A 72,089-nucleotide genomic window follows, 5' to 3' on the forward strand; every position below is an offset into this window, starting at 1 on the left:
ATACATACATATATATATATATATATATATATATATATATATATATATATATATATATATATATATATATATATAGCATGCATGAGAGCCAAATAAAAGCTATGAGTACATCGGAGTGATGTAAGGTCGGTAACCTCCGATTATATTATGGAATAATCATCGTCGCTTTGTCTCACCTTGAAGGAAAAATTATTATAAGTGAGACCAACAACAATGAATAAAATTAAGAAAGGTCAAAAGATAGCTCAATATTCTCATATCGTCATTGAAATCATAAACTTGGAACCTTTGAACATAAAATCATTCTCATCATAGTCATCATAATAATGTAAAGCTCATGTACATGGAAATCTCTATGAATAAAATCATCTCATAAAAGCATTGATCTCATAACTTGAGACTTTTAGCCATAAAATCATCATCATCATAATCATCATAGAAAATATCCTCATTTTTGACATCATCATTATCATCATAAAAACATGCTCATCGCGGTTATCATAAGAGCTCACAGAATCATAAATCTCTGATTTGGAAAATACGGCATTTTGGGAAAAACAACTATGAATTATTAGGAAAGGAATTATGCCTTGGAGTCGTAAAGATTTAACTTTTGAAAACGAGGAAGATATGGAAACCTTTATGAAGCCGTAGTATCAGAATCCTGCTTTTAGAAGCTCAATAAAATTATAAGGATCACGAAATTCGTGGACTTCTAGCATTTGCGGGACCAATGATATTATGAGTACGATACAAAGATTTATAACGAAAGGATCATGCATTTAGAAGGAAGGGGACTAGCCTTAACATACCTGGAATATAATTTCTCGACTTCCAACTTACTTCCTGTCTTGCAATTCACTGAAGATTATTCGTAGCCTCGTAATCTATATATACAACCATTCATACTATTATTAGAATCATCATCATACGCTCGTCTCGAAACTTTAATTAAAATCCGTTTAGATTCTGTCGAAATTCGGGCAGCATCTCCCCTGTTTATATGCCTAGCCCGAAATTCCAATTCAACAACCAACAACACCAACAACAATACCAATAGTAGTAACATCATTTCCAACACCAACATATGCCATAAAACAATCCACACACTGTTTTCCAATTTTCTCAACCAACCCACTTGCGATACGACTATTTAATAACTTTATTTCCGTAAAGAAGCCGAAATTAATACTAACAACATCAATAACAACATTCCCAACATCCTACAAGATAAATATATGTATTTTCATCCAAATTTCTCTTCAACCCTCAATCCATAAATCAAAAACATCAACACAACAACTACAACTTTTATTTCTTGCAAATATTCCTTAATCAAGGTTGATAAAGAGAAGGATTTAATGATTCATACCTTGTTTTTATGAAGGTTGCAAAATCTTCATTATTTTCTTGTTCCCAAGCTACTCTAACACAAAATGAAATCATCATCGCGTCTACGTGTTGTTCGGACTTCGATTAGTACTTAGTGACTTGAAATTCACTCAAAATTTTCACTTTTATGTGAGATTTAAGAGCCCTTTAGTTGGCTGAAAATTCTGTAAATTTTTGGAAGATTTTATGATGAAAAATGGGGTTTTAACCCCTTTTATATTAAGTTGGGTCGGTTTCACTGTAGCTACAGTACTATGATGCAAACCGAGTTGCCTCAAAGACACTTAAAGGACCGTCTCGTGGAGCCAAAGTTTGGATGATAGCATGGAGAGGACGGATGTGAGATGGAAGAGCATTAAAGTGGCCAACGAGCAAGGAAGGCTATGTTTACAAGAGGCCACATTCGCAAATTCAAGATTTCCATCTCCACAAGACTAGACAAACAAGGCCCTTGCCTCATTAATGACATTTATGTAATAATAGGGTCTTCTATTATTTAGTTAGTATAAATAGCTAGTCTTTTATTTCATTAGGGACTTTTGATGAATTGATAAATTTATGAGTGATTTTGAGAGTTGTCTCTAGAGAGAGAAACTTGTAGAGAGGCCATGGATGGCTCTTGTTGGATCTTTGATTGTTGAGAGGTTGGTTGCTTGGGAATTTAATTCCCTTGAGGTCAACTTAAGAGTTAGGTGCTAATTAGTTGTGTAATTAGGAGGTCAAGACTTTAATATAGTTTTGGTTGCTTAATTCTCTCTAATCTTGTGTCTATCTTTCTATCCCTTTTCTTTTCCTTTTGTTTATTTTCTTAATTTCTCGTTTCCGCGTATCCGTTATTGTATCAATTGGTATCAGAGCTTAGTTTAGGTTTGTTCCACCAAATCTAATCTTGGGTTTTGATTCAACAAAAAAAATCGAAATTAAAAAAAAAATCTCGAATTTTCTTATTGATTTTGTTGAATCTAGTGTTAGATTAGAGTTTCTTAGTGTTTCTAGAGTCCAAATCTTCCATTTTGAGCTATTTTTAGTTGGGGTTTGTATTCCACCATTGTTGAGCTTTAAAGCTTCAAGAACAAGGTTGGTGGGTTTGAAAAAGGAGAAGAATTGAAGGTTCAAGTTGATTGGGGTTTGTTCTCTAGTGGATAAGGACTCTAAATCCGAAATTTGGAGGTATTTGACGAAGGATTTAAGGGTCTACCATTTTTGGTATTTGAAGCTTTAAAGAACTCAAGAACTTGAAAAGTGGGTCTTGTGATTCGGTTGAAATTGAAGGTTGAAACCTATTGGGTTTTGTTCTCTACATCAAAGAGAACTTAAATCCGAAATTTGAACTAATTTGGAGTTGGTTTGAGGGTAGTTGAATTTTTGAATTGTTCTTGTGTTCTTGAAGAACTTCAAATCTTCATGAGGAAGAAGACTCTCCAAAGGGTCATTTGATCCAAAAGTGTCAAATAAAGTTGTGAAAAAGTGTTTTTGGGCCCAACAAAAAAAAATCAGAAATACTTAGTCTAAATTTCTGATTTTTCAAAAAAAAAAAAAAAAAGTGCCACGTCATCTGCCATGTCAGCCGCCACGTCAGCGATGACATCAGCGATCTGACGCGCCTCTGACGCGCGCGTGGGCTCCAAATTCAGAGAGTAGGAGTTTCTAACACTTAGAAAAAATTTCTTAGTGTTGACAGATTTTGGTCCAACTTTGAGAGGGCATATATTTGTGTGTATAAGGAGTTACGGAACCCATAATATATGTAAATTTAAGTTCAGAGAGTCTACTTTCTGAATCAACAAGCCGTTCATCAATCAGAGGTCTGAAGAAAAAGTTATGGGCGTTACTTCTTCTTCTCACTTCTTTGATTCTCCTAGCTAATTAACAACTAGTAATTGATCCTTACTTGGTTGTTAGTTAGTTCTTGAGTCCTTTCTTTCAAGCCAATTCTTTTCATTCTTTTCTCGTTTTACAACTTCATCATTAATTTCTTGATTCAAGTGCATTTGTTTTAAATTGAGTCGTCCTTTATTTCTTCGAATCGATAAGAATCCACTCTTGACCTCGAGTAGTGAACGGGACCTTGTGACCCAACCGGATTAACAAGCATATAACCATTAGTCGAAGCAATTTGTGAGGCATTCAAAAGGTGCGCATACTTGAGCGTTTGGTGAGTTATTTTTAACTAACGTAACGTGTTTGCTTGCTTTGTTGAGTTTCTTAAATAGGTACTAATGGCTAATCAAGGTGGAGAAATGCAAGTTCCCATCGGGGAACCTACAATTGTTGATTTGATGAGGTTGTTGCATGATATGAACAACAAGGTAGGGAGATTGAATAGTCAAATGGATCACCTGAATAGTCAATTGGATCACCTAGAGAGTAGGATAGAAATCGCAGAATGTAAGGAGAAACGACGAAGAGCGCGTGATTGGTTCGAAACTCATGGAACTACTTATGAAAGAGAGGGGCACAAGTATGTAGTGGGCAATTGTGGGAGTCTTCTCTTTCCACAAGAGACAATGAATGCAAGGTTGCAAAAATCTTCTCCCATGGAAACCTTGTCAACTAAAGAAGATTCTTCGTGTGAACTTCAAGGTACAATAGCTAAACTCAACACTTCCAACTCTTTGAATGCACAAGTTTGTGATGTGAGTGTGAGTAGTAGCTTGTTGTTGTGTGACTTTAATGATTCTTTACCATGTGATGATAATGTCATTGTTGAAAGTGTCCCTACACTAGTTGATCCTTTAGATGACCGAATTGATTCTTCTTGCAAGATTGATTTGTGTCCACCTAGTGTTGACACTTGTGCTTTGAATGAAAATACATTATCATGTGATCAACTTGAGTGTAATGTTAGTCCACTAGTCGAAGAATTTTGTGATGTGATTAATGAATCTCCGATTAGTGATGATGTGGTTCTAGTTGATCATTTGAATAAGTGTGACACCCCACCCTTGTTTGATGAATGTGGAAATGAGTCTCTTGGCTTTATCTTTGTGTCGAGTGATGAGACTCCCGTTTGTGATGGTGATGTGTGTCATGTGGATAGTCATGTAAATGAAGGTACTTTGAAAAATGACATTTGTCTTTTTGAGAATGAAATTACATGCTTTGGCTTACCATTGTTCATTGATTATTCTCTCTTTAAAGATAATGTCTTATTTGATGATAACATGACTAATGAAAGTGAAATGCCTAGTGGAATGTATTGTAATGTTGAAAATGTATCCACTAGATGGATGTTTGTCCCCTTTGATCCGGGTGACACCTTGTGTGATTTGAGAGCACTATCTTGGGGGAGTCCTTATTTGAAAAATGAGAGTGTTCTTGTTTGGACATTTTGCTACATGTCAAATAGAACCAATGTCGAGTTGCATACTTCGTATTTTGAATCCATTGGTTTTATTACTCTATCCTTATGTCATGAACCTTGGAGGAATCAACTTCTTGATACCTCACGTGTGCAAATGTTAGTCATGATTGTCATAGATGTGTGGTTGTACCACAAGTTTGTTCATCCTTGGCATGAATATGTGATTATTGCATTGTGTGCTAACACTCAATCCTTGAGAAGTATGTTTTTGTTTGTCTCCCTTATGGTTTTGCAAGGTTTAGATTCGAGGACGAATCCTTTTCAAGAAGGGGAGAATGATGCAAGCCGAGTTGCCTCAAGGACGCTTAAAGGACCGTCTCGTGGAGCCAAAGTTTGGATGATAGCATGGAGAGGACGGATGGGAGATGGAAGAGCATTAAAGTGGCCAATGAGCAAGGAAGGCTATGTTTGCAAGAGGCCACATTCGCAAATTCAAGATTTCCATCTCCACAAGACTAGCCAAACAAGGCTCTTGCCTCATTAATGACATTTATGTAATAATAGGGTCTTCTATTATTTAGTTAGTATAAATAGCTAGTCTTTTATTTCATTAGGTATACTTTTATGATATGAAATATTGAAATTATGAAATTGTAAGACTTCATTGGGAGCATGAGAGATGAGAGCTTGTTGAAGCTTTTGGTTGAATTCTTTGTTGAGAATGTTGGTTTATTGGGACTTTGTTTCCCTTGAGGTCACCTTAAGAATTTGGTGTTTCTTTTGATGATAATTTAGAGGTCTTAGTTTTTATATAACTTTGGTTGCTAAATTGAATCTTAAGTTGTGTCAAATTATCTATCTTTTCTTTCCCTTTTGTTTATCTTCTTAATTTCCCGTTTCCGCGTATCTGTTCTTGTATCAGTAGCAGTACTGTAGCAGTGCCATTTCTGCGTCGCCAGTTCAGTTTGTAACGTCTATAATTCTCCACTCCGATGTCCTATCAACGAACGGTTTATTGTATTACAGACTAGACTTGACGAACTTCATTTTAGGCTTTTGAAACACCTTAAAACTCCATATATACTATGAGATATGCACCTCCAAAGTTGACTAAAAATTCGCCCAGCATTTCTCAAATTTTCGTCGAACTTATTTTCTTCAATTTGCTCGATCTCGAAATACTCCGAAACTCTCCATACATGATATTTTTCACTTATTATACTAATAATGGCCATGTTCTCGTGTTTCAAAATACTCTTTCCCGATTACGACTTACGAGATCGTAATTCACCCTTTTTCTTCGTTGTTACGTACTTTCCATGGCTTGTGCCTTTCAAAACTTCATGGGACGCCTCCGACGCTCCATTACTACGGTGAGGTACATGTCGTACTCATGCTCTGAAAACGCGGGATATAACAATTCTTTGTAGGATCGATCCCGACTCATATTTGGGTAAATTATATTGCGACGACCGTGTACACTTTCTCTTTGGAGAGTGAATTTGGACGTTATCATACCCCAAGAAAGTGATTTAACTTTTTTTCCCTCATGTTTTTGCCCTTTTCTTCTCATTTTTCCAATCTATATATAATATAAAGCTAGGCATAGTCAATCCTATGTGGCATCCCTCTAAGGCCTCCAAATGCATTTATCTTTTATCTCCTTTTTTGACATTTTTCCCATCATTTTTATCATTAATTATATTTAAAAGCTCATATAATAAAGACAATAAAGAATAAATAATTATAGTAAATAAATGAAAAAAGTGAACAGGCATAGCATGAGCAGTTACCAATGATGAATTGTAAGAGCAATAAACACATGTAGTAAATGATAATTAAGCGTGAATTCATTTAATTCTTTTCCATAAGCCCCTCTTTCCTTCTACTCTGCCATTTTCTTCCATGTATATTATAATAAAGTTAGTCATTCATAATATATTTATTAAATAAATAAAGATTTAAATGGTCATGTTTGTCCTAATTAAGTCACTTACACCCTTTTGCTTTCCCTAATAATGCCTAATAGCCGTTTCACTTTCCTTAATTAATACTAAATAAAAAGGATTCATCTATGTTATATAAGTTAGAGAAAAGAAATCTGCAGCAATCATCCACTTTCAATTTCTTCATTCAATTTCTTTTTTTGCATATAATAAGAGCAGTGAAAATTTCTTTTGTTCTTCTAGCAATTTGAGTGAGTGATATTATTTATTTTCTATTGGGATTGTTTTATGTATAATATTGGTTTGGTTTATTTTATTATTAGACATTCTGGTCACTTTTTCACTATTGCAAGTTTTAGATAGTAGGTTCTTTTATTAGTAGGTTCTTTTATTCTTTCGTTGCTCTGGCAAACATTTAGAACCTGAAAAGATTTGGTGGTTTTGAGATGACGGTTAAAAATATTGAGAATTATGTTCAATTATATATGCTTCGGTCTTCTATCTATTATCAAAATTAATTGTGTCTCAATCTTTTTTCTTCGTTTTGTCCGTCTCTTTGCAGCTGTTATGATGTTGATATACTTGAATTTTCAGAGTTATAACTTGAGGATTTGTATTACATGTGCGGTTTGTTCTTTTGGGGTATTGAAAAATTATAAGCTACCAACAATCTGTTTCTTTTTTATTCATCTTTACTTGAGGTTTTGATAGATCATGAATCCAAGCATGAGAATTTCGCTGAAACATTTTTTTTTTCTTCCTTTTTCTTCTTCTACCTTCTCATTTGTCGTAACACAATATTTGTTTCGAGAGTGTGATTTTTTGTTGAGAAAAAAGAGTTAAAAAGAAATATTATAATTACGGGAAAGGTGCTCTAAAAAAATGATTTAAAAAAATGAATAAAAGAAAAAATAAATGAGGAGAAGGAGAAAAATAGCAACTTGATTTCTAATATACAAAATTAGTGAACGAAATGTGTGCATGCTTTTCTTCTGGTCTTATTTCCATTTGAATTTTCTTCTTCTTTATGTATAGAACAAAGAGGCGAAGTAGAAAAATTAAATAAGAAAAAAAAAGTGAGAAAATAGCAACTTGATTCTAACATGAAATTTTTGTGTCCATATGATTTTATCTTCTTTCCATGTTAAGAAAATCAAAGAAATTATAAAAAATGTAGTTTTAAAAGTTAATAGAAAATTTTATTTAAGTTTAAAATTTCTAAGTGAGGAGAAACAAAATAATAAATCTAAATCAATTCTCTCTAAACTCGAGGACTACAAATCTCTTTTTAAAAATATTTAAATCGAATTTTGACATTTCGAATGACATACGGAAGTTTTAGAATGGTCTTCATATCCTCAATTATATATAAAGCAGATCATCAGTAAAACATTAAAAAAAAAAACACAGAAATTCACATGATTAAAAAGATGAGTAGGATTTCCTCTTCTTTTTTTTTTTTTTTTTTTTTTTGCCATTTAGTATTGGAGATGTCAAAAAGAAATTTTCGTAGTAAAAAAGTATTTTTTTTTAATTGAAATTATTGATGGTGCTTCAATTAAAAAGTATAATTACATAAGGTGAACATAAATTTATATCTGTATATATGAAATTTTTATATCTTTTATCTTGATTACATGTATAAAATATTTTTTAAATTTACTAACTAATTCTTATAACCGCGCGAAGCGCGGCCAAATTTACTAGTTAAATTATATGTCTAATGGTTCTTCTCCTTTCAAAAGGAAGGGTGTAGCAGTTTCAACAACCATAATGATGAATTACAATGTAATAAATTAAAAAATCTCTTTAAACTGTAATAAGCGTCCGTTAATTAGGAACTGACTATTCATGTCAGTTTTGTCTATTTTTTTTTTTTTAGATTTGAGATGAAAATTCTCTTCACCCATATTATGTGCAGGAAAAGTAATGTAACTACACCAATTCATCTTCCATACATGACTATATATAAAATTGTAATTTTTTCTTCACATAACTACTTATTTTGAGCTCTCAAGTTCTTCCATAAAGGCCTAGCCCTATTTCTGTTATATATTATGATACTTTAATTTATGTTCTCATTTTATTGCCTTTTAAAGCAATTGTTGAGAAGAAGACTTTAATATGTCACCCATGATGAATGTGTAGGAACCGTGCAATAGAAAAAGAACAAATTTGCATAAGTTCATAAGGCATAAAAATGGGTCATGAGGTTTTTAAGAAATTTTAACAAGTTTCTAAATAATGCTCTTACTTCTTAGTCATTACCGATGGTAAAATTAATTTATATAGTCTTTCTTTCTTTTTTCCCTTTTGTTTTGTTAATGTTAGGTTATGAGGTCCATTTTGTATTTTGGAACAGAGAGAGGTACGAAGCTAACAACACGTGTTACGTTATATTCTTATTCTTCTTTGTTTTCCTTTTTTCCATATATTTTTTTATTTTTAGAAAATCTATCATTTTATGCTTATTAGCATGTTAGTTTTACTTTTTTGAGCATTTATATTGTAAGATTTTATTTCCTTGATAGAAACAAATATTTTAAACTACATATAGGCATTAATGTATATACCTTCATTTTATTTATCTGCATAATTTTTATTTTGGTATTAAAATTTTATGTTTGTAGGAAGGAATATTCATAATCGCGCAAAACGTGGACATATTCATTAGTTCTGAAGAAGAGTGGACGTAGAGACTATTATCATTAAAAGCAAATACATGAATTATGCCTTCTCATTTACATGGAAATCTGTTATGGTATACATTTATTATTTATTGAGGAGTAAATTTACTTTTTAGTCCAAGGTTATTTTAGGAGTAAAATTTAAGAGAAGGATAAAATAATCATTCAATATTTGATGGACATTTTAATAATTCAACTTTTGCTTTAGGAGCTTCCCATTTTTAGAATAGTATGATACTTGAGAGTTAAAAAATTCATGATGCTTTGTGTAAGAAATGATTTAGTGCTCCTTGTTCTTGAAAGTCCTAATAAGTTACATAGTCCGAAGTATTAGTCACTTAAGTTTCACTTAAACATCAGATTCAAAGAGCAATCCAGAAGCCTAATCTCCTTTTATATTAAAAAAAATCACAAAGTATGATTTGATATCAACTTTATTTGTGTAAACTATCATATCCAAGAGCTTAAGCAATCAGAGATGGGGCATATTTATTCATTTACTGCTCACTTGGGCGATCAAAGATGGAAAATCCTTGCCCTTTTTCTCTTTTTGTCATGACTAATGTTTCTTAGCAGGCAGGGATAGAACAAATTAAATGCTTCTTCACTTTGTCTAATCTTGTTCTACTTAAGATATAAGAGTGTGCAAAATACCTGACTTGACAATGAAGAAAAATCACATGGCCCAAAGTTAAAGTAAATATTAAAGTTGGCCCAAAGTTAAAGTAAATATTAAAATGTTCAGTTTAAACGAATATAAACGCACTCAAAAACTTTCAGTTAATATCAAGATTGTGGTCCAATTTGAGGAGGTTTCACAAAATATGGACAGTCAATCTTCTAAAGGAAGAATGGCTACTAGAGAAGAAGTTAGGAGCATCGGCAATGAAATTGCTAATGAATGCAGCATTACAATCCATCAAGATTCAGACTCAAATTCTCATGAAATCAGTGAAAATGAGAGACAATGGCTATGTTCCTTGGAGAAGAGAAGAGAAGAGGGTATGTTGGCTCATCACAGAAGCCAAAAAATTCAAATGGTCCCAAAAATGCATTGCGAGATTGAATCAAACTTAAGGTGCTATGAGCCCCTTGTGGTTTCTATCGGTCCATTTCACCGTGGAAAACCAAAGCCTCTACTTATGGAGAAGTACAAGGAGCTACTGGCAGTTCAGTTTGCTGATCAAGATAGTACCAAACCAAGACTTAAAGGGGTCTTACCATGGCGTTCGACAAATGCAGTGCCCATTGATGAGCTTTACAGAAAGGTCAAGAACATTATGCCTAATCTCAGGGAGTGTTATGCTGATGAATTGATCAAAGATTACAGCTACGAGGAGTTTGCACAGATGATGTTCCTGGATGGATGCTTCATCCTCCAATACTTTCACTGCATCGTCACTGGCAATTATAAAGAGCTGAAAATGAAGAGCCATGATATAGCATTCATTCGTCGTGATCTTTTCTTACTTGAAAATCAGTTGCCATTTGAAGTCTTGCAGGTGTTAATGAGCTGTAAGTTCAAGAATAATGTAGGAATGGAGATGATTAACACGTTCATCTCGAGTGCACATACCAAGCCTTCTCAAGGTCACGGATACATTCAAAGTATCAAGGATTTCGTTCTAGATTTCTTTCGTACTCGGAAAGTTATGAACTTTCTTGGCAAGATTTGTGAAGGAGAAGGGCGTTCCCTTACCAAAAAAGAAAGCATGAAAACTCCTCTTCCTGCTCATCTCCTCGAACTACTAAGAACACATCGCATAGACCCAAATGCTTTCTTAGACGGTGGATGCTATCTAAGGGGTGACTGGTGCTCGCATCGTTCAGCCAAGGAGCTTAAGAAAGCAGGAATCCATTTCAGACAGGGAAAGAGTCGTCGTCTTTCAGACATTGAGTTCAATTCATTTCATTGGTCATCTTGTTTAACACTTCCTCCAATAACAATAGATGATTCAACCAAGTCGGAGTTTTTAAACTTGGTTGCATATGAGGCATGTCCTGATACACCAGATGACTTTGGTGTTACATCTTATGTTTGCTTCATGGATTCACTTATTGATCATCCAGAAGATGTGAAGGAGCTGAGATCGAAACGTATACTACTTAACTTTCTTGGAAGTGATCAAGAAGTAGCAGATCTCTTCAACGAGATATCAAAAGATTTGGTGCCTAATCCACATGCCTATGTTGATGTGAAAAACAAAATTGAGGATCATTACGATAGCAAAGGAAAAATATGGATTGCTGAGTGTATGAGTACTCATTTTACTAATCCCTGGACTATTCTTGCATTTATTGCAGCAATTTTTGTCATTGGTTTGCAAGTCACTGATACATCTCTAGCAGGCGTCCAAACCTATTATGCAATCCATAAAAAATAGAGCTAGTAATGGTAGGTGTCAAAACCAACCAGTTTTTTTTTTTTTTTTTTTTTTGTGTGTGTGTGTGTCTTTTCTGTAGGAACTCATGAGTGTCATGTTTGTTAAATTCATCATTTCTTTTACCTTTAGTGCTATTACGACGATTGATCTTTGTACTTTTGTTTATGTATACGAACTAGTAGTTTGTTTTGTTTGTAATGATTTACTTGTGTAAATTTATTATTTTGAAGCACATGCATGATATTGGATCACATGAATAGTGTATGTTTTTTTATGTTTTACTGAGACCTTTATATGTGATCATTAGACCAATTGACAATATTCTTTCTAACTAATCGAAATATCAATCTCATTTTTTTGGAGTAGTAGTCTAGGGGAACTTCAAGGGATTGATACTCCCGAATAAGGAACACAAAGCAACGCGAGTTCTTCATTTCTTACACTAAAGCATAGTGAATTTTTTTAAGTACAGAACAAGAAAAGAATTGCAGATATCAGAATATACAAGACTTGATAGCAGAGAAATCTTTATATTAGAAAGTAAAAAGCAAAAGATGTAGCATACCTACCATTGCTTCCGTTGAAATAACGCTGCCAGTTGCCACAATTGAAGAAATGAAACAGTTACAATTGTTAAATTAATAATGATAATTAAAGTTACACAAAAGCAATACCACGTCTTTTCTCTTCCCATTCTAACTTTCATCCATTTTAACCGGTGCTCTAAATCAACAACCATAATTTATACCACCAACATGAGATAACATTAACAGCCAATCTAACAGGCACAAGAGACATTCTTTAGGGGAGTGTTTAAACAACTTTTGACTGGGAGAGAATTAGGCATTTGGTAAAGTTTGATTTTGGATTGTGCTTGAAGTAAAGAACATAAGAGAACACAAAATTTCTGTACTGGTAAAGCAAAAAAGAAATGAATTTTGTGAAGATGAATATAAAGAGTGTAAATTGCGTGCAAATTTGGAGTAGCTATGAAAACGAGTTGTGCTTACCAACTCAAAGAGTATACATACATCCAGCATAAAGAGGTTATATGGTTTATCTCTTCTTCCTTCTCTTTCACTTTGAAAAAATATGAATTTATACGATTTGTTCTATGTAAGTCTCATGAAAAAGTAGCATGCTCTTTCTAATGAATTTGTCTGGACTATTTGTAAAAAAAGGTTATGCATTTATGTGCTATTGTCTCTCTTTTTACTTTCCTCTTTTAGTTTTCTTTTTCTTTCTTAAAGGGATTTGTCTCATTGTATGGACATACATGATTTTTGCTTTTTATTATATCATTTCTTGAGCAGCATATGACAACGTTTATTTTGATTTTTTATGCATCTAACTTAGGATCCGACATTTAGTGCCAATGAAAAAAGAGTGAATTCATTGTATTCAAACAGTTTTAACCTACAATCTACTCAGTTTTATTATGAGTGGAACTCATATTTTACATAGATAGTGAAAATATGAGAGCATATTCTAACTAGTTTTGCATGTCAAAAGATTCTGAATTGCATTAATGAGGTTAATTTTGATTTTACCCAAGTTTACAAGAGCTTGAAACTCAAAACCATGTTTAGAAAGATTGCCTAGATTTTTTTTTTAGAGACGGACATTCTTAGATGAATTCTATGTGGTACTTAATTATGTTCTTTTCCTGCTTTCTTATTATATTAAGTGATAGTATAATTTATGTAATCAGTTTAGTGAATTAATGACGAACGATAACAAGTATTGAAATTGACTGCGGATGCAATTCGTGATAACGATAAAAACATAATCCTTGCCAAGCATCTACTTTTAGTTGTGATGACAGTAAAAAGCTGGAATTAAAGAAAATAATTTCTAATTTGTTGCCTATTAACACTTTTTATTACTAATCAGAAAATGTATATTTTATTTTTATGGATTGTTATCTTCTCAATATACAACTATGAAGAGTTCTAATGTTTTAGTATGTATATGGTGGTTAGAAGTCATAAGATGTTTTGCAAAATTTTAATTTTTAATACTCGTGGAATCTTTCTTAATTAGATAGAACTTAAATAACTAATATATTAAAATAACTCAAGTGTATGAAGTAGCTTATGAATTAATCTAAATATATTTTCATAGAAAAGTGTAAATTCGTTGATGACATGCTTATTAATTATTTTTTGTAGATGTCATAATAATATATTTTACGACCGCGCGAAGCACGGATGATTTTACTAATAAATAATAAATTAATAATACACCTCCCAAATTGCACAAGGGAGGACAATTGTATGGGCGGCGGAGATGCTAGTTCTACGGTGAGAAACAAATTTATTGCTTACGTTTTTGTTTAGAATTTCGACATTAGTCTTACGTGGTCTTTGTAACCTATTGTAATTAATTACTATTTCTTATGTCCCAATTTAAGTATTTATTAATAATTCCTTTTTGAACAATTTGAAAAAAAAATGTCTCTTTTTATATTCGGAAAAGGCTTAATATGTCATTAAATTATCAGAAAAGATTCATTAATGTCACTGATTAATAGTTGGGCTAAAAAATATCACCGCCGTTACCATTTTGGGTCATATATGTCATTACTCACTAACAGAACTCTTCTACAACAGATTTTACCACGTAACATTATCTAAACCCTTCATTTTACGAGTGACATATATGAGTCATTTGGTAGTTCAGTGACATATTTGAGCCTTTTTCCAATCATATATAAACCTCAATATTTTCTAATTTTAATGTAACAAGCTTATAAGGACAACTTTGTCCCTTACATTAATAACATTATTATTTTACATGGAAAAACTATGTTCTCTTATTTAATTAGATTATGAATCTAATCTAATTCTATATCCTTCACAATTTTTACGTATTTTATGGCTCTTTAAAAAAAAAAAAAAACACATAAAATTTATTTAAGAAAAAAAGAGACAGATTTAGAAGAGAGTACACTAATGAGGTGTAGATGGGTATGAAAAATTACATATGTAAGATTTGGGATGTTAATAGTGGTCGGCAGAAGGCTCAAATATGTCACACTCATATATGCTTTTCTTACTCATCTACACCTCATTAGTATACTCTCTTTTATGCCCGTCTCTTTTTTTCCTTAGACAATTTTTATGTGATTTTTTTTAAGACTCATAAAGTACGTAAAAATTGCAAAGGATGTAGAATAAGATTAGATTCATAATCCAATTAAATAAGAGAGCATGATTTTTCCATGAAAAGTAATAATGCTATTAATATAAGGAAGTAATTTGTCCTTATAAGCTTGTTATGTAAAATTAGAAAAGATTGAGGTTTATATAGGAATTGGAAAAGGCTCAAATATGCTACTGAACTACGAAATAACTCATACATGCCACTCGTAAAATGAAGGGTTTAGATAATACCACGTGACAAAATCTGGTAGTAGTAGAGTTCTGATAGTGAGTAATGCCCTATATGACCCAAAATGTTAACGGCGGTGGCATTTTTGAGCCCAACTATTAACGAGTGGCATGAATGAGCCTTTTCTGATAGTTCGGTGGCATATTTGAGCCTTTTCCATTTTATATTTAATAAGTTAACAATTTAAATATTCTATATGGCAAGTTTAAATCAAAAAATTCAAAGAACATTTTAGTACATTACACATTTTTTTAATTTAGAACAACAAAATTAAAAAAAAAATCCTATATTTATAAATTTCGTGGCTAATAGCCTAAGACACTTTTAGGGCTCGTTTAGTTGGGAACAAGTTATCCCATATTAATCATCTAGAATTCTTATCCTATCCTCAATATGGAATAAAAATACCATTATAATTCCAGAATAACTATTCAAGGTTTTATCCCAATCTAAATTGAGATAAACTCATCCAAAATTTATTCTCGAGATTAATAATTCCTTACCCCTAGTACCAAACGAGCCCTTAACTGAGGGAGTAATAAAATAGGGAAAATGGTCAAAGATGCCTCTCTACTTTGGGAAACGGGCTAAAAATATTCTCCATTACAAATTTGGATAAAAAATATCCCTCCAGTCATTAAAGTTTTCAAATATACCCCTGTCTTAACGGAAATCCCAACATAACGCGATTTCATTTTTAAACCCGCTCCATTTTAAGTTATGTTGGGGATTTCCGTTAAGATAGGGTAAATTTGAAAACTTTAATGACGAGAGGGGTATTTTTTTTTTTATCTAAATTTATAATTGAGAATATTTTTGACCCTTTTTCCAAAGCAGAGGGTACCTTTTTTACCTTTCCCAAATAAAATAACACAAAAAAATAAATTTAAAAGCTATTGCATCTCTCTTCCTTGTCCCTCTTGTATATACCTCGCTTCCCGTAATAATTTGTCAAAAGTTTCCTAGATAAGGCCTTCAAATTTTTCTTTTTTCGCATTTTACTTTCTTCGATTCAATTAAATACCTCCTAAAATTTAAATGCACCAACAACCTTGCTACTGCCTAAATTTAATTGCACAACAATAATTGGTTTGCACAAATTTTAAGAAAGAAATACTTTGAAATTTGTGGTCTAAAATAAATTTTAGATAAATTATTGTTGTAAATCCTCTCGTTAAAATGTTTTTAAATATAGAAAGACGAAATTCTTTTTGAACAGATTAAAAAAAAAATGTACCACATAAATTGACACAGAAAGGGAGCACCCATCAAATTTGAAATTATAGTATCCTACTTCTCATGTAAAAAAATAAAATAAAATTAATCCATGGATTATAATTGAATAATTTAGTGGGCCAACCAAACAACCCCTAAATAAAACAAAACAATAATAATTTAAAAGCTCTCGCATCTCTCTCTTTCTTTGTCCCTCTTGTACATCTCGCTTCCTTTAAATTATCAACAAAAAGAATTTTCACAGATAAGGGCTTCAATTTTTCGCATATTGCTTCTTCGATACCTCCCAAAAATTGAAAAATTTCTAATGAGTACCGGCAACGGAGATGCTAGTTCTACGGCGGCGGCAGACTGCGAAGGTGTTACGATTAATATCCGATGTTCAAGCGGGTCGAAATTTACGGTTCAGGTTAGACTTGATTCAACGGTTGGATCGTTTAAGTCGAAACTTGCAGAACACGCAAACATTGCTGTTGAACAACAGAGATTGATCTATAAAGGTCGGATCTTAAAGGATGATCAAATTTTACAAAGTTACGGTACGTTAATTAGACGCCTTTTTACTTTTTACTGGGAGAAAATATTTACATGTTTTAGCCCCTTTTTTTTGAGTTTGTTACCTGGTTTAGCTCATATTTGTGTATACACTATTATACAAGGTTGATATATTATGTATAATGATTAATTGCTGGTGCGTGATTAGTATATTTGAAATATGGAGTAACAACTAACAACCTTGATACTGCCTAAATTTAATTGTACAACAATAAAAGATGATCAAGCATTACAAAGTTACTGTACGTTAATTGTATACCTTTTTTTTTTTTTTTTTTTAAACTTTTTGAGTTTTTTCAGGGAAAATTACGTTCTATGCCTACTTGGAGAAAATATTTACACGTTTTAGCCCCTTTTTTTGAGTTTGTTACCTAGTTTAGCTCATATTTGTGTGTAAACACCTTTTAATATACTATGAGTATTATATAAGGTTGATATATTATGTATAATGATTAATTGCTGGTGAGTGATTAGTATATTTGGAATTTTTTATTGAAATATGGAGTAACAACTAACAACCTTGATACTGCCTAAATTCAATTGCATGACATTAAAGGACGAGCAAACAGTAGAAAGCTAGGGTATGTTAGTACTGATAATTGCCCTTACTAACAATTAACAGTCAGTTAAGTTTAATGAGTTCTGTTAGTTATTGGATCAAAATAGCCCACAATGGTTAATTGAAGGTTAAAATTGTTCAGTCGGATAACACAGGGACTAAAACCGCAATATAGCGATAACTCAGGGACTAAAAACGCCGTTTTCCCTTCGAAATTTTTATTGAGATGTGGTGTGATAACCTTGCTACTGCCTAAATTTAATTGCACAGCAGTAAGTCAGACATTAGAAAGTTATGGTACGTTAATTATACGCTTTTTAATTCGATTTTCTTTTATGATGGAAATTATAAATTGCTGTTGAGTGATTAATATAGGGAAAATTAAGCTCTATGTCTATTTTTGAAACTATTTACGCCATGTAGCCCATACTTTGAGTTTGTTTTAGCTCATATTTGTGGATAAACATCTTTTATACACTATTATTCAAGGTTCATACATCATGTATAATGCTTTCCCAATAATTATAGACTTTTTCTCTTTGATTTTTTATGATTAGTTGCTGGTGTGTGATTAGTATAGTTGTTAGTTTTTTTTTGATATATGGTGTAACAACCTTGTTACTGACCAAATTTAATTCCACAACAATAAAGGATGACCAAACACTTGAAAGTTAGGTACGTTAATTATAGTCTTTTTACTTTTGATTTTTTTGTTTGTTTTAAATGACGGATGTGATCAATTGCTGGTGCATATTAGGGGTCGTTTGGCAGCTGGTTAGAGTTATGCAGGTTTTAGTTATGAGAGAATCTATGTATTATTTTATGCAGGGTTTAGTATTCATGTATTAGTTATTCCACCTTCTCGGGTTTCTGAATTGCAAACCAACCACCATATTAATTTTATAAGTTACTTACCTCCCTAACCAGCTACCAAACGTGACAATACTTATACAAGATTCAATACCTGCATACTCACCTCCAAACCAGCTAACAAACAACCCCTTAGTATATTTGGAATTTTTATTGAACCGTGGTGTAACAACTTTGCTTCTGTCTAAATTTAATTGCACAGCAATAATTCTGTATTCAAATTGAGATGACATAATTAGCGCCCAACGATTTAATATTCTGTTAGTACTGATCAGTAAACTGGAATTACTGCTCAAATAGAAAGAAGAAGCTATAATGGAAGCCCGGAAAATAGAACTAGGAAGCAAACTCAATCTAAGAACATCACTCAAACATCAGCATTAATTTGATCAACTACCTCATACTTCCCTATAAGAAGAAAACTGATCTATGATGATCAGCTAGGAGCCAGCAGATGCTATGAAACTTGAAGTAGATGATGAAGAACACTTGAATAGAGGAGGCATTGCAGAGAAATGGAGATACAGATGAAAGACATCATTGTCTACGCATATAGGTTATTAGCCAGTCTCGTCAATAATCACTCCTTCTGCTAATTGTCCAAATATAGTCCTGTTGTACTAATTTTGCCAACTTTCTTCGTTGCATTTATTCGCGTGTAATTCATGTACCAATTTTTGGCAAGTTCTCCAATGAAAAATCAATTACAACAGAAATAAACCCTTTACTTTGAGAGTCTGCAGATCCTACAAACATTCTAATTGAAGGATTCCGGCTAGAACTTGGTACAAATTTTGACCACCAACATAAACATCTGTAGGTGGCATGCAAGGAACATGATGCTCATTCTGTGTACCTTCTGCATCATGTACCTTTATGTTCCCAGATTGACATATTGTGCAGCTTCAATGTAGCTCTCATCTCCAATCTGGAATTTGCATTAATGATACCGAACACATACCCAAGGCTTCCTTTCACCTTTAGCTGGAGGTCCCTCTTCCACTGGAAGAAAAAGAGCCTGAAAGTATAGCACCCTGGGGCGATGTGCATAATAGAGAATGTGAATTTTGGTAGCTTCTGATTTAGTAACTTATCAGAAGAACCATTCACTTCTTCCCACATGCTGCGAAGCAGAACATTACAAGTTTAAATGGTTGGGTGTACTTCGCTTTACAATATCTCTTCCGGAATATCATGAGTGTCCTTGTAATCCGAAGTCTTTAGCCTTCCTGTCTTGTCAGTCTCATCATCCCTACACTCAATTCTTCCTAAAACTTTAATCCCAAAGCTCTTGATATTTCCATTTCTAGTTGCTAGTTGAGATATCTTCCTGTGGTCTGTAGTTGTTCCATCACGCTTTTCAGTACTACCACCATAGTCTTTAGGAAGACCTACAACTTCCTCTTTATCTCAACCATGTCAGTTGCACCTTGGCCATGAGAGATAAAGCCATTACTACTTTCAGTTCCTGATGCAATAGCAATGTTGCCAGACATATCTATATGGATTGAAGCAATATAGGTCTCAGCGACATACACATTTACATCAGCCCAAGCAGTTAAACCATGAAAGTTCAGCACCAGTAGACACATTTTGATAAACTAGGCTATCGTTGCACATTCCCCAGCATTTGTAGTGTACTAGGCTTATGAATGGGTTGAGAATGTAGCTGGGAGGTAGAAGTTTTAAAGACCACTTTGCTCCTTTTTAGGTAAGCCTCAATAGTTTTTTCTTGCTACCTTGCCTGCTCAATTGTTTGGTCAAAGTGGTAGGGAGAAATACCTTGACAGACATCTTAATTTCTTCTTTTAGACTTTTAGTCCACCTATGAAACTAAAAAGGCAGGCATCATTGACTGTGTTGTACTGCGGATCAATCATCTATGCCCCAAGGCCTTCAAACTTCTCAAGGTACTCTTCAACAGATCCCTTTTGAACCAGTGTTATCAAAAGCAAAAAGTGCAAAAAAGCTCTAAAGTCAGTTGGGGCTTTAAACCCAAATAAAAGCGGGGGCTTTAATGAAAAAGGCGCAAATAGAGAATATATATATATATATATATATATATATATATATATATATGTGTGTGTGTGTGTGTGTGTGTGTGTGTGTGTGTGTAGCCCAAGACTAATAATAATAAGCAGCAGCAACAACAACAACATACTCAGTGAAATCCCACAATGTGAGGTCTGGGGAGGGTAAAGTGTACGCAGACCATACCCCTATCTCGGAAGACAGGGAGGCTGTTTCCGAAAGACCCTCGGCTCAAGAGAAATCACAACGAGAAAGGTTAGATAAGCAGAAGCAGTTCAAAGCAAAATGCAAATGAAACTAAAGAAAGCGAATAAGTCAAAATAGAGCAGTCTGAAAAAAAGGGAGCAACAGCTACCACAGATAAATAAGATAATCGAAGTACAATAAACCACATATAGTAGCAAGAAACAAAGGACAATAGACTATAGATCAAACAGCGACTACCTACTAGCCTTCTACCCTAATCTGAGTCCTCCAAAACCTCCTATCTAAGGTCATGTCCTCGGTAAGCTGAACCTGCGCCATGTCCTGTCTCAGCACCTCTCCCTAATACTTTTTTGGCCTACCGCGACCTCTTCTGAAACCATCCATAGCTAACCTCTCACACCTCCGCACTGGAGCATCTGTGCCTTTCCTCCTCACATGCCCAAACCATCTCAGCCTCGCTTCCCTCATCTTGTCCTCCACTGATGCTACTCCAATCTTATCCCGGATATCTTCATTCCTAATCCTATCTCGCCTGGTGTGCCCACACATCCATCGCAACATTCTCATTTCCGTAACTTTCATCTTTTGGACGTGAGAGCTCTTGACTGCCCAACACTCTGCCCCGTATAACAAGGTCGGTCTCACAACCACTTTGTAAAACCTGCCTTTAAGTTTTGGTGGCACCTTCTTCTCACACAGCACTCCTGAAGCAAGCCTCCATTTCAACCACCTTGCGTCAATACGATGTGAGACATCATCGTCAATATCCCCATTTTCTTGTATAATAGACCCGAGATATTTGAAACTTCTTTTCTTTGGGATGACCTGGGTACCAAGCCTCACTTCCACGCCAGACTCATGTGTCATGTCACTGAACTTGCACTCCATGTACTCTGTCTTAGTCCTACTCAACTTGAGCCCTTTAGACTCCAGAGTTTATCTCCAAACCTCCAGCTTAGCGTTTACTCCGCTGCGTGTCTCGTCGATCAAGACTATGTCATTCGCAAATAACATACCCCATGGCACCTCACCTTGAATTCGCCGCGTCAGACAATCCATCACTAGAGCAAATAAAAATGGGCTAAGAGCTGATCCTTGGTGCAACCCCATCTCCACTGGGAAGTGCTCCGAGTCTCCTCCCACTATCCTTACCCTGATCTTGGCTCCCTCATACATGTCCTTGATCGCCCTAATGTACGCTACAGGTACACCTCTGGCCTCCAAGCATCTCCATAAAACCTCTCTTGGCACTTTGTCGTAAGCCCTTTCTAGGTCGATGAAAACCATGTGCAGGTCCTTCTTCCTCTCCCTATACTGCTCCACCAGTCTCCTCACAAGATGGATGGCTTCCGTAGTCGAGCGCCCCGACATGAATCCGAACTGGTTCTCTGAAATGGACACGCCTCCTCTCACCCTCATCTCCACCACCCTTTCCCACACCTTCATAGTATGGCTTAGCAGCTTGATCCCTCTATAATTGTTGCAACTTTGAATATCACCTTTGTTCTTATACAAAGGGACCATCATACTCCACCTCCATTTCTCAGGCATCTTCGTCGTCTTAAAAATAACATTAAAAAATCCAGTCAACCACTCCAAACCTGCCCTGCCCGCACTCTTCCAAAACTCCCCAGGGATCTCGTCAGGACCAGTAGCTCTTCCCCTGCGCATCTTGCGAACAACACCCTTAACCTCCTCCACCTTTATACTCCTACAATACCCAAAGTCGCGACGCCTCTCAGAGTCCTCCAAATCTCCCAACACAATGTCTCTATCACCTTCCTCGTTCAAGAGTTTATGGAAGTATGACTGCCATCTTCGTCTAATGAGAGCTTCCTCTACCAATACTTTGCCATCCTCGTCCTTGACGCACTTTACTCTATCCAGGTCCCGTGCCTTTCTCTCCCTCATCTTGGCTAGCCTGAACAACTTCTTTTCCCCGCCTTTCTCCTCTAGTTCTGCATATAGACGTTCGAAAGCTGCCGTTTTTGCCGCCGAAACTGCCAACTTCGCTTCCTTTCTCGCAATCTTATACATTTCCCTATTCGTCCGCTTCTCCTCCTCATCTTTGCTGTCTACCAACCTCGCGTACGCCACTTTCTTTGCTTCCACCTTTCCCTGGACTTCTCCATTCCACCACCAGTCCCCTTGTCGCCTACCACGGCGACCTCTCGAGACTCCCAGGACATCTCTAGCTGTTTCCCTAATGCAGCTCGCCGTCCTATCCCACATACTGCTCGCGTCCCCCCTACTCTCCCAAGCCCACATAGCCATCAACTTCTCCCCCATCTCCTGGGCACTCGACAAAGTCAGACTCCCCCACCTGATCCTTGGCAGGTCATCCGCGACCCTCTTCCTCTTCTTCCTCGTAATCCCCAAATCCATCACCAAAAACTTATGTTGGGTCGTAAGGTTCTCACTCGGAATGACCTTGCAGTCTTTACAAAGACCTTTATCCTCTTTACTAAGGAGCAAAAAGTCTATCTGCGTTGTAGCTGTCGAACTACGAAAGGTTACCAAGTGTTGCTCCCTCTTCGGGAAGCGCGAGTTGGCTACTACCAATCCAAAGGCTTTAGCAAAATCCAGAAGTGAGACTCCTCCTCCATTCCTGACTCCGAAGCCGAAACCTCCATCCTCATCATCATAACCCCCCGAGGTTGAGCCGATGTGTCCATTGAAATCTCCTCCTATGAATAACTTCTCGGTGGGCGGTATACCTCCCACCACTTCATCTAAATCCTCCCAAAAGCGCCTCTTCTCCTTCTCGTCCAAGCCCGCTTGTGGCGCGTAAGCACTAATAATGTTCAAGGTAAACCCTTCCACAACTAACTTAACCGCCATCATCCGGTCATTGACCCTCCTAACCTCTACGGCCTGGTCCCTTAGCTCACTATCTACTAAAATGCCTACCCCATTCCTATACATTGACTTACCCGAGAACCATAACTTATACCCGTCCACATCCTTAGCTTTAGATCTTACCCATTTGGTCTCTTGGACGCAAGCTATATTAATCCTCCTCTCCTTAAGAATCTTAACTAGCTCTATGGACTTCCCCGTCAAAGTCCCAATGTTCCAGGACCCTACTCTCAACCTAGACGCTCCCTGATCCCACTTACCCCCTCTAACCCTAGCCCCCGTCCCCGACCGAGAACATGACCCTAGTCTACCATCACTCACTATAGCCACTAAGGGAAATAAAAGCAAATCAAAGATTTATCTAAAACAAACAAGAATCAATACTAAAGCACAGTTATCAAGAGACTATATGCAAGTCAGGTTACTATGACAAGAAAGATAGCACTATAAGCTAAAGGAATAAAGGCAAGAATTTAAAGTCAAGAGTCAAGAATGTGTAGCAGGCAAAATTTAACAAGGTTAAAAGACACATGAATTAATATGAGCCACCAGAGGTACCAACTCCAGGTGAAAACAATTTTAAAATAGAAAAACCTGTTCGCCGCCGGAGTTACTGTTCACCGCCGGAACCCACTGGCGGAGGTTTCCAGGTGCAGAAACGAGACAAGAGGCAGAAAAAAAAACAAAGAAAAGAAAGGAAAAGAGAAGAGAAGAGAAGAGAGAAGGAGAGAAAAAGGAGGAGGCTGGCCGGAAAAGGACCCTATACCTGCCAGGGGGCTGGTTCGCTGCCAGGGAGGAGGGGGTGGGGTGGGGTGGGGTGGGGAATTGTTACTTACCGTTGAGAGAGGGGGAAGAGAGAGAGAGAAGAGAGGGGCAATAGTAGAAAAGTACTAATAATAATAAGCATGAACAACAAATATATGGACAAAGAAATTGGTAAAAAAATTATGATAAACTGAAATATCAATTGTTTAGTGTTGCCTCTTCAGGAGAGGCTCATTGTCAATGAAAAGTATGTTTTAAAGCCTTGATGACGACACTGAAGCGCACATTAAGTGAGGCGAAGTGCTCAACATATTTTGCGTCTCGCTTTAGGGCGCCGCCGCCTTTGACAGCACCGTTTTGAACCAGCTTGTTCAACTTTTCTTCAAGGTATCGAGGTATCTATTGTGTGTGATGGATGATCCTCTCCCTACTTTGAACTTCATTTCCAAACCTGTCATTTTAGACAGATCTATTCAGAAGAACAGTGTGAAGAATTGGAGAAAATCCAGATTTCTATTACGCCTTTCTCTCTGCTTCAGCTAGATTCTTATATTGACTACCCTTAACTATCCATCATCCAAGTTCATTAAACCAGAGATTACCTGACTGTCCACGCCTCCCTTTGTTGTGTTCCAATATCCGGTTTTCTTAAGTTGGTCTTGCCGTCTCGGAATCGAACTCTTCTGAGGCCATTAGATATGGTTATATAAGTTTCTTCAGGTAGAGGATTAGTAGCTTGCGATTTTGATTTGGTTATTGAACTATTGCGGTAAACTACTGAGAATTGGAACAAAACCAGCAAAGGGAAGAGTGGAGTTGGATATTGAGGATTAAGTTGGCTGTCCCCAAACTAGCTTCCAATAGAGGCATAGTAGTAGTTGTTACTGCTGTTTTGAATTTTTTTTATTATTATGCTTGTAATGGGAATTGCTGTTGCTGTTAAATGTATGAAAATTGTATTTTTGGGGCTTATCCGCTGAAGGTGGCAAAGTTGAAGGCAATAAGTGTTATTGGCTTCAATATATGTGGCCAGTGTACTGTTTGCTAATATGCTTTTGGTATCTAAATTACTCAACGTGGGTGTTTTCTTGATAAAAAGAACACGGGCATTTGGTTTACTTGATAACATGTTACCATGACAGTGAAAGAGAGGTGCTGCTTGTTAGCCTCAAGTGTGGCAGATTGAGGGGATAACTAAAAAGTTCTGAAGTAATAGTTTTGACTTGTGGGAAGCTATTGTTAAATTATACCGTATTAGTACACCATTTATAACTAAAAAGCTTGTTACATGGGATGTCACGTGAATTGACAAGTATATGTAATTTTGAGAGACATAAGGTCTTTTCTGTTACATTACAATGTTCACTGTATCATAATATTCGACTTTGGTACAAGTTTTAATTGAAAAGTCGGATTAGTATATAGATGAAAGAGTGATGCCATTGGATTTTTTGGTTTATCAATATTAGAGTGGTAAAAATGTGAAGCGAGATGGGTGAAAAGTGGGGCTTGTGCGACTTTTGGTGAATGTAATATGTGATTCCACTTTCCTTGGCACACTCAGTTTTATATTGATGGAATATCTTCTTTTTCTTTTTTGAGTGAGAAGGGTGTAAAAAAGGGGCTTGTGCGACTCTTTGTTGGATTTATTGTGTGGTTCCACCCTCCTTGTGATGCACAGTTTTGCATGGACGGAATATCTTCTTTTCCCTGTGATTAAATCTTCTTTTCCCTGTGATTAACTTCTAATTCTGCATTATTTGTTACATGAAGATACTCTGACGCCTGTCAAGTTGTTCATGATCGGTTAATTATCACTTCAAAACTTTCAAGATTGAGTTTAGAAGTGATACACTACTAGCACTCAGTGCCAAGCTTCACTTATATCTGCTTGTGCATCTGCGTGTCACATGTTATCAAGCTGTCAGTGATAATCGTAGTGATCTAGCTTATTATAACTTTGTGCTTGATAGGTCTGGAGGCGGATCACACTGTTCATTTGGTTCGAGGTTCTGCCCCAGCTCCCTCTGCAAACCCTGGAAGTGCAACCAATGCTGGAGGTCCAAATACTGTTCAGAATGCACCACGAGATGCTGCTTCTGATGCAGGTGGACCATTTCCAGGACCAGGCCTTGGAGCTTCAATGTTTCCTGGTCTTGGAAGTGCTGCTGGTGGTGGTGGTTTGTTTGGAGCTGGGCTTCCAGATTTTGAGCAAGTCCAGCAGCAGTTAACTCAAAACCCCGACATGATGAGAGATATGTTGAATATGCCTCTTGTTCAGAATTTAATGAATAACCCTGAAACCATCCGCAACATGATCATGAACAATCCCCAAATGCGAGAGATCATGGATCGTAATCCTGAGCTTGCTCACGTACTCAATGATCCTGCTACTCTTCGACAGACAATGGAGGCTGCACGAAACCCTGAAATTATGCGTGAGATGATGCGCAATACAGACAGGGCCATGAGCAATATTGAATCTTCTCCTGAGGGATTTAACATGCTGAGGCGTATGTATGAAAATGTCCAGGAGCCATTCCTAAACGCATCAACATTGTCTGGAGATGCAAGAAATGATGTGGGGTCTAACCCATTTGCAGCTCTTTTGGGAGCACAAGGTGGTGGACAAGGCAGACAGCAGTCAAACAATCCTCCAACTACTGGTTCTGAGACAACTGATAATGTGCCTGCCCCAAATACTAATCCACTTCCTAATCCTTGGGCATCTGCAGGCAGTAAGTTTTTACCATCTCTTGTTCTTTAATCATTTGGACTAGCTAGAAATAGAAACTGTTTACTTCTTTTTTAAATGGTAATAATTGTATTCATAAAGCAGCACAAAGGTAGTGCTAGGATTTTTGTACAAGTGAGCAAAAAAGCCAAAAGTATAGCCCTCTTTTAAACTTTAGAGGGACCGTATGAATTCTTGTAAAGCAGCCTTCCTACCTTCCGAGGTAGGGGTAAGGTCTGCGTACACTTTACCCTCCCCAGACCCCACATTGTGGGATTTCACTGGGCATGTTGTTGTTGTTGCTCATTTGCATATTCTTTTTTACACCAAAAGTGAAATAACATGATACAATCTACTTAATCATGTGCACTGATTTTTGTTTCTCCTAAAAACATCTCGAAAGAGCTAACTGTTTACTTTTTCTTAAATTTCTTTTATTCTATTTTTTAAATTGAAACTGTTTACTTAATCTCTTGTTTTATTGAACTTGGGATTCTCCTGCAATTAGTAGCCCTCTTCTAAACTTGTGCAATTTTGTTACAATTTGTGTTTTCATATCCCTAGCACTAAACAAAATTTAATGGTCATCAAGCACTATGAATTTCTTATCAAAATTTGTTTACTGCTTTTGTTTACTGTAGAACAATAAAAGATGGTTCTTTTCCCTTTCAATTTTCGTCCACAAAAATATTTCCAAGTTTCTTGTAAGCTTAATAATGTTGATTGAAGTATTTTAACCCTTCATGTTGAAGACATAATTATGTTGACCTCTTAGTGTCCTTGGGTAATCATTATACTATGCCTTATTTGCGAACTATATTTCTCACGAAGTCATGTAATTGGATAAGTATGAATTAAATGATTATGTTTTTACTTATACATTGACTTGTTCCAGCTGGAGCTGCCCAAGCCAATACCACTGCTAGGTCAAATACTGCTGGCGATACCAGGGCTGCACCACCTGGCTTAGGTGGGCTTGCTTCCCCAGGTTTGGAGCAAATGCTAGGTGGCATGCCTGGTACAGGTGGCATGCCTGATACCACTTCTCTAAATCAAATGATGCAGAACCCTGCCGTCTCACAAATGATGCAATCTCTCCTTTCAAATCCTCAGTACATGAACCAGGTATTTATTTATTTGTCTTGACTGAAAATATGCATCCAGTCGTTTAGTTTATGGCTGGATGTCCGTTTCCTTGGGCTCTTCTTTGTCTGTTTGACAGAAAGTTTCTCATCACGCTTCTCATTTAACATTGGTGATTAGGTTTTAGGGCTGAACCCACAACTTAGAAGCATGCTCGATTCCAACCCACAGCTTAGAGAAATGATGCAAAATCCTGAATTTATTCGTCAATTGACATCACCTGAGACAATGCAGGTAAAGAATTCTTGCCACACTGAGAAGGTCTTGCTTGCTTAAATGTGCATTTGGTGCATGAGATGTAGCAACTAAATGGCATGGGTGATCCCATTCATTTTTTCGCGGCAATGGTAAAACTTTTGTGACTTTTATCATTAATAACACTCGAGAGGAGTGCATCCATGTGCCATTGCTGGGTGAGAGAACCTCTATAGGGTTTATTGGTGCAAGGGTGCAAAAAGAGGGCTGTTGATGTCTGTCTGAGATTCTGAGCAGAGAGCTCGATCAGTGTATAATTATTTTATTATAGTGTTCCTTTGTAATCCATTTGTCTTGTTCGTCTTCTAAATCGTTTTTCTTTCTTTTTAGCAACTTGCGACTTTTCAGCAAGGGCTTGCATCTCAACTTGGGCAACAGCAAACAAACCAGTAAGTTAGCTTTTTCCTTGGCTGGAAAAATGCTTCTTGATTTATCTTACACGGGTTGCATATTTGCTTGAATTATCAAATGTGTCGCCTTTTCCGCAAATAAGCTTGCCGAAGAAGTGAAAATTCACCTTTCATATTTTCATTTTTACTTGCCAAAATATGGACAAATCCTATCTAATACGAGACAAACTTGTCGCTGTTCTTTGTTGACAAAGTTTCTTTTTCTACTTGCAGACAGCCGGGGCAAAATGCTGGTGGAGCAGGTAAATCCCATTCTTCAGTTCTTCGAACTTGATATTCTTTATCACTGCGATCAAGTAATTCTGAATTAGTCTGCACGATAGCTGGTCTCTCATGTTAATAATGTTATCTTGGAAAATATAATTTTTCTTCACATTTTTGTTTCCAAAGCTTGCTATTTTGGCACAATAGGGTCCACTAGGAACAATACACACTTTCAACCCCTAAATTCTCATGTACATTATTTCGTTTGTAAATATAGACACTTATTTGTCAAGTCCTTAGCTACGTTGCAGAAACATTACTTATCTTAGTTTGTTTGGCTTATGGCATTTGGGTTCAAACTGGATTCTTGACTGTGAAACCATTATTCAGGTTGTTAAAGAGATAGTTATTACTTTTGATGACTTTGCTGGATTCTTGTCCCTTTGCTTATTTACATGACTTGATCAGAAGAGATAGCTATTGATTGTCAGTGATACAATATATATAGGGAACTGCTAAATCTATTTTGACTTGTCAAATAGCCATATAAAATTCAGGGTTGTTGATGCAATTTCTGTATATGGAATTATGGTTTAGTTAACTCACATCAGTGTGGTGGTTTGGATAATTGCAGCACTTGGAAACCCGGGAATGGAAATGCTTATGAACATGTTTGGTGGACTTGGGACCGGGGGCTTGGGTGTCCCCAACAGACCTAATGGTTAACTTCTATCTCTTGCTTTCCTTCTTTTATATTTCTTTCTCTCTCTCCTACTTAACAATTTGTTAATTTTCCTCTTGATGCTCCGTTGCAGTGCCCCCAGAGGAATTATACGCTACTCAGCTAACGCAGTTACAAGAAATGGGTTTCTTTGACACTCAAGAAAATATCCGCGCACTGACTGCTACTGCAGGCAATGTTCATGCTGCAGTAGAGCGACTTCTCGGAAATCTTGGACAGTAGTGTCAGTATTCTCTTCTATAGGACAACACAGCAGCTGATGGGGTCTTATCTGATGAAATTGATTGATTTCAGACACAAGCAGCGTCAAATCTTGTCGGAAATAAATATTCGAAAGTTTAATTTTTCAGACTCATGTCACGTGCCCCACTCTCGTTTCACTTGGACTAACAAGGAATTTGATGGAAGACCTAGTTCTTGAGTTGCCTGTACATGCAATGTTAAAATTGGTCCCATAAATAGTTCGCGAACCCCCGTTTCTTCTGGCATCTCTTTTATGATACACCAGGCTGAAGAGATCTTCTTGACGCTAAGTTATTTTTTCAGCTGTAGTCATATATCTCAACCCACTTATAACTCAAAAGCTGCATAATGTATTTCATTGTTTGTATGTTACTGGAATATTTAAGTGCAGGTTTTTGTTCTCTTGAGTTCTGAAAGTTATTGCTGGTTCATTATATGATTAGCTTTGACAAATACGAAGGAAGATCTTGATCAAAATCAGACTTCGAATGTTATATAATCAGAATAGCCTTGAAAGTTGAAACAAAACAGATTAGTATATAAAAGGATCACTGTATGATTTAAAGAGAGGAAAGATAAATTTCTATGCATGTTAGCTCTTAAAAGGGTATTCAAGATGTTCATCACAAAGCTTGAGTTTACTGCAGGGATTGTAATGCAAGAGTTAGCTCTTGTTGGATGTTTGGATTAGTGTGCTAAAAATTGCATATGTTTTATTATGAAAATGTGTTATACTTGAACCAAAAGAAAAAAAAAATGGTTTGTTTGCTATTATGAGGGTTAATTTTGTCATTTAATTTTTAATTCATGTATTACTAATACTCCCATTTTTGTTACATATTTTATCGGTATTACTAATGAAGGAAAGGAAAACAGTAACCGAATGTTGCTATACTTATGCAAGATTTTAATTGGAGATTAAGTCTTCCTGGTAAACCAACCAAACACCCCTACTGGTTCTACTAAGGATTGACAGCTAACAACAACAATAATAAGAATAAGAAAAATAAGAACAACAAAATAAAATGGAAGTTTGCTTCAATTTACTCTATTGAACTTTCCTTAATACAGAAGCTAAATCAGTGTCAAGCTTTCTATGAATACCTTTAATAAATTACAATTCAGTCAAAGCCATGCAACCAGCAACACAGAGGTGACAGACAACACAAAATTTTAGTTACAAAAATGAAATGCCCATAAAATGGTGAACAATATAACTTGATCTTATACTAAATAAGAAACAAAATGAGATTTATACACACATAACTAAGGCCAATTTCTTCACTTCATACTTTTTCCTGACCCGTCTGACGTGGCGATTGACAACTTCTTGGAGATTGTCGGTGGCGATGAGAAGAAGAATGCTCGGATTTCCTTCTGGATTCTTTTGGTTTCTCCTTCATGGCTTCAATCTGTTCCAACACGTCCATTACTTCTTTCATTGAAGGTCGATTCTTGGGGACTCCCTCTAGGCATTTTAGAGTAATCTGAGCAGCAAGCGTTGCTGCTTTTGAAGAATATTGGCCTTCCATCCGAGGGTCCATAATGGACTTCAGCTTCCTTTTATTAGACAGCATCCGTTTCACCCACTCCACCAACTTCTCCTGTCCGTTTGGTCGTTTGGTGTCAAGTGATCGTAAGCCCGTCAACATCTCAAGCAAGACGACTCCAAATCCATACACGTCACTTTTTATATATAGATGGCCTGTTAACATGACAACAATCCCCATTAACTTACATACTTCCTCAATTTCAGTTTACAATCAGACCTCTCTATAACAACCATCCTCATTAAACGTTTCACTATAATGGCCAAGCCTTCTTGGAACCAACTTGCATACAATGTAATATTATATGTTCTCTATTACAACATCTCGCTACAGCAGCCAAAAAATTCCGGATAAACAACGCCGTCATAGATAGGTTTGACTGTACATGGTAGTGTTTGACGACGCATGGTGTAACAAAGAAAAACTTTTGTGACATGCCAAAAGTGCCATAAAAACTTGTGGTCTTAAATATACTATGACATTTCTGTGGCTATAAAAGCATTTCATTAAGGGTAAAATGGGTAATTTAGAATATAAAGAGTTTCTGAATATAGAACGGTATTATTCTTTTTGGAACAGATTAAAAAGGAAAAGGTGTCATATAAAATGGAACAGAGGGAGAAATACTACAAATGCTTTCCGGCTTCTTGCTTTTTGTTCTATTAGTTCGCAACTCTCATGTATCTATCTTGCAAGTGGACGCCATAGCAGATTGGTCAGCTAGAAAAAAACTATCGTCGTTCAATTTGAAGAGTCAATAATGGTACAGTATGTAAAATTTGAATCTTTCTGGGAGATCTTGGAATATGTTCAATGGGTTTATTCACGAATCACTTATGAAAAAGAAAATACTGAAGATCTTAAGGCAAGATAACAGAGAAGTTAGTGTGCACTTTTGTCTCATAACTCTGCATGTAGATTTTAGATTAGACACATAATAAGGGCTCAAAAAAGTGCTCACCGGTTTCAACATATTCTGGAGCAGCATAACCATATGTGCCCATAACACGAGTAGTTACGTGCGAGTTTCCACCGGAAGGCCCCAGTTTAGCCAAGCCAAAATCTGATATTTTTGCATTGTAATTCTACAAAGCAAAATGTGTGAAGTAGAAAGTTCAAAAAAAGATGTATAATAAAGTTGGAGCAAAAGATGAAGGAAAACATTTCATGAAAAGTTGTCGGAACATAAATTAGAAGCAGAGATATTCATGATATACATCAGTACTTGTAAATGTTCAAATACATGAGATGAGTATCACACTAGGTAACTCGCCAACCACAAAAAGATAGGGAAGCAGACCTTACCCCATCAAGCAGTATGTTGGAGGCTTTGAAGTCTCTGTAAATGACTTTCTTTTCTGAAGTATGTAAGAAAGCCAAGCCCCGAGCCGCTCCTATGGCAATTTTGAGGCGCAAATCCCAAGAAAGCGGTTCAATAGCGGCACTTCCTAACAAAGCAAAGATGTTGATCAGCGCACCATATTATTACTCGAGCTTTGGTTTTATTGAATTTCAAACACTAATTTCTTACTTCTGAAAAGATGGTTTTCCAAGCTTCCCTTCGGCATAAATTCATAAACGAGTAACAGCTCGTTGTCTTCCGTACAATATCCCAGTAGCTTAACAAGGTTAGGATGAGAAAGCCTTCCTAAAAAGTTCACTTCTGACTGCATTTTTAAGTGACACGGATTATGAGCATTATCTAAAGAATCTAACTGGAAAGCATAAATCAAAATAACTGGCAACAGAAAGGTGGAAAATTTTGACATGAATATTCCTACTACAGTTAGACCTCTGTATAACAGTTATCTTCGTATAAGAATATTTCATCATAACGGCCAAGTTTTCCTTAGAACCACTTTCATATTATGTAATTATGTTATATTATATGTTCTCTATAACAGCATCTCGCTATAGCAGCCAAAAAATATCCGGACAAACAACATTGTTACAAAGAGTTTTGAGTGTACAAATGCGATACATAACTAAGTATACAGAGAAATTTTCTGAAAAAAAGACAGTACACTTTCTTAATTCCAGGGACAACAGAAGCAAAGAACATTGTAACAAAGCAAAACTTGATCTAGCTTGAAATGTATCCAATTGGAACCAATTTAAACTGATTTCATTTGAATTCTCTAAGTTTGACATGAGTTAGAGGAAGACTCAGACATACTTTGGCAGAAAATTCTTGTACTATTCCTTCCTCTTCACATAACAATTACTAGTGAGTTACACAACATAAAGAATATAGTCAGGACATAGTTACCACAAAATTACTAAAGAAGTTCTTACTAGAGAAACTCTGTTTTGTTACACATGTTCTAACAACTCTGGTGGCTAATGGAGAGGACGCAAATGTGTATTAATTTCTTAAAAGGAGTCGTCAGAAGTAGTATTGACAGTTCATTTCGCTATCAAATGTCTATACCTTCCACTCTTCAAATCCTTGAGTGCTCTCGGAGTTCAACTTCTTTATGGCAACGTTCATTCTTCGTGGACAACTTCAAATCAGCAAAACTATAAATCTTTAAATTTGGAATAGGCAATATCTGTCCGGCATTCAAACATGTATTATCGTCACTTGCAGCTGTTGAGAAATGACCATGTCCAGTGCTGGTACTCGTGATGGCCGAATAGCTGTAATTCTTTGATGTGTCTGCACAAATAATACAATTTTGAAATAACATCTTAATTTATAGAAGCTTAAAAAAAACGATTTTCGAAAGCCAAGAAAGCACTTGGAACTTTTAGGAAAAAGAGAAGAGATAGTGAAAATTCTGGCTCCGAACACCACCATATAAAAAGATAAGAGGGAGTACACAAACAAGAAGAAAAAGGAAATTGCAGAGTACCCAATGCAGAAATTTAGTACTAATAAAACAACAAATGCATAATTTGTGCATAAAACAAGCAGAAATTAAAATACCTGAAGAAAAGGGTCTAGCTGAGATCAGGAATTACAATAATTACAATAATTAAGACTCTCCAACAAATTCATTCACGAGAAATTCAAAAATGTCGATTTTTTTTTTACTAATTATGTTCATTACACTCTTCTCTTCTTAGTCTGCTAAAAGAAAATATCACATTTCTATATTTATAAACCTTAAACTTCTCGTGTTACCATTAATGACATGCTCTCATAAGAATAAAGATGTGATACATTTAAAGTTTCACTTTCGTTATGTGCCAAAAATGTGTATCTTTTTAACTCTGTTCACAATCATACACCACCAGTTGCACCACCCTTCTTTAGATAATTACAGTGTGTAGATAAGTAATTTTTTTTAATTTTTTTTACTATAGTTCTTTGGGCTTCTTTCGTGTGTACTTCTTTATATTTTGATTATATTTTGATTTCCCTTAGTAAAAATCATGGCTCCGTCGCAGAACACTGCCATATGAATATATAATAAAATGATAAACAAGAAATGATGCAACTGAGAGAAGGGATTCACAAGCATAAGACGACGATTTTCGAACAAGGGGGAGATGATGGTGCCTTGAGGTACCGAGGCAGATTGTGTGTTCCAGATGTAGATGGGCTTAGAGAGCGAATCATGTCAGAAGCTCACAACTCCAGGTATTCCATTCACCCAGGTTCTACTAAGATGTATCATGATCTTAAGGAGATTTATTGGTGGAATCATATGAAGAAGAATGTAGCAGATTTTGTAGCTAAGTGTCCGAATTGTCAGCAAGTGAAAGCCGAAGACCAGAGGCCTAGTGGCTTGGCTCAGAATATTGATATTCCTGTCTGGAAATGGGAAATGATCAATATGGATTTTGTATTAGGTCTACCTCGTTCAGTTAGGAGACATAACTCTATTTGGGTGATCATTGATCGGCTTACTAAGTCGGCACACTTTTTGCCAGTCAAGACCACAGATTCAGCAGAAGATATGTATAGGATAATCAATTAAATTTATGAGTGAGGTATAGGATATGTGGTTGAACTTTAATCTATTCTTGCTTGAGAGAAAATGGCTCAAAATGAGCTATAAGTAAACTGAAAAGTGATTGATGGGTTGTAATAATGTGTGTATTAAATAGTATATGATATTGCTTTATTGAACAAATATAAGAAGAACACAATGAATCCGGACCAAAATTAGATAATAAGTAAGAGAATGTTGTATATTTTGCTATTATAATATGTGCTAGATCTGAGAAGCCAACCCCTAAAAGTAGGGTAATGACCCCTATTTATAGTTTTGCCTCGTGGGCTTCATACATCATAAGACCCTAAAGAATAAAGAATAACCCTAAAATGGATAAGTTTGGTCGTACGGTCTGACACCCGTACGATTGGCAGCACAATATGGCAGAACGATATTGACGCGTGGCAATTGTGTAACGGATCACTCGGACCAACGACCATGATCAAATGGACCGACGGTCATGATCAAACGGACCAACGACCACGACCAACTCGGCTATGGAGAAGCCGAACCAAATGATTCCCTTCCTTTTCTTCGGTTCAAGCACTCCTCCGGTCCAGAAAGAAAGTCTTCGTGCACGTGCTTGTCCCTTTCTTCCCTCGGTCTCCGGTCTTACTGGTTTAACATATATCCGATTTTTACCGTATACAAATAGTCCCCACACTTCCTGGACCGTAGTTTTATTGGAGTAACGGGAAGTGGATGAATAAAAAACCGGTGGTTCCGAATGCTCGTTCTTATCTTTTCATTTTGGCGGGAACAGTTGCGTCACGTTCCGTCTGTCATCAGCCACGTGTCTCATCCCGGGTGGTCAGCTCTGACAATCGCCGTAACGCACATCGTTTCAAGTCACTTCTCATTAATTATGGTACACGTGGCTCTCCCCGGTTGGCTGGGTTCTGTAACCGCATCGATCCCATGCCTATATAACGTCCTTTACCTCTTAATTTGAACATTTTTACCTCTTCAACTCACTTCTTCTCTGTTTTCAGTTCTTCGCTTCTTCTCCATTTCACTTCTTCACTTATCATCTTTCAACTCACATTTCTTGTTGATTCGCTTCTTATACTACATAAAAAGGAACGATTCTGCCAACTTCTCCACTAGTCGTTCTTGTGTGTTGCTGCTTCTTCCTCTCATTCTTTTCCATTTTTGAATTCTGTGACTGTTCCCTTACTCCACTTTTTAACTTCCTTTTCGAATTCACCCAATCTCTCTTCTCCATATTTTCAAATGTCTGCCAACATCGAAACCACTTCTCATGATGTTCCCTCGGTTTCGTCTCAAGGAACCGAGCCAACTTCACCGCCTAAGGCAAAAATCACCCTCGAGCCCACGACTTTGGATATTGTTCCGTCCAAACCTAATTTCAACAAAGATTTCGAGGTTGAAAAACCTTCTTCGGTATCCGATAGAGGGTTTGATATGAGATGATATCCCTCATCCATTACCGAGGATAAACTCGACTTAGTCCGGGCTGATTGTGGATGGGACAACCGCTCAATCCAAGTTTTTGCCCCCGGGCCAGACGAATTAGTCACCGACCATCGGAAGGGCTTCTTATATGTTTATACTTATCCTTTCACCCTCAAGCTCGACCCCCCGATTGATCCGGTCATCTTAGATATGTGCCGGACTTATAACGTAACCTTGGCACAGATTGGTCCGATTGTTTGGAGGGTCGTGGCCTGCATCTGGCTGTTAGCCAATAATACAGAACAGGAATTCACGCTGGCCCACTTAATACGGTTATACTCCCCGAGGTTGTTCCGGGGTGGTGTAATAAAACTCACAAAGCGTAGCCGGAATCCAATTTTTTCAAAAATGGACGAAGATAGAGACCAGGGCTGGTTGGAGCGATATGTCCGGGTGCGGACCTCGGACATTATTCCGGACAACTACATGCCTTTTCCGGAAAGGTGGAATAATAATCTCAAGTCTGAACTCTTTTAATAATTGTTTTTGTATGTTTTGTCGAACTTCAGTTCTTCCACCTTCTCATTACTTGCCTTCTTAATTATATTAGCCGTGGGTTAGATTCCTCCGGTCGTCCGGAATCTCAACGAATGGGTTACTGCTCTCCTCAGCCAACATGCCCACGACGATCGGACGTGGGGACACCTGTCACGTGGCTGATGGGTCGCCCAGAACCACGGTAATACTTTGCTTCTATCCGTACTCATTGCATCTTCTACCCTTCTGTAACATCTTCGATTTTCAGGTTTACCTAAGGGTTCGGTGGATCCAAGGCTGGAGTCAGCAGCTGAACCAGCAGCGTCGGCACCCGAGTTCGATTCAGCGGGTGCATCTTGTATCCTTGTTGCCGCTGCCAAGAGAAAAATGCCCTTGGACAAAGGGCAGAAATCGAAGAAAAGGGCAAGGAGCGTCGTTAGGACTTTAAGGGATGAAGCAGAGCCCGAGCTCCTCGTTCGGAGGATCAGTGTGGCCCCTTCCGTGGCTCCCGTTCCGGAGGAGGGTATCATCGTTCCACCATTTTCTGCAACCGGGGAAGGACCTTCAGCTCCGGCATTACACACAGGTGGGGAAGAAATTCATTACCCGACTCCTTTAAGGTCGATTGAATTCGTTGATATTTCAGGTGATGATTCTTCCGAAGAAACCCCCCTGCAACGGACAAGAAGACCCGGGAAGGCAACTGCTGCCGAAGCTGGTCAAAGAACTGAGCCGGTCCCCGAGACCGAAGTCCCCACGGATGTTGGTCCGCTGCCCGACTATGAGACTGCCGCAATTTCGGAAATCCTTGCCTTTGTCGAAGCTGCTGAGGTCCCTCCGAGTTCTCCAATTCCGGCTTCAAGATCGGATGAATTTGATGACATGTTCTCGGAAACTCCTCCTGCTACCGGCAAAGCTGCTGGTTTCGGACATCTCCCGATCCCTCGAGCTACGAGGGCGGCTAGTCGGACCACCGAGTCCGGTGCTAGGGATAGCTTAGTGCGCACCTTTCCGGCCCCAAGTGTGGAACCGAGAAGGACAAGGTCGGCTGTGATCACCGTTCCCGAGGATTGCAGCTTTCTTTCTCGCCCGGTGGGTGTGGCGAGCTACCTGAGGCCCCTTGTCTCGGACTCGGACAAACGAAAGATGAACGAAGTTCCTTAGCAGTGTCTCATCAACAAGGGTATGCACGCGGGAAATCGAGTAAGTTTATCAGCCATCCTTGCATAATTTCATTGAGAATTTTAATCTCGTTTATTCAAGTTTTTAACTTGCTTCATTTACAGAGTATGGTGCTCGTCAACGAGGATTTCGTCCGTGCCCAGCAAGAGGTGGACGATCTCAAGGGCCAACTGGTCGCTCAAAGCCGAGAGACGGAGAAATTTCTGCACCTTCTGCGGGTGAAGGAGGATGAGTTGAACCAAGCAGTTACTCTTTCCAACCTCCGACTCGAGCTCGATGCAAAAAAGGCTGAAAATCGTCGATTAAAGGGTGAGCTGACCGAGATGGTCGAATATAACCGGCGTCTCGAAGCGGACAAGATCAGCCTTAGCCGAGACAACACTCGTTTATCCTCAAGGCTTGGTGAGCTTGAAACCATCATCACTCAACTCCGGGAGGAGCTGGACTCTGTCAAGTCCGATGCTACGAGCATGGCCGAGAGGCATCGGCTGATCGAACTTGAGAGTGCCCGGTACAAAGAGCGTATGAGGGTGCTTGAGGAGAAGGCGGAGAAGAGGGCCCAGTTATGTGATGATCTAAAAACCGAGCTCGAGGAGACGGTTGATGCTAATGACTCTCTTAAGGCCGAGCTCGAGTCGTACATTCAAATGCAAAAGGTCCTCGAAGAAGATCGAGACGTACGGGTGGCAAAGTTAGCCCAGGCCGAAGCCGATTTGGGAGAAGCTCTAAAGAGCGTGGAGGCCGCCGAGGCTCATGCTACTATTGCTGCTGAGTATGAAAAGTGGAAGTCTCGGAGGATCACCCTTGAGCAAGCCGAGCATGGCTTTGCGGATCTTCCGGCCCTGATACTTGAAGCTAAAAGGGTCGAGGAAGAGGCTAAGGGAGCCCTCGGGACTGACTCCGATGACTCCGAGCGGACAGTGTCCGAGCACTCCGGATCCAGCCATACCGGATAGACCAGGGCCTGTGTTTAGCCTTTTGCTTTTTTCCTTTGTAGGAGTCTCCGATGTAAAATCCTTTGTATAAATAGAATATGCATTTTTCTTGATTCTTTACTTTGTTTGAATGTTTGTTATGACTTTTGCCCGAATTGTCGGTCCGTTTTAAGGAGTCATTATTTCGGCTTTTCTCTTCATCCGGTACATTTTGTCTGGGAATTTGATGGAGTTTTTGCCCGTGGGACTTATTTTATGCTTTGTGAATTCGGACGTCTCCGAATCACGATGGGCATTTTTAGGGCTGGTATTTTTCGTCTATTTTTTAGGGCCGGTATTTTTCGAACACCTGAATCTCAGCCTTAGCTAAATTTTGATGTAACAGTCCCCGTTTGAGGGGTTAACGATTTTGGCTCGGTTCACTATGACCTTGTTACCTTTGTCGAATTTCGACCGTAGTGCCCGGAATAGGGTGTATGAATGAAGTAATGCCGAAATACGGCGATAATCATCGGGGTAGAGTGTTTTAACAAGAAGACATCCGAGATATCGTTATCTGAACTTTCGATGATTTTTGCATTGCAAGTATTTGTACAAGATATGAGAATTTTATTGCCTTCTGCTTTTGCCGTAGCAAATACTAAATGGACACGATTCATTCTGATCGTTTGGTCCTTACATCGAAACCTAATGCAGAAGGTCCGATTCTTGGTTTTGCCGTAGCAAATACTGAGTGGACACGATTCATTCTGATCGTTTGGTCCTTACATCGAAACCTAATATAAATGGTCCGGTTTTGGTCTGTTGAGCTCCTCTGATTTCCGCTAACCGGCGTAAACTTCGATATGGGTATAATAGTCCCCTAGCGCTTATCCGAGCTACAAGATCGGATAAGCGCTATTAAGTCCCCATTCGTGGGGTGTGACCCTGAGTTTCCGGGCGTTTGTCCTTGTCTTCGTCGAGTAACACGTCGTACTTGTTGCCTCATTAAAAACCTTGTCGAAAAACCCATTTTGGGACAAAACCGTACTAAGGAAAAGAGTGCAACACGTGTTTTCAGGCCTAGATTCTTACTTTATCCGATACTTGACTTCCTGCAAAAAAGAAAGGTTAATAGAATAACATGGGGAGTCCATACCTTAGCAGTAGTATCATTTCAGATGAGCCACATTGCAGTGATTGCGCAACCGTTGCCCGTCCATGGATTCCAACTGGTACGATCCTTTGCCCGTTATCTCGGTTATCTTGTACGGTCCTTCCCAGTTCGGACCCAGTTTTCCTTCGTTGGGATTCTTGGTGTTCAAGGTAACTTTCCGAAGCAACAAGTCCCCAACTTGGAAATGCCGAAAATTGGCTCTCCGATTTTAGTACCTTTCCATTATCTGTTTCTGGGCTGCAATACGGACTAACGCATTTTCACGAAGTTCATCTGTGAGGTCGAGTTTTACGGCCATGGCCTCCTCGTTTGACTCCTCGGTGGTATAGCTGAACCGGCGAGTCGGTTCACCAACTTCTGCGAGAATAAGGGCTTCGGCCCCGTAGACCAACGAGAAAGGAGTTTCTCCCGTGCTTGATTTCGATGTGGTTCTGTAAGCCCACAATACCTCCGGTAATATTTCCCTCCAGTGATACTTTGATGCTTCAAGTCTTTTCCTCAGATTTTGGATTATTGTCTTGTTCGTGGATTCCGCCTGTCCGTTCGTACACGGGTGATATGGAATTGATACAATTTTCTTGATCTTCAACCCTTCGAGGAAATCGTTGACTTTGCCGTCCACGAACTGGGGACCGTTGTCACAAGTTATCTCGGCAGGGATGCCGAAACGACAAATGATGTGGTCCCATATAAAGTCAATGACCTCCTTTTCTCTATTTTTTTTCGAAGGCCTGTGCTTCAACCCATTTGGAGAAATATTCGGTCATAAACAAAATAAATTGGGCTTTACCTGGTGCCCATGGCAATGGACCAACAATGTCCGTTCCCCACTTCATGAAAGGCCACGGTTACACCACCGACTGCAGCAACTCCCCGGGCTGATGAATCATCGGTGCATGTCTCTGACACCTGTCACATTTCCCGATAAAATTCTTTGAATCTTCCTCCATCCGGTTCTAGTAATAACCGCCCTGATAATCTTTCGGACCAGAGCTTCGGCATCGGAGTGGTTGCCGCAGGTTCCTTCGTGCACTTCTCTCATCACATACTCCGTTTCTCCGGGACCCAAACACTTGGCCAGGGGTCCGAAGAAAGACCATCGATACAATTGGCCGTCTACCAAGCAGAAACGCGCAGCTTTCGTCCTTAATGACCGTGATTCTTTTGGGTCATTCGGGAGCTTTCCATCACGCAAGTAATCGATGTACTTGTTGCGCCAATCTCAAATTAAACCCATTGTGTTTATTTCGGCGTGTCCGTTTTCTATCGCCGTATTCATCAAGTGCACCGTAGTCCCGGGGTTGATTTCTTCCCCTTCGACCGAAAATCCCAAATTGGCCAATGCATCGGTTTCACTGTTCTGCTCCCTCGGTACATGCCGTATGGTCCATTCTTTAAATCGGTGTAGTATCACTTGGACTTTTTTCAGCTACCTCTGCATCCGTTCGTCTTTGACCTCAAAGACGCCATTCACCTGGTTAACGACCAAAAGAGAATCGCACTTTGCCTCGATTATTTTGTCCCCCATACTCCAGGCTAATTCCAAACCTGCAATCATAGCCTCATACTCGGCTTCATTGTTAGTCAATTTAACAGTTTTAATGGATTGTCGAACGGCATCCCCGGCCGGGGTTCTAAGGACGATTCCTAGCTCGGAACCTTTGAGGTTCGAGGCTCCGTCCGTGTGTAGCGACCAAATACCCGAGGCTTTCCCCGAGGTCAGCAGAAGTTCTTTCTCAACCTCGGGGACCATAGCCGGAGTGAAATCCGCCACAAAATCAGCCAAGATCTGGGACTTGATGGCCGTCCGAGGTTTGTATTCAATATCATATCCGCTAATTTCTACGGCCCATTTAGTTAGTCTACCCGATAATTCCGGTTTGTGCATATGTTTTTTAGGGGGTAAGTAGCCACTACACATATCGGATGACATTGAAAGTAGGGCTTGAGTTTTCTAGAAGCGCTTACCAATGCCAATGCCAATTTTTCCAAGTAGGGATAACGGGTCTCCGCATCCCCCAAAGTTCTACTTACATAATAAATAGGGAATTGCGTACCTGATTCTTCTCGGACCAAAACGCCACTTACCGCCACCTCGGAGACAACAAGGTAGAGAAAAAGCTGCTCGTCCGCTTTTGGTGTGTGCAACAGCGGTGGGCTGGATAAGTATCTCTTCAATTCTTGTAAAGCTCTTTGACACTCCGGTGTCCAAACGAAGTCGTTCTTCTTCCTCAGTAAGGAGAAGAAGCGAGACTCTTGTCCGAGGACCTCGATATAAAGCGACTCAGCGCCGCTATCCTTTCGGTGAGCCTCTGCACTCCTTTGACGTTATTCATTACCTCGATATCCTCGATGGCCTTGATCTTGTCCGGGTTGATTTCAATCCCCCGGTTTGACACCATGAAACCCAAAAATTTGCCAGACTGGACACCGAAGGCACATTTTTTCGGGTTGAGCTTCATGTTATACATGCGGAGTACATCGAAGGTTTCCTGCAACTTTAAATGGTCCTCTGTTTCCAGCGACTTGACCACCATGTCGTCAATATAAACTTCTATTGTTTTCCCTATTTGTTCTTCGAACATCCCATTAACTAGGCGTTGGTAAGTTGCACCGGCATTTTTTAATCCAAAAGGCATGACATTATAACAGTAAGTCCCATATCGGGTAATAAAGGATGTTTTCTCTTGATCCTCCGGGTGCATCCGAATTTGGTTATACCCGGAGTAGGCATCGAGAAAACTTAACATCTCATGCCCGGCCGTCGCATCGATCATTCTATCAATGTGAGGCAACGAAAATGAATCCTTCGGGCATGCTTTGTTTAGATCCTTGTAATCAACACACATTCGAAATTTATTACCTTTCTTTAGCACCACTACTACGTTAGCTAGCCAGTCCAGGTACTTTACCTCCCGGATAGAGCCTATTTTTAAAAGCTTTGTTACCTCGTCTTTTACGAAGGCGCGTTTTGCTTCTGCCATGGGCCTTCTCTTCTGCTTTACCGGGGGAAACCTTCCGTCTAAGCTGAGCTTGTGAGTTGTTACTTCCGGTGGTATACCTGTCATATCTATATGGGACCATGTGAAGCAATTAGCATTAGCTCGAAGAAATTCAATTAACTTGTTCCTGAGCTCCGAGGTTAACCCCGTGCCCAGGTATACCTTTATGTCCGGTAGATATTCAAACAAGATGATCTGCTCCAGCTCCTCTATTGTTGACTTGGTTGCATTCGAGTCATCTGGCATGACGAATGATCTGGATACACCGAAATCATCCTCTTCATACCCCGGATCTAACCCCGAGTGCATTGATTGCTATTTGGTGTCCTTTCCCCCGGTTGAATCTTCTTCGTTTTGGTCCGATTTTTTGGGCTGAGGTGTCGCTTCCTCGACCGCGAACATCTCCCTTGCAGCGGGTTGTTTACCTCGGATGGTTTTTGTCCCCTGCGGAGTCGGGAATTTTAGCAGCTGATGCAATGTCGACGGCACGACCCTCATGCTATGTATCCAGGGTCTACCCAGTAATGCATTATACTTCATATCTCCTTAGATTACATAGAACACCGTTTGCTGGATAGTGCCATCGATGTTTACCGGCAATAAGATCTCCCCCTTTGTGGTTTTGCTCGCCATGTTGAATCCGCTGAGTACCTGGGTTACCGGTACAATCTGATCGAGTAGCCTTAGCTGTTCGACCACTCTCCACCGAATGATGTTAGCCGAGCTACCTGGGTCAATCAAAATACGCTTAATTTGAGTTTTAAAAATAAGAATAGAGATTACCAATGCATCATTATGCGGTTGAATGATATCTTCTGCGTCCTCATTGCTGAAAGAGATGGAACCCTCGGATATATAATCCCGACCGCGCTTTTCACGCACAGCAGAAACCTTGGTTCGTTTCGTCACCGGCCCTCGTGGGGTATCGGTGCCCCCGATTATCATGCTGATTATATGTTGGGGTTCTACTGGCTCGGCCCTTTTATGAGTCTCCCTTTCCTTGTAGTGACCTTTGGCTCTTTCACTCAGCAATTCTCGGAGATGGTCATTCTTCAGTAACCGGGCTACCTCCTCTCTTAACTGGCGACAATCCTCAGTTCTGTGTCCATGGGTTCCATGATATTCACACATCATGTTCGGGTCCCGTTGGCCCGGATCCGACCTTAGAGGTCTCGGCCATCTTACATCCGGGACACGACCAATAGCTGATACGCTCAAATTACACCTATTAATGGCGTAAAGCGGACGTTGTCAAATATAGTAACCCAAAAAAGGTTGGGGTCGAATCCCACAGGGAATATGGAGAGAAAAGGGTACTAATTGTATGCGATACTAGTCTTTAAATGCTTTAATCCTATTCCGAATGTTTTGAAAAAAGATTTGGTTTGGAATAACAATTTTTGAAGTGTTTAGAATTTATTTAGATTTTGAGAACCAAAGTTGTGTCCCCATTAGATGTTATGCTATGGGTGTCAATATGATATATTTCTAATGGGTCGAGGTTATGTCTGCACTTAATCTCTAATACACTTTCTAATATTTTCCAACAGTTAGAAAGTATTTCTTTTCATGATTTTCCCAAATGCAGAAAAGTTATAAATAAGGTTGATTAAATATGCCAAGTAGAACTCATCTTATCCCTAAGCGAGTTCATTAAACGAGGGTTAGCGCCCCGAGTCCTTGTTATATTATTTCAAATCACACACTAGTTCATCTTTTCAAATAAACTAGGGTTTGTGCATGAACAAGTGTTTGCAACCACTTATAGAACAATGAATATGAGAAATAATAAAACACATCACAACCCATTATATATATATATACAATGTTAGATACCCATTACATAGCACCCATCATTTGGGTCCACAAATTTGATTAAAGAAACTACTCACACATTATGGTCTCAAAAGTAGTAAGCAATAAATGAGACATAAAGCTTACAAAGTGTAATAAAGATGATGGAAAATGGAATCTTGTTGTCTTCACTAAGCTCTAAAAGGGGAGTATTCAATGCTCACCCACCAAAGGAACTTTTTAAGTGGTTACAATAAAATCAGGATGCAAACAAAAACCTAAAATGTTCTTTAAATAGGCTCCAAAAACACACAGCAGAAACTGACAAAAGTGCCCCCGATAGCAAGATCGACGGACCGTCGATCGTTCGACGATCCCTCGATTTCTCCGTCCTTTGTACCTTCAACAATGTGTTCCATTCGACGGTGCCTTCGACCAGTTCGACGCTCCGTCGAGTGTTCCGTCTTTTTCTCCTCTTGTTGAGATATCCTGCTTGACGACACAAACGACGAAACGTCGATCAGTTCGACGCTTCGTCGATGCCTCCGTCCTTTGTCGTGTTCAACTTTTCATCACTGGAAAATCGAGCTTATCGACGCTTCAAAGGACGGTTCGTCGGCTGATCGACGGAACGTCGATTCTTCATTTCTGGCCAATTTTTCCTTTGTTCTTTGCTTTTTTGCTTTTGGGCCATTGTTTTCCTAAAACATAACAAAACATATTAACGAGCACCGGACTTACTTGAAAACAATCAAATTTCATAGTAAAAAGGCGTCGAATATGCCAAAAAATCGCGGCACATCAATAGCCGAGACGAGGTCTGAGGTGTTGACGTTGAAATTGTACTCCGATATCCTCGGCAAGTCTTTGTTGCCGGCAGAGCTTCCGGCATCGCTCCTGAATGAGAGACCCCGACTGTTCGATGGGCGCTCGACCCGTTTATCACCCCGACCGTAGAAATGGCTCGGGCCAACCCTGGATTTCTTCGACCTGAAGCTTGGTTTTTCCAAATGAGAATATGGCCGATACCTTTCCCTCGATGATCTGGCCTCCGGTTCGTAATTTTTCCTTGCTCTCTCAAAACTTTTGTTCATATTTACTGGCCCCGGGGGAAGCTCGAGTTGGTCATCCTCCACCCGAATCTTTGACTCGTATCGGTTATGGACATCTGCCCACGTCCCAGCCTCGTATTCCAGCAAGCTTTCCTTTAATTTGAACGAAGCCGTCGAGCTCCGCACATTGAGCCCCTTTGTGAAAGCTTGTGCAGTCCATTCCTCCGGAACCGGGGGGAGCTCCATCCGTTCCCTTTGGAATCGGTTGATAAATTCACGCAGTAACTCATCGTCTCTTTGGGCTATACGGAAAATATCCGACTTCCGAGCTTGCACCTTTTTGGCTCAAGAGTGTGCTTTTACGAACGCATCGGCGAGCATTTCGAAAGAAGTGATTGAATGCTCAGGCAGATGGTCGTAACAGGTCAATGCTCCTTTTGACAGAGTTTCCCCGAACTTTTTCAGCAACACGGATTCGATTTCATCTTCTTCCATATCATTGACTTTTATAGCGTAGGTGTATGAGGTCACGTGTTCGTGAGGGTCCGTTGTGCCGTCATATTTCTGGATATCTGGCATTTTGAACCTTTTCGGGATCAATTTCGGAGCCGCACTCGGAGGAAAAGGCCTTTGGATGTACCTCTTCGAATCCAGCCCTTTCAAAATAGGCGGAGCCCCCGGGATTTGATCTACCCGAGAGTTGTAGGTTTCCACCCTCTTTTCGGTCGAGTCTACCCGCTTTGCCAGTGTTTCGAGCATTCTCAGAACCTTGTTGGATGAACCAACTCCGGACCCATTGCTTTCAACCATCCGTGCCTCATCTCTTTTGGGTTCAGCAACGCCCTTCGCCTTCTCTGGGTCGTTTTATCTCTTCTGTTTTGCAACTGGGCTATCGCGATTCCTTGTTCGGCAATCGCTGTTCTCTGTTCCTGCAACTTTTCAAAAATTAAACGTAAGTCAATATTATCATTCGGGGTATCCGGTTCTTTCCGGCCCTGTGTCCGGGACAAAGTAATTGAATTGTGAGTATTTAAAGGATCAGTGGCCGGCTGGGCGGCATTCTCCTGGTCCACGGTGTTTTGCCGGTTGAGGCCCTTCCTCGAATTAACGGGGTTCGGGTCAGCAGGATTTGGTAATCCTCGTGGTCCACTGTCTTCATGTTCGGCCACGATTTCGTTGTTATTGACGTGACCAGATTATCCACTGTTAGCCATTTGGTCCGTTTCACAGAGAACGGATTTTTTCGATTCTGACGGGTAAGAGATGTGTAAAGATCAAAGACCACTATTATCCTAGCCCCACGGTGGGCGCCAAACTGTTTACCCCAAATTTGGATAATCAATTAAATTTATGAGTGAGGTATATGATATGTGGTTGAACTTTAATCTATTCTTGCTTGAGATAAAATGGCTCAAAATGAGCTATAAGTAAACTGAAAAGTGATTGATGGGTTGTAATAATGCGTGTATTAAATAGTATATGATATTGCTTTATTGAACAAATATAAGAAGAACACAAAGAATTCGGACCAAAATCAGATAATAAGTAAGAGAATGTTGTAAATTTTGCTATTACAATATGTTATAGATCTGAGAAGCCAACCCCTAAAAGTAGGGTAATGACCCCTATTTATAGTTTTGCCTCATGGGCTTCATACATCATAAGGCCCTAAAGAATAAAGAATAACCCTAAAATGGATAAGGTTGGTTGTACGGTCTGACACCCGTACGATTGGCAGCACAATGTGGCAGAACGATATTGACGAGTGTCAATTGTGTAACGGATCACCCGGACCAACGGCCACGATCACACGGACCAACGGCCATGATCAAACGGACCAACGGCCACGACCAACTCGGCTATGGATAAGCCGGACCAAATGATGCCCTTCCTTTTCTTCGATTCAAGCACTCCTCCGGTCCAGAAAGAAAGTCTTCGTGCACGTGCTTGTCCCTTTCTTCCCTCGGTCTCCGGCCTTACCGGTTTAACATATATCCGATTTTTACCGTATACACTCTTCTTAGTCTGCTAACAGAAAATATCACATTTCTATATTTATAAACCTTAAACTTCTCGTGTTACCATTAATGACATGGTCTCATAAGAATAAAGATGTGACACATTTAAAGTTCCACTTTCGTTATGTGCCAAATGTGTATCTTTTTAACTCTGTTCACAATCATACACCACCAGTTGCACCACCCTTATTTAGATAATTACAGTGTGTAGATAAGTAAATTTTTTTACTATAGTTCTTTGGGCTTCTTTCGTGTGTACTTCTTTATATTTTGATTTCCCTTAGTAAAAATCATGGCTCCGTCGCAGAACACCGCCATATGAATATATAATAAAATGATAAACAAGAAATGATGCAGCTGAGAGAAGGGATTCACAAGCATAAAACGCCGATTTTCGAACAAGGGGGAGATGATGGTACCTTGAGGTTCCTAGACAGATTGTGTGTTCCAGATGTAGATGGGCTTAGAGAGCGAATCATGTCAGAAGCTCACAACTCCAGGTATTCCATTCAACCAGGTTCTACTAAGATGTACCATGATCTTAAGGAGATTTATTGGTGGAATCATATGAAGAAGAATGTAGCAGATTTTGTAGCTAAGTGTACGAATTGTCAGCAAGTGAAAGCCGAAGACCAGCGGCCTAGTGGCTTGGCTCAGAATATTGATATTCCTGTCTGGAAATGGGAAATGATCAATATGGATTTATTATCAGGTCTACCTCGTTCAGTTAGGAGACATAAATCTATTTGGGTGATCATTGATCGACTTACTAAGTCGGCACACATTTTGCCAGTCAAGACCACAGATTTAGTAGAAGATTACGCCAAGTTGTATGTTAATGAAATTGTCAAATTGCATGGGACCCCAGTGTCCATTATTTCAGATCGTGGTGCTCAGTTCACAACGAACTTCTGGAAATCCTTTCAGAAATGATTGGGTACCAAGGTGAACCTCAGCACGGCTTTTCATCCACAGACAGATGGCCAGGCAGAGTGTACTATTCAGACTCTTGAGGATATGTTGAGAGCATGTGTCCTAGATTTTAAAGGTAATGGGATGATCACCTACCTCTCTTTGAGTTTTCTTATAATAACAATTATTATGCAAGCATTGGGATAGCACCGTTTGAAGCTCTGTATGGGCGAAGGTGTAGTCACCGATTGGTTGGTTTGAAGTTGGTGAAGCAGAATTGTTAAGGCCAGATTTGGTTTATCAGGCTACAGAGAAACTCAAGTTAATTCAAAAGCGTTTGAAAACGGCTCAGAGTCGCCAAAAGTCTTACATGGACGTGAGGTGAAGGGACTTAGAATTCCAAGTTAATGATTGGGAGTTCCTTAAAGTCTTACCCATGAAGGGTGTTATGAGATTTGGCAAGAAAGGCAAATTCAGTCCCAGATATATTGGACCTTACAGAATTCTGCGAAAGGTCAGTGTAGTAGCTTATGAACTTGAGTTGCCACAAGAGTTGGCTGCTGTACATCCAGTGTTTCATGTGTCTATGCTGAGGAAGTGTGTAAGAGACCCGTCGTTGGTTGTTCCTGCTGATGCTATAACAGTTAAGAATGGTTTGACCTATGACAAGATCCCCGTAGCCATTCTTGATCGTCAAGTTCGCTGGTTGAGAACTAAGGATGTGGCCTCAGTAAAAGTGTTATGCAGAAGTCAAAAAGTTGAGGAAGCTACATGGGAAGCCGAGGAGGATATGAAATCCAAGTACCCATTTTTGTTTGAACAACAAGCAGAGAACTCTCAAGGTAACTTTCCATACCTCATGTCATGTCATGTCATGTCTCATGTTTCATGCTCATGTCATGTAGCCAGCGCTCATGGCTCATGCTTTAGTATTCATGTTTCCATGTAATCGCGTCATTTCAGGCCCCATGTTTCATGTTATGTTCCTTCGTGTTCGTGTATTCAAGCCATGTTCAGTCCCAATCTTAACCAGGACCCATCATTCGAGGAGGAATGATCCCAAGGGGCAGATATTGTAACACCTCGTACTCTCATACTAAACCATATCGGTAACATCCCATAAGTTCGAGTTAGGTCCTAATGGATAATATTGGCATTATAATGACATGTTAGTTATATGAATCCCTTTGGGATGATTTCAGGCAATAAATAATCGTTTTGAAGTCAAACCAAAATGTGAAGTCCTTAAGGCCTTCTAAATCCGTCTAAATCTGAGATAGTCTTCATTCATGGCCAGTTTTCGAGCAATTATGTTAGTAATTTGAGAAAACGTCCTTCTAGGAAGTTGTAGATCTTTGAAATACCTTACCAATGGTATATTATGGAGGTCAAACAGATATTTATACAAAGGGTTATGGCCATTTTACTGAAGGATGGCAGAGCTAAATTTTCACCAGAAATTTCACCCAGTGACGCAAGGAGTGTTGGACGTACTTTCAAGTACGGGTCGTACATCCTAGGACGTACATTGCCCGTTTTTGGCAGAAAACTCGTTTAAAATGGGTATGGTCTTATTTTGTTCCCATTTTTCATTCTTCAAACCCTAAGGACGAAATTCTTCTCTTCTAAACTCAAGATACTCTAAGGAAGGCCATCCTAAGTCATTCCAAGTTAATTTTGACATGTACCCATGATACTAATCAAGAACTCATCATTCCTGACCTAGGGTTTTCAAGAAACCCACATAAAGATCAAGATTCTAGCTTTTGGAGTTATTCATCAAAGTCAAGTCTTTAATTCAACTTTTGGAGCGATTAAGGTATGTAGGGGTACTATCTACGTGTGGGAACATCATTGTTCTTCCCCACGCCTCTTCGTCCATAAAAGTATGAAGCTTTATGAAAACTAGGGTTTTTAATCATGTTCATGATAACCCTAGGTCCATGTCCCATGATTATATTATGTATTGAATTATTATTTATTCTTCATTGAGTTCTTGATATTTCATTATGATTATTGAGAATTTGTTTGTAATCCATGAAAACCCGAACTTTACATTCCATGGGTTCTTACATACAAGTTTATTAACTATTATGATATTTTCAAGAAAAGTTATATATGTTTTATAAGTTTATGCAAGAATAATACAAATGATATCCATGTACATGCAAGTTATGCTTTCATGAAAAGCCATGGGCAGCAAGTGCCACTTATTTTTCATGTTCATGTTTTTGGGAGCTACATTAATTACCAAGAAGCCTTCAAACAGCCTGAAACTACGTAGCCACCATAGGATGAGAATCTCTCCACCCATGCTTAGAACGATCTCTCATAATGACTGGATCCTTTCATAATATTATTAAATCTCATATCCCTGGCAAGGTATGAGTGTTCTGTTGGTAGGACGCAGGTACCTGACCATGTTGTTGGTATATTTACTGCTCTCCCTACTCACGATACTTTACACATGTTAATTATGTATATGTACTCATGTTTATGACCATGTTTCAGTTCAGTCTCTATTAAGTTATTTCCATGTCCCATGTTATTTCATTCAGTTACTTTACATACTAGTACATTCAATGTACTGACGTCCCTTTTTATTGCCCGGGGGCCTGCATTTTATGATGCAGGTACGAATTTACAGGACGCCACATCTACTCAGTAGGTTTCACTCGTATCAGCTTATTGGTGAGGCCCATATCATTCGGGGTTTTAGTCCGTTATATTTATTTTATTAGTTATGCATTTAAAGGTATGCTGGGGGCCTTGTCCCAGCTAGTATGTTTTCCAGTCAGACTCATGATAGATGTTTCATAGACTAGACAAGTCAGTTATGTTATGTTAGACTTTCAGAGTCGGTTAGCTATTTTGGCTAATTTATGATATTATCTGCATTCATGATTTAAACAAGTATTTCTATTTAATATTATGACTTACTATGTTTTACAAAGGCTCACTATGCATTCATGTCTTATTCCGCTTATGATACGTCTCAAAATGATTTAGCAAGCCATGTGGTTCGCTCGACCACATGTAGTATGGCACCGAGTGCCGTGTTTCGCCTAGGCCATGGTTCGGGGCGTGACACTTAAGTCACGTGGTAATTTTTTTTGTGGCTCGGATCTGGTTCGTTTAAAAAAAGGGTAAATTTTTTTTTTAAAAGCCAAGTAAATATTTTTTAAAACAAACGAGACGACCCACTAGGAAAAAAATTATTTCGTGGCTTTCTAAAAAAAAGTCTGCTGAAAAAAAAAATGGGTAGAGTTTTTTTTTTTAAAGTCACTTGACATTTTCTTAATTAAAAGACAAGATAAATGATTTGTCAAAAAAAAATTGGCAGTGAAAAGGGTAATTTGCACCATTTCTGTGACGGCAGGGGTATAGTTGCTTCATTTGTGTAATGGTAGGGGCATATACACATCACCTTTTTAACGAATGGTATATCTGCTCTAAATCGCAATTGAGGAGTATATTTGCACCTCTTTTCTTTTATTCGTGTAATTGATTCATTGTATTTTTAACCTGATTTTTGTATTCATTTTGAATATCGAGTAATTCAAATTTGTATATATAAGACCCATTATTATAGAGGAAGACATTTTCTATCAAAATTCATTTCATTCGAGATTTCGAATCTGAAATTTCTAATTAAAGATAAAGAGATTTTATCCCTCCTATCTTAATCATGTGATTCATGTTTATTCAAAGTATATCTCCTTGAAACTTTACTATTACAGTCAGCAGAAAAGAGGATACCTCAAATGCAAGTTGAACAAAAGATTTTAGAATATCTCATCAAAACTTATGAAAATAACAACTCTTATTCTAGCACTGAAAACAAAAGGGATGAAGCTATTAGTGATGCTTTCTTGTAGTGGAGTTAACTAGTGCGTGTGCCTTTCGGAGTATACTATTATTTATAAGATAATTAATGTATAAGCATACATTTAATGGAATAATCAAAATCCGCACAAGCTGGTTCGAGTATCTGTGGAAAAAAAATGTGAAAAAGTATATCTATATCAAGTATAGTCTCATGAATGTTAATTATTTTAATCTTACGAGCTAAATGCAATGTATAGGATATTTCCATTGCTCAAATTCTCATTGCCTCACAAACTTTGAACTATTAAACCCGTGTTATGTGTATAACTAGCAAACTATGCCCGTGCGACGCACGGGGCCTAACATGATTAATTTGGTTAGTCACATTAGTTAGTGTTTATGATTTGTATATTTTGCAAAAGATACCGCGATTCTTCCTAGTTAGTCTCCATTTTTTTCCTTTTCCTCTAATTTTCCCCCTTAATTTCTCAATTGTTATTAAAATTTATCTTAGTTTGGTTATGTTCACCTCTTTTTATATTTAGTAAGCTGACAATTCAAATATCTTACATGTCAAGTTTATAATCACAAGATTCAAAAGATATTTTATTATATTATACACATTTTTAATTTAGAACCACAAACTCTAGTTTAAACAGGAAAAATTAAAACAAAATGTCAAACTCAAAGTACCAACTATATGAACTACCAAGCAGCTCTCCTTAGTCAGTCTCCATATTATGTCAAGTTTATAATCAAAAGATTTAAAGGATATTTTATTAGATTATACACATTTTTAATTTAGAACCAGAAAAATTCAAAAGTTTATCTTTATCTCTTAAATTTCGTGTCTAGTCAAACTTAGACAGTTAAATTGAGACAGAGGGAGTATATGTCAAATGAGAGAACAATTGAGACATTGCGTTAGATCTAATTAACAAAGAAATTTTTAGAATAAACTCATCAAAATTAATAGCAAAACTACAATTTAAAAAGGACAAATTAAAACAAAATCTCTAATTCAGAGTACCAACTATATGAACCACCAAGCAGTATTTTGTTTCTTTTCCTCTTATTTTTCCCCTTAATTTCTCAATTGTTGTTAAAATTTGTCTTATTTTGGTTATTGTTACACCTTGGAATTTCATGTCGCTCGCATTATGAACATGCCAATGTAAATCTAAAGTGGACATGAAGCCTTCGTAAGGTGAAGAAGGATGTTCGATGATTCTAATTAAGATTCCAAAGGAATTTGAGGCTAAAGAAGTAAGTTCGTCAGAGAAAGATAAGGTTGGGCCATGTTTTGGGAAATTTCGTATCATTTGAGTTATGCATTGCCTAGAATCACCTTGAGGAAGAGATATAAGGTCCCTTAGATGGTTGATGAAGTATTATATACGTGTCAATAAGGTTCCATAAGGATTGGAGGTTGAAAGAATCCACGCGAGAAAGTTTCAAAAAAATATGGGTTATACGGCCACTTATACGGATCGTATAACTTATACGACCCGTATAATGGTCTGTATAACCAGTCCAGAGATGGGTAAAATATGGTGGGATTATATGGTCCATTTATACGGACCGTATAAAGGTCCGTATAATCAGGTCGGGCCAACTTTTATTTTTTTATAGATGGACGACCCTAGTTCATTTATTTCATTTCCAACTTTTCCCAAAGTCCTAAAAGCTCTAGAACCTTCTCTCAAGCATATCCACACAACCCAAGAGAGATCATAGATCAAATAGCAAGAATTAAAGGGTCCAATTGTTCAAAGGCTCACTAGGGTTTGTAGAATTCAAGATTTTCTTTGGTGATTGAAGTTGGGGCTTCATTCAAGTGAATGATTTGATTCAAAGCTTGCTCTTGTGTGATTAAGGTGAGTTTCTATACTTGTTTCCATGTTAGTAAAAGTATTTGGTTGTTGAATAACTTGGATGAGGGAAGAAAGTAGAAGATGAAGCTCAAATATGAATTTAATGATATTTTTGAGTAGTAAATTAACTTGAGTCATGATTCTTAGTATGCTATGAGTATAATTTTATTGGGGGGGAGGGGGGGAGGGGGAGGGGGAGGTACTAATGATGTTGAGGAAGTATTGTATGTAAGTGAATATGGTGTTGTGTTGTAGCTATTGTTACGGATGACCTTAACAAGGAGTTTTGAGGATTGGACAATGCTTAACTTGAAGAAGCCTCTTGACTATGATATTATGGATGTTGCTATTGATATTTGGGAGTTGTCTATTATATGGAGAAAGTCAATGAAACAAAGGAAATGCTGCCCAATTTTCTCTAGCTCATGAATTATTCTAGTTTGAACTTAAGAGTGTCTTTAAGACTTAACCTTAGTATGATCCTTTTAAATGTAGATCTTGTGAACGTGGAAGGAGAATGTTAAACGATTAAGGAGACGTTAAGGTATGTTAAGGATATTCCTTCTTCATTTTGGCATAATCCTATGTTATGAGCCAACAAGCGATTTAATGAGCTTCCATATTACTCTACTCTTAGAAGTATTAGGAGTATTTCAGTCTTTGATGTCCATATACCCCGTATGATTGTTCCTTCTGTTCATGGGTCTTGAGATTACTTATGTTGATGATGTTAGCTCAAAAGTTGCCCATCGGAGGTACTATGACCTTATGTACTCCGAGAGTTCTATTTATACATTTCAGTTACGCATTGCATTCATACACATAAGCATATTGACCCATGACCAGAAGGCGTTATATACGCGTATATTATATGTACATGGGGTATGGGATAATGGATAGGCGCTATATATGCATTACCACCTGATCAGCTGATGCACCTTAATGATGATATATGGATCGGGTCGTACGTTCCTCGACATTTATATGATATATGGATCGGACCGTATGTTCCTCGACACTATTATATGGAATATGGATCGTACTGAACGTTCCTCAGCACTATGACCTATATTTATATACATGAGCATGATTATTATTGAGAGCATGCAGATTATGCGCCCACAGAGGCATTGTCAGTTATGCAGATACTTGTTCATACAAATCTATGTAGACAGTCAGTTAACTTTGAGTTCCAGATTCCGTTCATGATTCTTATGCTTATACTTATGTTACTCTTATGCCTTACATACTCAGTACATTATCCGTACTGATTCCCCTATTGTTCGAGGGGCTGCGTTCATGCTCGCAGGTTCAGGTAGACAGACAGGTGGTCCAGCTCCGTAGAACCTCTATATCCAGCAATGGTCAGTGCGTTCCATTTGATCTGGAGGTGCAGTCTATTTTGGTATGCCATTCTTATGATGATGTATATGCATGTGGGTATGACGGGTCCCTGTCCCGTCTTTTCTACAGCTTGATATTCCAGTAGAGGTCTGTAGATAGATGTATGTGTATGTCAGATGATGTAGCCTTGTTGGCTCCTATTCTTTTGTGTACAACATATGTAGCAGCCTAGTTGGCTTGTACTGTTCTTTCAGCTTGTATGTATGTAAATGTACAGAGTTCATGATGTCTCCCTTTCGTGAGGCAGTATGAGATCAGTTTAAGTCACTTATGGGCCCTTGATGTTCAGTATGGTTCAGTTATGAGTATATGGGTGTTTGGTCACTAGAGGTTAGACACTCGTCACGACTCATCGGTTTGGGTCGTGATAGTTATGTCCGCCTCTTTTTATATTTAGCAAGTTGACAATTCAAATATCTGACATGTCAAGTTTATAATCACAAGATTCAAAGGATATTTTATTATATTATACACATTTTTAATTTAAAACCATAAGATTCAAAAGTCTATCTTTATTTGTTAAACTCCGTGTCTAGTCAAACTTAGACACTTAAATTGAGACAGAGGGACTATATGTCAAATGAAGGAAATGAAAGAACAATTGAGACACTGCGGACACATGGGGACTTAAAAAGTAAACACAAAAGAGGTAGAAGTAATGTTAAACTTCTGAAATGTACACATGTTAGTCCCTACTTAGAGTACAATTTCATGTGCTTTCTATAATAGAGTAATAAAATGAAGTGTAGAAGTAAAGAAATATGATAACGAAAAAGTGGAATACACGTGTACAGAGAATAGGTGACAAACTAAGTAATAGTACTTAAAGTGGACCTACAACTTGAAAAAAAAAGGAAAGAAACCAAATGTATACATGTTAGTCTCTGCTTAGAGTACAATTTCATGTATTTTCTATAACAGACTAATAAAATGAAGTGTAGAAGTAAAAAAATATAATAACATAAAAGTTAGAATACACGTGTACAGAGAATAGGTGGCTGTTAAATGAAGTGGACCCACAACTGGAAAAAAAGAAAGAAACCAAGTACAATTGAAATAAGTCCAAATTTAGTGTACAACTCAGACAGCTTTTTGAACAATTTGTTGTTGTCGTAAAAGTCAAAAGTTGTTAAAGAACGTGAAAAGTCAAAATTGAAAAAGTAAAAATGCACGGAGGAAATAAATGTGTCGGAGAATTATAATTGAAGCACATACGTGTATACATGAGAAGAGAATATTACTTGCCCACTTTCACTTTTGCACGTCCTTAAGAAATCATAAATAAAAGATGTATTTTACTATCTTACCTCTATCTTTCTCCGATAGATATTTTCTAATCAAAATTGACTATTTTCAAGAACATTTAATACTAAGGGTAAGATGGGAATTAATTAATTAATTAATCTTAGTTTTATAAATGAACAAGTAATTTGGACATATATTTTTAGTAATGTGGCCAAGTAATATGGGATAGAAGGAGTACATACAACTTAGACAACTTTTTGTACAATTTGTTGTTGTTGTGTTCGCCCCCCTTGGACACTTATATATATTAGAATTTTTAGTAATGTGGCAAGTAATATGGGAGGGAGTAGTACTTCATTTATTAATTCTTAAGGAAAGTGAAAAGTGAAAAGTGTCCGGAGGAAATAAATGTGTTGGAGAATTAAAATTGAAGTGCATATGTATATACATGAGAAGAGAATAAATATTCAGTACTATGACATATGTCCACATGAGATAAAAAATTAGTTGGTTAAAGTGTACAATTTATATAATTTTTGGTACAAGTATTCATCGCTGTGTTAGTCCCCCTTGGACACTTATATATAATAGAAAAGAAAATTTGATAACAATTTACATATTTTTTAATTATAAAAATTCAATCAATCAAGACAATATTACTGAAAGTGTAAGTTATGTATTGTTGTAATGGGACCCACAGATTTAAAGGATAACTCCAACAAATGCAGAGAAAGTCTCAAATATAAAAAGCTAATGGGATCCACGCATACCAAAAAGCTAAAGTACAGCTTTTGGCAAACATAAGTAATAAATCCAACATGGGCTGAATTCTTTTGTCCAAGATTGCAAAGGTACATCTACAAAGCAATCTAGTACAAGTTCTTTAAAGCACCAACAATTCAAGAATACCCAAATTACCCTTGAGGGATGAAGCAAACTGCTGTTCGTCCTCCAACTCTCATTTCTAATACATTAGAGATATAGATATATAGTATGTATAAACACACGTATTTTTATGTCTAAACAGAAGAAATTTTATGAAATTAAGTTAAAAGTGTATCACATGTAGTCTCTTATTTATAAAACAAAGCACATTCTATATTTTGATGATTGCCAAATTGCTAAAGAAATAGAGAGAGACCTGGTTTGCGATCTGCTCTCTCTGTACGTCGTACAGTCAGCAGCAACAACTGTAAAGTTGTACTGCCAACTACACAACTGTACAGCAGTGCTGCGGTCCATGCTTCAAGTCAAACATGGGATGATTGGTCTTTATCTCACCCGCATATTCCACAATATATATACAACATGTTCCAACATATTGGCATCACTTGAAAACCTAAACAATCTTGTGCAAATCCTTGCCGCAACAAGTTCTCAAATGCTCTCAAGAACAAAGCCACTTACAAGCTGAAAAACTTGATCCAGACACCAGATTATGTCTACGTTCTTTAGGTAGTAGTGAGTCTTTGTTTATTTGTTCTTTAAACTGTAAACCTACTCTTCTATTTTAAGAAGCTGTTTGTAGGTGTTTTGAATTCTCAGAAGTTGTTTGTAGCTTTTGAGTGGTACTCTTGGCTAGAGTTAGTCAAGTGTATTAGTTGGTTTGGCTAGAGTTAGTCAAACGTGATTGTATGCTTAGGTAAGGGTAGTCAAGAGTTGTAGCTTACAATAGGTGTATTGTAAGGTGAGGGATTTATGTGAGTTAAATTCCTAGATTGCAAGAGGTTGTAATCTGAAGTTGCTCGGCGCTAGCTAGTGCAGTTGAAATCCTACGTCGTAGGTCGTGGTTTTTAATCCCTTGAGCAAGGAGTTTCCACGGTAAAATTCTGTGTTATTTACTTACTGCACTGTTTGAGAGAACTGGTAGACAACCAAGTCTCTCCATATATTATTTGGTGGATGTACAACTTTCAACACTTATGAATGTGGTCTTAATTAACTTTACGATCTAAATGCAATGTACACGAGATTCACAGTTCTACAAATTCCATTAAGAAAAAGAAAATTATCTTAATTAATCCCGTTCATGAACCAATATTTTGTTCAACTTATTAGAAAATTAACATTCCAATGTTGTAGCACTGAAAACAAAAGGGGTGAAATTATAGTATTAAGTATTGTACTTTCTTGTAGTGGAGGAAATAGTGTGCCTTTAGGAGTATTATTTTATTTTATAAAAGATTAATAAAAAGCACATTTCTTTATTAATTGTTTAATATACTTAAAACCAATAGGTGCAGACTTTGCTTTTATTCTCTCTTTGTATTTGTTGAAGGTTTTCATATCTTGAAACAAGAACAAAGATGATGTACCTATTAGCAGCGGAAGTTTTGCACAAGATCACCACAAAAATTACTCCAAATCTGACTTCGTCTCACTTGGAAACGGAGTACTTTTTCACGAACTAGATGTCTTTTACTTCACTCTTTTCTTTACTGTGTGTTATTCTATTCTGTGTATCTATGGAGAATGCTCGAGTATTTTTCATATATAAAAGAGGAGGTTATGTTTTTACGGTTGATAAAGTGAAAGAAACCAACACCAGCACATTCCCATAATATTATCCCACTATAACGTTTCTTTTTTGTGTTGGTAACTTCTCAAGGACTTTTTACTGTGTTGGTAACTTCTCAAGGGAAGTTAATTTTCATCTTATCACTTCAGAATAAAAAACCGGGTCGGGTCAGTCCACATGGGCGACCCGCGACCCATTACCAATATCCAACATCTCCCACTTCGCACATGGTGGACTGGACTCAAATCAGTACCATGTCAATAACACACATAATTCATACTGACAAATAGTTCGTGCGACCTGCGAGCTTCAAGAGCTATAGCATTCCAAACCTATTAAGGTTGTACAAGAGCTCCACATAGAAATCCAATCACATACAGAAGAGATTCACTACTAACACAAGGATCTTATTACTCGCAATACCCCAGACATCATTCGCTACTCCAGTAGCTAATTATCCGATCCCTCGTCCTCTAAAGAGGTGCAATCGAGTTCATGTTTAACTTTATATCCACAATTACACTTGATACCGTATGGCAAGTGCAATGGCCGGCCTATGAATTGAAGTTAAATTAATAATTTTAATTGTCTTCCCTTTCTACTTGAATCTGTTTGTTTCAAATCAACTGATTTCCTAGACATGCACTGCATTGCCGAATCACTCATGGCTATTAGTAACATGCTAAAGTAGCAACACTGATTGAAACTTCAAGAAACAGTCAAAGGTCAAAGGGTATTCCATTGAAAAGTTAATGTAACTTTTCGGGTCTCACACAATGAAGAAGCAGGGATCCATTCTCCATTAACCCATTGGTCGCTTAGCACACGTGGCATGAAACACGTGCTACAGTGTTCTCACCTTATATTGGCGCGTGTGTCTCATTCTTTTACTCATTCAACACTGTACAAATCTTGATCTAGACATCTCTAAAATGTCTAACCCGAGTTTCTCTCTTCAATGATCCTCAAATCCATCTTCTTAGAGAAACAAATATCTGGCTTACAAAACAAGTCATAACATAGTGGTGGAACTTATCTCTTCACGTTACTCAAAGTAAGAGGCGATTTCTCGTGTGAGAGAGCCAATCTCACGACTTGTTCGACACACTTCATCAATAAAATTACATCATCACATGCATATAAGATATGGACACAAATTCAAGAGTCAAATGTTGATGAAAATATTTTAACAACCAAGTCATTTTACAATACAAAAATATAATCATATCCTACGCAAACCTAGAGCCATAATATGTTTCTCAAATAGGTCTCCAGATATCGCCTTTGTAAAAGGATCAGCTATCATTTCTCGCGTAGGTATGTATTGTAAAGTTACTTCTCCACTTGCTACTGTGTCTCTTACAAAGTTATACTTGATGTCAATGTGTTTGGTTTTGCTGTGATACTTAGGATCCTTTGTGTATGCAATAGCCGCTTGACTATCACAATGTAAAATCATTGATCCTTGAGAATTATTTTCTACGTCCAAATGCTCAAAGAATCTTTTTAACCAAACAGCTTCTTGTACTGCAGATGCACAAGCCACAAACTCAACTTCCATAGTTGAAAGAGTCGTGCAAGTTTGTTTCTTACCTTTCCATGAAATAGCACCACCATTAAGTAAGAAAGCAAAACCGGATGTCGGTTTTCTATCGTTCCGGTCACCACCCCAATCAGCATCTGTGTATCCTCTCAAGTGTAAATCATTTCCACTATAACATAGTGAATAATCAACAGTTCCCTTTAGGTATCGGAAGATCCTCTTCACAGCTTTCCAATGACCTCTTCCAGGATTGAACTGATACCTGCTAACCAGACCTACGACATAACAAATGTCCGGACGAGTACACATCATAGCGTACATCAAGCTCCTGACAACACTAGAATATGGAACTCGAGACATGTCTTCCTTTTCTTTTTCAGTCTCTGGACACATTTCAAGGCTTAAAGTTTCACCTCTTGCTATTGGAGTATCCATGGGTTTGCAACTATTCATTCGGAAGCGTTCCAAAATTTTCCTTACATAAGTTTCTTGAGATAGACTCAAAACCTTCTTGGAACGATCTCTTTGGATCTTAACACCAATTTATAGTCTGCTTCACCCATTTCTTTCATGTCGAATGACTTTGAAAGCCATGACTTGATAGTTTTCACATACTCCAAATTATTTCCGGCTAATAAAATATCATCCACGTAAAGGAAAAGAATTACAAAAATTCCATTGGACTTCTTCACATAGATGCAATGGTCTTCAGGCCATAAATAGATCTTTTTAATTTGCAAACTTTCTTTCCTTGGCCTTTAACGATGAAACCTATAGGTTGTTCCATGTAGATTTCCTCGTTTAATTCTCCATTGAGAAAAGCTATCTTCATGTCCATTTGGTGTAACTCTAGATCCAAACGTGCAACAATAGCCTAAAGTAACCGAATTGAGGTAAACTTCACAATTGGTGAAAAGGTTTCCTCATAATCTATTCCAGCTTGTTGGGTAAAACCTTTTGCGACCAATCATGCCTTGTATCTTTCTATTGACCCGTCTGCTTTACGTTTAACCTTGAGAACCCATTTGTTCCCAATGGCTCTACGCCCAGAAGAAAGGTCAACCAGATCCCAGACTTTGTTGGTTCTCATGAACTCCAATTCTTCTTTCATTGCTTTCATCCATTCATCTTTTCCAGGACTTGCCAAAGCCTCATCATAGAATTAGGCTCATCCAATTCTGTAGGGGACACCAGGAAAACGTAATCTTCAATCTCATAAGATCGTTTAGGTACACTTTTTCTGGTACTCTTACGTTGTTGAAATTCAGATTCCTCTAAAGGATTTTGGGATTCAAAACTCCCACTTGGACTAGGAACCAATCCTTGATCTATTTAACTATTAAACATGTCCGAAGACATTGTTTGATTATCTGAATTTAACATTTCGTAAAGAGGCTCTCCTTCTTTTATTTCGCCCTTTTTGGGAAAATCATTTTCTAAAAAAGTGATATCTCGTGATTTAATTTCAGTTATACTTCCATCTTCTAATTCACCAATGAACACATACCCTTTGGTGTGTTCTGAGTATCTTATGAAGATACATTTCTTCCCTTTTGGACTCAGTTTTCCAAACTTACCAAAACGATCCTTTACATATGCAGCACAACCCCAAGGTCGTAAATCATTCAAGTTCGGTTTATGACCAGTCCATAGCTCATAGGGAGTGGAAGTAACTGATTTAGAAGGCACTTTATTTAGTATGTAGGCTGCAGTCAATAACGCATCTCCCCAGAAGGAGATAGGTAAATTTGCCTGCGCCATCATAGATCTTGTCATGTCCAATAATGTTCTATTCCTCCTTTCTGCTACACCATTCTGTTGAGGTGTGTAAGGAGTAGTTAACTATCTCGTAATGCCTTTTTCATTACATAATTCTTCAAACTGTTTTGATAAATATTCACGGCCTCTATCGGTTCTTAAAGTCTTTATACTTTTATCTAATTGATTCTCAACTTCATTCATATATTTTCTAAAGTATTCAAGTGCTTCAGATTTATGAGAAATCAAATAGACATAACCAAGCGCGTGAAATCATCAATAAATGTAACGAAATACAAAGCACCAGACCTTACCCTCACATTCATTGTACCACAGATATCATAATGGATTAATTGCAACGGGGAATCTGCTCTCTTAGCCTTCCCAAATGGTTTACGCGTAATCTTTCCGGCAAGACAATTTTCACAAGTTGGCATTTCAATTTTGGAGAAAGGACCTAAATGCCCCTCTTTTGCCAATCTATTCATCCGGTCTTGCCCTATGTGACCTAATCTTGCATGCCATGTAATAACATCAACATCACTGTTACTAGAATAACATGTCATTACACAACGGTCAACATAATAGTCATAAAGTTGAAGGATTACAATCTAAAACAATAAAACCATCATAACGAAGTCCAAAACCATTAAAAACATTGTCTTGAGTAATTCTAACACCATTGCGACTAAACTTTAAATCGAAACCTAGATCTATAAGAACAGACATAGATACCAAGTTACGTCGAATCTGTGGAGCATATAGGACGTCATGCAACATCAAAGTTCGGCCACCACGCAAGTCCATTTTGCAAGTGCCTATCCCTTTGACTTCAAGCTTTGCATTATTTCCTATATATATCCACCTTGATCCAGGTGAGACTCGACGAAACTCCACAAACGCTTCTCGATCACGACTCACATGGTCGGTGGCCCCTGAGTCTATAATCCACAAAGGATAAGATTCAGTTAGTAAAACAGTGCTAGAAACATATGTAGCACTTAGAGATGCATTTTGAAATGCTACCTTTTGCGGCTCGGAACACTCACGAGCAAAATGTCCTGGAATAGGGCAGCTGTAGCATTTCATCTTACTCTTGTCTTTCTTCTTGAAAAACAGTTTTCCCTTCTTGGGATTTGGCTTGTTCCTTTTCTTGGAAGGTCCTTCTCCGGTCTCCTTACCCTTTCCGTCATTTTTCCAATTCTTCTTGCGCTTGAAGCCAGAAGACTTTGTGCCACTTAATTCTGCCACATAGGCATTAGATACAGTTTTGGTATCACCAAGACGCTCGTCTTCAAGCTCGACATGACGGGCAACATCAGAAAAAGTTTTGATGCTATCATTATGGGTTAAGTTAACCTTCAATTGTTCCCAACTATTGGGAAGAGACTGGATCACTGCCTGAACCTGCTGCTCATCAGAGAGAACATGACCAACACTTTTGAGTTGAGCAATCATGTTAGACATCACCCTAAGGTGTTGCTTGACATTTTGATCATGACGCTTCTTGTAAGTGTCAAATTTGATAGTCAGCTGTCTAAGGCGGGTCACAGTGGTACCCCCATAAGTCTCTCGTAACTGTGCCCACATAGCATGAGCAGTAGGGTATTCTTCACATTCGTGAATGAGATCATCAACGACAGAACTTACAATAATTCCACGTGCGGTAGAATCTTTCTTTTTCCACGCATTGTAAGTTTCCAGATCTCTTCTGTGCTGAGCAGTGTTACCCTCTTCTGGGTGAACCAAAACATGGTTAATACCTTCTAGAGCATCTTGCTCTTCTAGTACATACCACATTTTACGACGCCAGATGTCGTAATTCTCGCCATTCAGTTTTTCACCTTTGTTTAAGTCAGCAATGATACTCTTAGATGCCATATCTATTGATTGAGACAATTAAGCAAGTTCTTATTCATCAATACTTACTTTAATAAATTTATGCATGTGATATTCACACTCAAGCAATTAATTTCCATAAATGACTTCACATTTAGTAAAAAATCGAAAGGTCACAAAGTTTCCAATCATCATCTACAGTCTAAATATTTAATCAGAAATGGGGAAAAAAAACTTAGCGTGAATTTTATTTAATAACTTTCAATTAAGTCTCAACCCATTTAAAAATAAATACATAAATGGGATATAAAAGAAAGTTAAACAACATAACCATATATTAAAAAAAAATCACAATTTAAATTACAAGTTCATAATCTCCCACTCGAATTCAAGTTCTTGAACATACACCTCAAAAGGTTGACTTAGAAAGAAATCGTGATAAATATTAACTAAAATACCACTCCAAGGCTCTCGGAGGGAATCTACTAAAATTGCTAAAGCTTCCCAATCCGAGATTTCAATAATATTAGCCAGTTCTTCTCGTTGCAACCGAAAAAGTTCAATATGTTCAGGCACTGAAGTATTAGGAGACATCTTAAAAGCTTTAAACTCTTTAAATTTCTTCTCTCCTTCCCTTCGTATAGCCCTTTGATCCCTTAGTAGATTTTGGGTCGCCCTTGGAACATTATTCCTTATGACTTCACGTCCATGGAAATGTGTCCCACGACGACGTACTCTTCTACATTGTCTCCTTGCTCGATTTCGGGAACTCCCGCTTGGAGTACTTCGAGCTTGTCCCTGTCCAGCCATGTCTGAAATGGGAACAATGAAACAATAAGAATGGACATACCATTCAATATGACAACACATGCCACATTACTCGTAGAAGACAAAATTACGTCAAGGATCATATACCAATAAAATGGCATGGCTATTAGGAGGTTAAAAAAAATTACTAAAACAGCAACCATTCTAGTCTTTAGCAACTTCATCGAATAAAGGAAATAATTTTATTATATTTAGGCAAGTTCTTTGCCCCTGATGTCACGTTAATGCCCGGTGATTTCTCAATCGTAGAAAACTCCTTACACTAATGTGTATTGAGAATATGACATGACTTTTCAAAAAAAAAAAACTTGTTGTATCTTTTACACAATTAAAGAAATACATTAATCAAGTGGACTACTAAGTCAAGAAATGACATTACTATTAAAGTGTGTCTCTGCAAATAGTACTAGTACAATAAAGTACTTTTCTTTTCCTTTTTTTTTTTTTTCTGTTCATGTCATACTCAATAGACATGTAGGCCTTAGTAATTCAATGGTAACCACACGTAATTCAATGACAACCACACATTTTACTTTCTGAACACTCACCTTTTCCATAAAGCAACTTCACTCTTTTACAAAGTAAAGACCACAATTTATTGAAGAGCAACACTTTCTTTTTCACACCCAAACAAACAAAAAGGAAACACGGGAACCAATTTTAAAGCAATTTCTTTCTCTCTCTTTGTTTGTAATAGATTAGCAAAAGAAAATGCAACAATGATTCTTTTCTTAGCAAATCTGTTGTAGCGTTCTATTATATCGAAAGAAGAAAAAAATAACAACGTAGATATTTCAAGAGAGAAGAAAAAAAATACTCAGACTGTGAACAATTAACAGTAGCTCTGATGCCAATGAAGGTTTTCATATCTTGAAACAAGAACAAAGATGATGTACCTGTTAGCAGGGGAAGTTTTGCACAAGATCACCACAAAAATTGCCCCAAATCTGACTTCGTCTCACTTGGAAATGGAGTACTTTTTCACGAACTAGATGTCTTTTACTTCTGTTTTTTCTTTACTGTGTATCTATGGAGAATGCTGGAGTATTTTTCATATATAAAAGAGGAGGTTATGTTTTTACGGTTGATAAAGTGAAAGAAACCAACACCAGCACATTCCCATAATCTTATCTCACTATCACGTTTCTTTTTTGTGTTGGTAACTTCTCAAGGACTTTTTACTGTATTGGTAACTTCTCAAGGGAAGTTAATTTTCATCTTATCACTTCAGAATAAAAAACCGGGCCGGATCAGTCCACATGAGCGACCCGCGACCCATAACCAATATCCAACATTTGTATTGTATTGTATAGTTTCGAGAAGCGAAAATGGCATCATCATTACCGATCAATATATAGATCTCTCTATATAACAGCATTCTCTCTTTTATATTTCTCTCTCTCTCCGACTTAACAATTTGTTAATTTTCCTCGTGATGCTCTGTTGCACTTGCAGTGCATTATATGCTACACTCAGCTAACGCAGTTACAAGAAATGGGTTTCTTTGACACTCAAGAAAATATCCGCGCACTGACTGCTACTGCAGGCAATGTTCATGCTGCAGTAGAGCGACTTCTCGGAAATCTTGGACAGTAGTGTCAGTATTCTCTTCTATAGGACAACACAGCAGCTGATGGGGTCTTATCTGATGAAATTGATTGATTTCAGACACAAGCAGCGTCAAATCTTGTCGGAAATAAATATTCGAAAGTTTAATTTTTCAGACTCACGTGACGTGCCCCACTCTCGTTTCACTTGGACTAAGAAGGAATTTGATGGAAGACCTAGTTCTTGAGTTGCCTGTACATACAATGTTAAAATTGGTCCCATAAATAGTTCGCGAACCCCCGTTTCTTCTGGCATCTCTTTTATGATACACCAGGCTGAAGAGATTTTCTTGACGCTAAGTTAATTTTTCAGCTGTAGTCATATATCTCAACCCACTTGAACTTATAACTCAAAAGCTGCATAATGTGTTTCATTGTTTGTTTGTTACCGGAATATTAAAGTGCAGGTTTTTGTTCTTCGAGTTCTGAAAGTTATCGTTGGTTCATTTTATGATTCGCTTTGACAAATACTAAGGAAGATCTTGATCAAAATCAGACTTCGAATGTTATATAATCAAAATAGACTTGAAACAAAACAGATAAGTAGTATATAAAGGGATCACTGTATGATTTAAAGAGAGGAAAGATAAATTTCTATGCATATTAGCTCTTAAAAGGGCATTCAAGATGTTCATCACAAAGTTTGAGTTTACTGCAGGGATTGTAATGCAAGAGTTGGCCCTTGTTGGATGTTTGGATTAGTGTGCTAAAAAGTGCATCTTTTATTATGAAAATGTGTTATACTCGAACGAAAAAACAAAAAAAAATTGTTTAATATTATGAGGGTTAATTTTGTCATTTAATTTTTAATCCATGTATTACTAATGCTCCCATTTTTATTACATATCTTTTCGGTATTACTAATGAAGGAAAGGAAAACAGTAACCAAATGTTGCTATACTTATGCAAGATTTTAATTGGAGATTAAATCTTCCTCGCAAACCAACCAAACACCCCTACTAGTTCTACTGAGGATTGAAAGCTAACAACAACAATAATAAGAATAAGAATAATAAGAACAAAATAAAATGGAAGTTTGCTTCAATTTACTCTATTGAACTTTCCTTAATACAGAAGCTAAATCAGTGTCAATCTTTCTATGAATACCTTTAATAAATTACAATACAGTCAAAGCCATGCAACCAGCAACACAGAGGTGACAGACAACACAAAATTTTAGTTACAAAAGTGAAACGCCCATAAAATGGTGAACAATATAACTTGATCTTATACTAAATAAGAAAAAAATGAGATTTATACACACATAACTAAGGCCAATTTCTTCAACTCATACTTGTTCCTGACCCGTTGCTTGTCTGACGTGGCGATTGACAATTACTTGGAGATTGTCGGTGGCGATGAGAAGAAGAATGCTCGGATTTCCTTCTGGATTCTTTTGGTTTCTCCTTCATGGCTTCAATCTGTTCCAACACGTCCATTACTTCTTTCATTGAAGGTCGATTCTTGGGGACTCCCTCTAGGCATTTTAGAGTAATCCGAGCAGCAAGCGTTGCTGCTTCTGAAGAATATTGGCCTTCCATCCGAGGGTCCATAATGGACTTCAGCTTCCTTTTATTAGACAGCATCCGTTTCACCCACTCCACCAACTTCTCCTGTCCGTTTGGTCGTTTGGTGTCAAGTGATCGTAAGCCCGTCAACATCTCAAGCAAGACGACTCCAAATCCATACACGTCACTTTTTACATATAGATGGCCTGTTAACATGACAACAATCCCCATTAACTTACATACTCCCTCGATTTCAGTTTACAATCAGACCTCTCTATAAAAACCATCCTCATTAAACGTTTCACTATAATGGCCAAGTCTTCTTGGACCCAACTTTCATATAATGTAACATTATATGTTCTCTATGACAACATCTCGCTACAGCAGCCAAAAAATTCCGGATAAACAACGCCGTCATAGATAGGTTTGACGACACATGGTGTAACAAAGAAAAAGTTTTGTGACATGCCAAAAGTGCCATAAAAACTTGTGGTCTTAAATATGCTATGACATTTCTGTGGCTATAAAAGCATTTCATTAAGGGTAAAATGGGTAATTTAGAATATAAAGAGTTTCTGAATATAGAACGGTATTATTCTTTTTGGAACAGATTAAAAAGGAAAAGGTGTCATCTAAAATGGAACAGAGGGAGAAATACTACAAATGCTTTCCGGCTTCTTGCTTTTTGTTCTATTAGTTCGCAACTCTCATGTATCTATCTTACAAGTGGACGCCATAGCAGATTGGTCAGCTAGAAAAAAACTATCGTCGTTCAATTTGAAGAGTCAATAATGGTACAGTATGTAAAATTTGAATCTTTCTGGGAGATCTTGGAATATGTTCAATGGGTTTATTCACGAATCACTTATGAAAAAGAAAATACTGAAGATCTTAAGGCAAGATAACAGAGAAGTTAGTGTGCACTTTTGTCTCATAACTCTGCATGTAGATTTTAGATTAGACACATAATAAGGGCTCAAAAAAGTGCTCACCGGTTTCAACATATTCTGGAGCAGCATAACCATATGTGCCCATAACACGAGTAGTTACGTGCGAGTTTCCACCGGAAGGCCCCAGTTTAGCCAAGCCAAAATCTGATATTTTTGCATTGTAATTCTACAAAGCAAAATGTGTGAAGTAGAAAGTTCAAAAAATCGCCAAAGTAAGATGTATAATAAAGTTGGAGCAAAAGATGAAGGAAAACATTCCATGAAAAGTTGTCGGAACATAAATTAGAAGCAGAGATATTCATGATATACATCAGTACTTGTAAATGTTCAAATACATGAGATGAGTATCACACTAGGTAACTCGCCAACCACAAAAAGATAGGGAAGCAGACCTTACCCCATCAAGCAGTATGTTGGAGGCTTTGAAGTCTCTGTAAATGACTTTCTTTTCTGAAGTATGTAAGAAAGCCAAGCCCCGAGCCGCTCCTATGGCAATTTTGAGGCGCAAATCCCAAGAAAGCGGTTCAATAGCGGCACTTCCTAACAAAGCAAAGATGTTGATCAGCGCACCATATTATTACTCGAGCTTTGGTTTTATTGAATTTCAAACACTAATTTCTTACTTCTGAAAAGATGGTTTTCCAAGCTTCCCTTCGGCATAAATTCATAAACGAGTAACAGCTCGTTGTCTTCCATACAATATCCCAGTAGCTTAACAAGGTTAGGATGAGAAAGCCTTCCTAAAAAGTTCACTTCTGACTGCATTTTTAAGTGACACGGATTATGAGCATTATCTAAAGAATCTAACTGGAAAGCATAAATCAAAATAACTGGCAACAGAAAGGTGGAAAATTTTGACATGAATATTCCTACTACAGTCAGACCTCTGTATAACAGTTATCTTTGTATAAGAATATTTCATCATAACGGCCAAGTTTTCTTTAGAACCACTTTCATATTATGTAATTATGTTATATTATTTGTTCTTTATAACATCTCGCTATAGCAGCCAAAAAATATCCGGACAAACAACGTTGTTACAAAGAGTTTTGAGTGTACAAATGCGATACATAACTAAGTATACAGAGAGAAATTTTCTGAAAAAAAGACAGTACACTTTCTTAATTCCAGGGACAGCAGAAGCAAAGAACATTGTAACAAAGCAAAACTTGATCTAGCTTGAAATGTATCCAATTGGAACCAATTTAAACTGATTTCATTTGAATTAATTTAAATGAATTTCAATTGAATTCTCTAAGTTTGACATGAGTTAGAGGAAGTCTCAGACATATTTTGGCAGAAAATTCTTGTACTATTCCTTCCTCTTCACATAACAATTACTAGTGAGTTACACAACATAAAGAATATAGTCAGGACATAGTTACCACAAAATTACTAAAGAAGTTCTTACTAGAGAAACTCTGATTGTTACACATGTTCTAACAACTCTGGTGGCTAATGGAGAGGACGCAAATGTGTATTAATTTCTTAAAAGGGGTCGTCAGAAGTAGTATTGACAGTTCATTTCGCTATCAAATGTCTATACCTGCCACTCTTCAATTCCTTGAGTGCTCTCGGAGTTCAACTTCTTTATGGCAACGTTCATTCCACTGCCAGCTTTTGTCGGAGCAAGCGTCTTCTCATCAACCCATCCTTTAAACACCGTCCCAAAACCACCGATCCCCAAAACTGAGTCGGACTTGAAATTCTTCGCGGACAACTTCAAATCAGCAAAACTATAAATCTTTAAATTTGGAAACGGCAATATCT

General features: G+C 37.8%; 5 protein-coding genes across 5 annotated transcripts in view; 2 read left to right on the forward strand and 3 right to left on the reverse strand.

Annotated features, from left to right (window-relative positions):
- The first annotated feature begins 10,096 nt into the window (after positions 1-10,096).
- Positions 10,097-12,038, forward strand: LOC132617300 (UPF0481 protein At3g47200-like). The gene has a single exon (XM_060332273.1). The coding sequence runs from the start codon at positions 10,154-10,156 to the stop codon at positions 11,711-11,713; it is 1,560 nt and encodes a 519-aa protein (XP_060188256.1). The 5' UTR covers positions 10,097-10,153; the 3' UTR covers positions 11,714-12,038.
- Positions 12,039-16,514: 4,476 nt separating this feature from the next.
- LOC132616489 (ubiquitin domain-containing protein DSK2b-like) lies at positions 16,515-30,326 on the forward strand. Its single transcript, XM_060330911.1, has 8 exons — positions 16,515-16,881; positions 26,162-26,926; positions 27,818-28,047; positions 28,186-28,299; positions 28,651-28,709; positions 28,944-28,972; positions 29,569-29,655; positions 29,750-30,326. Exons 1-8 carry the CDS (start codon positions 16,650-16,652, stop codon positions 29,896-29,898), a joined length of 1,665 nt encoding a protein of 554 aa, XP_060186894.1. The 5' UTR covers positions 16,515-16,649; the 3' UTR covers positions 29,899-30,326.
- Positions 30,327-30,956: 630 nt separating this feature from the next.
- Positions 30,957-34,024, reverse strand: LOC132617496 (probable serine/threonine-protein kinase PIX13). Its single transcript, XM_060332500.1, has 5 exons — positions 33,901-34,024; positions 33,001-33,136; positions 32,775-32,917; positions 32,431-32,554; positions 30,957-31,624 (listed from the first exon to the last, which is right to left on the reverse strand). Exons 1-5 carry the CDS (start codon positions 33,958-33,960, stop codon positions 31,206-31,208), a joined length of 882 nt encoding a protein of 293 aa, XP_060188483.1. The 5' UTR covers positions 33,961-34,024; the 3' UTR covers positions 30,957-31,205.
- Positions 34,025-61,508: 27,484 nt separating this feature from the next.
- On the reverse strand, positions 61,509-62,264 carry LOC132620149 (secreted RxLR effector protein 161-like). The gene has a single exon (XM_060334850.1). It carries the CDS (start codon positions 62,262-62,264, stop codon positions 61,509-61,511), a length of 756 nt encoding a protein of 251 aa, XP_060190833.1.
- A 6,623-nt stretch (positions 62,265-68,887) lies between these two features.
- The window catches only part of LOC132618374 (probable serine/threonine-protein kinase PIX13), a 4,614-nt gene continuing 1,412 nt past the window's right edge, over positions 68,888-72,089 (reverse strand). Inside the window, exons 2-6 of the mRNA XM_060333433.1 lie at positions 71,866-72,089; positions 70,943-71,078; positions 70,717-70,859; positions 70,362-70,485; positions 68,888-69,575 (exon numbers count right to left, since the gene is read on the reverse strand). The exon at positions 71,866-72,089 is cut by the window's right edge and continues 117 nt beyond it. Coding sequence (XP_060189416.1) covers positions 69,145-69,575; positions 70,362-70,485; positions 70,717-70,859; positions 70,943-71,078; positions 71,866-72,089 — 1,058 coding nt within the window. The 3' untranslated portion in view covers positions 68,888-69,144. The remainder of the gene's footprint in view (positions 69,576-70,361; positions 70,486-70,716; positions 70,860-70,942; positions 71,079-71,865) is intronic.

This window comes from Lycium barbarum, chromosome 11, assembly GCF_019175385.1.
Source record: "Lycium barbarum isolate Lr01 chromosome 11, ASM1917538v2, whole genome shotgun sequence".
In the NCBI taxonomy this organism is placed as follows: domain Eukaryota; kingdom Viridiplantae; phylum Streptophyta; class Magnoliopsida; order Solanales; family Solanaceae; genus Lycium; species Lycium barbarum.

Coding starts and splice junctions, on each gene's coding strand:
- LOC132617300 (XM_060332273.1), top strand. CDS start 10,154: ATGGACAGTCAATCTTCTAAAGGAAGAATGGCTACTAGAGAAGAAGTT.
- LOC132617496 (XM_060332500.1), bottom strand. CDS start 33,960: ATGAACGTTGCCATAAAGAAGTTGAACTCCGAGAGCACTCAAGGATTT. Junction 32,918..33,000: donor GGAAAACCATCTTTTCAGAA/GTAAGAAATTAG, acceptor TTGCTTTGTTAG/GAAGTGCCGCTATTGAACCG. Junction 31,625..32,430: donor TCCAGAATATGTTGAAACCG/GTGAGCACTTTT, acceptor TCATGTTAACAG/GCCATCTATATATAAAAAGT.
- LOC132616489 (XM_060330911.1), top strand. CDS start 16,650: ATGAGTACCGGCAACGGAGATGCTAGTTCTACGGCGGCGGCAGACTGC. Junction 28,048..28,185: donor ATCCTCAGTACATGAACCAG/GTATTTATTTAT, acceptor ATTGGTGATTAG/GTTTTAGGGCTGAACCCACA. Junction 28,300..28,650: donor CATCACCTGAGACAATGCAG/GTAAAGAATTCT, acceptor CTTTCTTTTTAG/CAACTTGCGACTTTTCAGCA.
- LOC132620149 (XM_060334850.1), bottom strand. CDS start 62,264: ATGGATACTCCAATAGCAAGAGGTGAAACTTTAAGCCTTGAAATGTGT.